The 72,089-nt window shown below is 41.2% G+C and overlaps 1 protein-coding gene and 1 pseudogene across 5 annotated transcripts; one reads left to right on the top strand and one right to left on the bottom strand.

Moving 5' to 3' along the window:
- Positions 1–12,287: 12,287 nt before the first annotated feature.
- On the bottom strand, positions 12,288–12,526 carry LOC308241052 (small ribosomal subunit protein eS28-like; annotated as a pseudogene). The gene has a single exon. The product of its transcript is annotated as a small ribosomal subunit protein eS28-like (transcript).
- A 6,791-nt stretch (positions 12,527–19,317) lies between these two features.
- OMA1 (OMA1 zinc metallopeptidase) lies at positions 19,318–62,404 on the top strand. 4 transcript variants are annotated; one of them, XM_080654751.1, is made up of 9 exons: positions 19,318–19,428; positions 22,365–22,465; positions 25,858–26,086; positions 28,725–28,898; positions 28,999–29,106; positions 32,658–32,786; positions 36,010–36,084; positions 47,995–48,144; positions 61,975–62,404. In XM_080654751.1, coding segments are annotated over exons 2-9 (1,053 nt in total). In that variant the 5' UTR covers positions 19,318–19,428; positions 22,365–22,463; the 3' UTR covers positions 62,161–62,404. The 4 variants fall into 4 exon arrangements, with proteins under 4 accessions (XP_080510877.1, XP_080510875.1, XP_080510876.1 ...); XM_080654749.1 differs by having other exon boundaries at positions 22,365–22,871; XM_080654750.1 differs by lacking the exon at positions 19,318–19,428 and adding an exon at positions 20,141–20,367 and having other exon boundaries at positions 22,365–22,871.
- Positions 62,405–72,089: the final 9,685 nt, after the last annotated feature.

The raw sequence follows: 72,089 nt of genomic DNA, 5'->3' as shown, positions 1-72,089 counted from the left end.
GGAATCACTTGAGTAGATCATTTAACTCATTAGAAGTGTTGTGTCCTTATGCCCCCCAACTGGATCTAGCTTAGTCTAATTAGTAATCCTACTGCTCTCAGTTCCTTTGGGAGCTGGTACTGTTGGAGGAAATGTTTTGGCCACCCAAATATTTTGTTGGGAAGCACATTATCATATGCAATTGAGACACAATGTGATACAGAAGGTATCAACTCAACAAGGTCAGCAGATGAAGCCTGCTGTCTTGGTTCTCTCTTTTTAGCTGTGTGAAAGGGTAGATCACCTCCCTGACCCTCACATTTACATCACAAAATGGGTCTAACAATGTCTACTCACTCTAGTTTATAGCCCTTCTGTCTCCTGTCTTCTTATATCACTTCCTCAATGGGAGTGATATAAGCTTGACCACGTAGCCAGTTTGACCAGTGCTGGACAAAGCTAGAGTACAGATGTCCTGAGTGACTGTGGGGGGTTACCCTGAACCTTCACAAGTTGGACAACCTGTGACCTTAAAGATACTGAGGGTTGATCATTCAGTCGATCTTTCAAATATTTTTTATTTTATTTTATGCCAGATACTGTACTAGTTTGAGGAATATGTGATGGATTAAATAGACACGGTTTCTCTAATGCTCATTTATCTTTTTTGTTTTCTTGCTTACCTGGCATGCCAACAACCTTCTCAATGAGGGAAACATCCCATTATATGAGTCTTGGTGAGAGGCTCTCCTGTCCTACTCCTGGCTGCAGGGAAATGGGCATGTGACCTGGTTCAGCCAATTGAACTGTCCTGCTTGAGACTCTGATGTAGAGCAGTGGTCGCCAACTGGTGGTCCGCGGGCCACTGGTGGTCCGTGAGGTCCGAAAGGTTGGCGACCGCTGAGCTAGAGGATATGAAGCCATACATCAGGCCACTTGATAAAACAGCCACAGCAGCATCAGCTTTGCCAACAGTACAACTGCTAAGCATCCAGTGGTGGCAGCGCCAGTGAGGGCATTTTCATTAGACTGTTCCATAGCTGAAGGTTGTCCATGTTCCTACTGCCCAGCCAACCTTACTTCCTGGACATTTCCTGAATCTTGTTCTCCTGCCTTCCCACTGATTCTGTGAACTTACCCCAAACCTTCCAATAAATTCCTTTTATGCTTAAATTTAGCCAGAATTGGTTTCTGTTGCTTACAACCAGCAGTCTTACTGGTAGAGTCCGTGCTTTTGAGGAAATAAAAGGCCAGAGGCAGGGACAGTCATTAAGTACATAGTCACATAAGCAAGGGCACAATTAAAAAATGAGGTAAGTATTCTAAAGAAAAAGAGCATATCTGAGAATTCTGACCTAGTCATAGGGGAAGTCACATCCTTAAGGAATTGATGCTTGATCTGTAATTCAAGGTATGAGTAGACATTATTTATGCACAAAGAGAAGCATTTTAGAGAGAAGAGTGTGTGCAAGGGCCCCTTTCTCCCTGCGGACAGAGCCTTACCCCACCCCAGTCAAGAGTATGGGGAAATTATTGAAAAAGACATTTTTTCCCTTTTTTGTTTTTGTTTTTTTTAAACAGATAACATAATCAGATTGTGTTTTAAAAGGATCAGTCTGGGTCGAGTATGGAGAATAGAATGAAAAAGAACAAGAGGAGAGGCAAGGGAGTAGAAGAACCAGAAGAAAAAAACTCCCTGGTGAGAGAAAAGGTAGTTTGGACTGAGGGCAGGTATAGAGGATAATGATGATGATGGAGAGAAGTGGCTGCATTGGAGGGATACTTAAGATATAAAATCAATAGGACGTGAGTATGGATTCTTTATGGGGTGGGGAGGAAGAGGGAGATGTCAAGAATGGTCCCCAGGTTTCTGTCCTTCATGACTGGTTGGTGGTACCATTCCTTGTGACAGAGGCCACAGGAATGTGGGTAGTTTGGTGGGAGCAGGATGATGAGTATGGTTTTGGACATGCCCAGTTCAGCCAGGAGTAGGATATGGATGCCTGGTGTACTGTGGGCTGGAGATGGGAGTTTGGGAGGCACTGATATGTATGTAGCACTTACAAGCCAGGGGCAGGGATGCAGTTGCCCTAAATAGACCAAAAGGGGAAGAAATGAACACTGCACCTCAAAAGACTCCAGCCCTTCATGCCAGAAAGAGGAGAGTGAGATGGCAAAGGAAACAGAGAAGGGTCAAAACCCAGGATGGAGACGGAAAGGTCAGATTGGCACCAGGAGCTAAGGCCAAGTGAGAGCCGGGGCAATGATCAAACCTGTGGGGAGAGCACTGTTGGAAGCAAAGCCCCTGACCAGGAGCGAGTTGAGTGTTTGCCATTTATGTTTATTGTCCACCCACTGCCAGCTGTTTGGGGTCAACCATCTGGCAAAAAGGAGGGGAATGGAGTAGACAGATCAAATCTGTGAGTGTGCTGTGGGAATGTAAGTGGCTGAGACTGTAGGTGCAAATTCTGGCAAAGCTACTTCTCAGCGTAAACACGGCAGCCGATGTAAAGCCCTTAGATTAGTCCCTGGCACCAATGGGCACTCACAAATATTAGCTGTTCTTTATAGTTACATTAAACTTGAGAGTACACAGTGTCCAGTGCAAGCCCTACGAAGGGAAGCTTCTTTTTATTCCCCTCTTCATTCTCAAAGTCTAGAGCAATTCAGGGAACCTACCAGGGGCTCACTAATGAATGCTCACTGAATGGTTGGGTAGATGAGATGGGTAGAGATTTCCCCCAGAAGGGCTAGGTCTGGGCTGGGAGTTTAAACAGGACCAAATATGCTCCTTTCACATCTGGGATTAACTATTCAAGAAGGTAGATTTTTGTAGGTTTTTACCCATCTCTCAGCACTCAAAATAATATTCAGAAGCAAAAGGAAGAAAAAGAAAGCAACTTAAAACTCCATGAAAATTTCTTAAGGAAAAGTAATATGGAACACATTTAAATACTTTATGAGTGGAACTAATAAAAAAAAACAGTAAGCAAGGAAAACACAGTGCAATATGCTATGCCAGTGGTCGGCAAACTGTGGCTCGCGAGCCACATGCGGCTCTTTGGCCCCTTGAGTGTGGCTCTTCCACAAAATACCAAGGCCTGGGCGAGTCTATTTTGAAGAAGTGGCGTTAGAAGAAGTTTAAGTTTAAAAAATTTGGCTCTCAAAAGAAATTTCAATCGTTGTACTGTTGATATTTGGCTCTGTTGACTAATGAGTTTGCCGACCACTGTGCTATGCAAACAGTTAATAGCTTTACAATTTAAACAACTGGGGCAAATTGATTAGAAAAAACAGTTATCTACTCAAGGCCTCAGCTAGGTATCCTTGTGCAAATTAGAAACTGTGCCTCCCTCACCCCCTCCTGGGGCAGATAAATTAGAAAAAGACACCCCATTTAGTTGGACCCAGTCTTACAGTGCATGCTTGGCAAGTACACAAGTAGGTAGATAGCTTTGTAAGAAGAAAAAATGTCCTTCCTCAGATGAGAGTGCACAGATAAATGATTGGAGTCAGGCTTGCTTTGGGCCACTGCACCCCCTGGGCCTCGGTGCATCATATACACCAAACGACCTGTGAGACAGCCCTGACTTCAGTAGGAACTGGACAAAGGTCACGCATACGCAATTCCAGAAGAGGAACTAGGACTGATAATAAACATCATTTAAAAACATAGCTAACACCACCAGTAATCAAGCCAGTTCAAAGCAAAATGGGTTAACATTTTTCCTCTGTGAAATGAATAAAACATATTACCCAGTGCCAGTGAGGGAGGTGTTCATTGGTATAACCTTTCTGGAAAACACATTGATATATATCCTCCAAGAACCTTAGAAGTGTTTATTTTCTTTGACTTCCTACTTCCATGTGAAGGAATTTATGTCAAGGACATAAACAGTGATGCAAACAAAGGTTCAAATATAAGACATGTTTTCTGAAGCAATTTTATGATAGCAAAAGCTGAAAATAACCTAAATATCCTACAACAGGGGGTGGTTATACAGAACCGCAACTTCTTGAGACCCGGTATGTTTCAGAATTTAGGATTTTCAGGTTGTGGAAGGATAATTTGGTACATTTTAAAAAAATATATTTTATTGATTTTTTTTTACAGAGAGGAAGGAAGAGGGATAGAGAGTTAGAAACATCGATGAGAGAGAAACATCAATCAGCTGCCTCCTGCACACTCCCTACTGGGAATATGCCCGCAACCAAGGTACATACCCTTGACCGGAATCGAACCTGGGACCCAGTCCGAAGGCCAATGCTCTATTCACTGAGCCAAACCAGTTAGGGCGGTACATGATTTTTAGTTCCCTCAGTAGGGTCTGTGGAAGCACCATCAACACATCCAGTTTTCTGCCCATGAAACTTATTAATTGTCCCACTGTTTCAGAACAGGAAGAGTTTGTCCACCAGGCTCCAGCAGAGCCAAACACTAGACACTGAAAATTGCAGTGGAGAAATATTTTATCAAGAATGGCGCCATCCAGGAGAACAGGAAGCTAATGCTCAAAAGCCCGAACTCCCTGATGGTACGTAGGTTACAGATTATATAGGGCAAAATCACAAAACACTGTGGTTAGGGGTTCTGGGTGGTGCTGGGAGCTGATTGGTCCAAGGTAAGGTAAAGGAAAGGTAAGGATAATGAATCATTTCTTCAAGTCTTAAAGACAGCTCTGAGGTCTGTTCCTGTGTCCCAGTGTCAGGTCTCAAGGGAAAGTAGCCAGGGGATGGTTCCACCGTAAGGCTTAGGAATTGAAACAAAATCTAGGTCAAGATGTTAGCTTTAGCCTGCCAGAGGTCCTGACCATGTGACCACTATTCAGGTGTGGGCTACTGTCTTCTGCTACCTTGGGGGTTGCTAGGTCTCTGAGGAGTGTGTATACACACACACACACAAACACACACACACAACACACACACACACACACACACATATACTAGAGGCCTGGTGCACAAATTCGTGCACAGGTGGGGCCTGGGGGGGGCCATGGGAGGTTGGCCGGCTGGCCCCGCCCCCAATCAGGGTTGGGGGGGCCAATTGGAGGTGGGCTGGCGGGGGGAGGGGCTTGGAGTAGACCCACTGAGCTGGAGCTGAGCATGGCCCCAGGATTCCCAGGGAGGACAACCTCAGCAAGGAAACAGAAACCACCAGAAGGCTCTGCAAACAGGCCCTGAGCTCCCTTTGGCCAGGCAGACTCAGAGCTGGTGTCTCTGTGTACATTAGACACAGCCCTGCACTCTCCTTTGTCTGTTGGGAAAATCCATTGCATCGAAAAACTTGTTCCCCTTCTTCTCTTTGGGCCCTTACAACAAATACAGGCCAATTGGAAGACGCGGGCCCCAGTGGCAGAGCCAGGACCCACAACCACCTGGAATTTAGGCCTAAGACAACTGGGTAGCAATCTCCTTGGAACAGAACACACTGTTTTAGAGTCTTAATTCTCCCCTAAAATGTGCCCAGCTGCTCCTCTTTAGCCAGGATAGACTGAACTAAGGAACCAAAGACTGAGTTTCCTTTGAGGTGGGATCCACCGGGAGCTGGCTGGTGGCAAGGCCCCTCATAGGTGGCTGCCTTCCCCCCAAGCTCGGTGTGCTCTGAGCCGGTCTGTTTCTGATGGTGCCGGGTTCTGGGCTGCTGGTCAGGTGACAGGTCCACAGGTTTTCTCTCCACTACCTTCCTGGCCTCCCAAGCAGTACCCTCCAACCTGGTGCACCAGGTGACTGTTGCTAGAGCCAGGACTCTGAGAGTGAGGGAGCTGGCCCTTGCTGAGAGGGACCTGCAGGTGGCCAGACCACACCCCCCCACCCTGCTTCTCAGTCTTGCTCATGTGGATCAGGCCAAAGCCTGCTGCCCGAGACTGGCGCCGCATGCCAGCCTTGGTGACGATCATCTCGGTGCTCAGCTGATTGAATTCATCCTACAGAGCCTTCACCTTAAGCTGCATGCTCCAACTGGCTACCTTCGTGTTCTTCTTTACTGGCACCTTGTCAGCAGCTGCGCAACTGGCCCTGGGGCCCTCGGGCTCGGCAGTGGCACTGGTGGCAGCCCCTGCGCAGGCGCATCATAGTGACCCATCATTCTGGTGGTTCCGCCATAACCGTCGCTGGGCTTTTATTATATACTAGAGGCCCGGTGCATGAAATTCATGCACTTGGGGGTGGAGGGTCCCTCAGCCTGGCCTGCACCTTCTCACAGTTCAGGAGCCCTCAGAGGATGTCCGACTGATGGCTTAGGCCCACTCCCCAGGAACGGGCCTAAGCCGGCAGTCGAACATCCTTAGTGCTGCTGCAGAGGTGGGAGAGGCTCCTGCCACTGCCACTCCACTCGCTAGCCATCAGCCCAGCTCAGGGCTTCTGGCAGAGCAGCGCTCCCCCTGTGGGAATGCACTGACCACCAGGGGGCAGCTCCTGTGGTAAGTGTCTGCCCCTGGTGGTCAGTGCACGTCATAGCAACTGATCGTTCCACTGTTCAGTCGATTTGCACATTAGCCTTTTATTATATAGGACTAGATGCCCAGTGCATGAATTTGTGCATGGGTGGGTTCCAGCTGTCCCGCTCTGATTGGGGCCGATCGGAGCTGGGCTGGCTGTGGGGAGGGGATGCGGGAAGTTGGCCGGCCTGCCCCACCCCTGATTGGGGGGGGGGGGCTGATCAAGGGCCGGGTTGGCCAGGGGAAGGGGCTGCGAGAGGTTGGCTGCTGGCCCTGCCCCTGATTGGGCTGGTTGGCTGGCCACAGTACGTGTCATAGCAACCAGTCATTCCCATTGTTCCAGTCATTCTGGTTGCTTGGCTTTTATATATATAGACTAGGGGCCCAGTGCACGAATTCGTGAACCTTGAAAGGAACTGTGGGCCGCGAGGCTGTGGTAGGCACAGGGGCAGGTCTCAGCCTATCCTCTGCGCCCCCACCTGGCCCCTCCTGCCACGGCCCCCAGTCCCCTGTCTGCCGGCAGCCCTGTTCCCACTGCCACCGCTGCCACGCACTGATGGTGCTGGCCCCACTTGCATCTGCTGACGGTGTGGAACAATTGGGGCTGGCACCAGCAGTGGGTGCGAGCAGCGTCCCCGATCTCCCCTCAGGGGCAGGGGGAGGTGACGAAGCCCTCAGGGGTGATCAGGGCTGGCAGCCGCCTCTTGCACCCACTGATGGCGCCAAGTGATTGGGACCAGCGCCGGGTACCAGCAGCAGGTGTGAGCACCAGGCAGGACTGTGGTGCGCAGGGGCAAAGAATTTTCAGTTACCAACAGAGGCTCACCCCAATGACAGCAACTGGCGCCCCACCTTGGAGTGGTGCCCCTGCTCACCTGCTCCACCATCCTGCCGTGGCCAACACCTGCCATGTTCCGCACACGCCCCCTGGTGGCCAGCGCACGTCATAGCAACCGGTTGTTCGTTGTTCAGTTGTTCAGTTGTTCTGATTGTTCTGTCATTTGGTCTATTTGCATATTAGTCTTTTATTATATAGGATATATATATATATATATATACATATATATACACACACACACACACACACACACACATATATATATATATATATATATATATATAGAGAGAGAGAGAGAGAGAGAGAGAGAGAGAGAGAAAGATAGATGATTCCTAGAGCTAGGACTTAAAAACAAATTTAATCAAAGTCATAAAGACCCTGGGTTTCAACACTAATTGGTATGAATAGACCACAAATAGCCCTAGGCCATATTAGGTCAGCTTTGCCATCAAATGAGTTGGCACCAAACTTTCAAAACAGCTTTTGGTTTCCAGAACATTTCGGACTTGTGCATAGGGATTGCAGATATATTAACTATGGTATAATATTTCAGGACTTTTAATATGCAATAATGCTCACAATATACTATTAAATGAGGTGAGGGGAAGTAACAAAATTACACAAAGACCCACTCCATTTAAAAAAAGAAAAATGAGAACAAATTTGTTATTTTAAATAGAAACTTTGCTGTTTTAAATTCAAACTAACTGTAACTGGTTTGGTTTTCCTCTCTTTTTCTTCTTTTTAAAAAATCTTCAGGTGGAATGGAATAATTTTATCATTGTAGAAACCAATCATTGCTGCAGTCAGTTCTTTTGCGGAGCCTGGTCCACCTCCTGTTTGGTGAATAAGAGATGGAGCCTTGAATATGCAAAGTGAGTCCCCGGGGTGTGGAGCTAAGGAAACAAATTTGCTTTTTAAAAATATATTTTTATTGATTTTAGAGAGAGAGGATGGAAGGGGGGGGGAGAGAGAGAGAGAGAGAGAGACATTAATCAGTTGCTTCCCACACACACCAACTGCGGATCAAACCTGAAACCTGGGAATGTGCCCTGGCAGGTAATGGAACTGGGGACCTTTTGATATACAGGACAACACTCCAACTGAGACACACCAGCCAGGGCGCTCTCAATGCTTTTTGAAGTTAGGTGGAAGCTGGGAGGTTGGGGAAAGGAAGGACTCAGGAGTGGGTGGGACACTGTATTAGTTTCCTGGGGCTGTCATAACAAAGCACAATACACGCAGTGGCTTTAAATAACAAAATAATGTCTAACAGTTCTGGAGACTAGAGTCCAAAATCCAGACATAAGCAGGGCATGTTCCTCTGAAATCCCTAGTGTAGAATCCTTCTTTGCATCTGGCAATCCCTGCCATTCCTTGGCCTGTGGCAGCATAACTCCAATTCCTGTCTCCTCCACATGGCTGTCATCACTTTGTGTGTATCTATGTCCAAATTTCCTCATCTTATCAGGATACCAGGCATTGCATTAGGACCCACTCTTAACTTTGTAACATTTGCAAAGCCACTATTTCCAAATAAGGTCACATTTATAGGTTCCAAGTGGACATGACTTTTTTTTGGGGGGGGGGCATGGGGAGTATTATTCAACCTAGTGTGTGACTTCACTAAGAAAAGGAATATTAATATTGAATTTATTTTAAAGGCTATGGCTGCTGAATGAATGAATAAATGATCAATATGGAACTGTGATGTCAATTTCCTCCTTGACTTTATGTCCCAATTTTCAGGATAGATATGCTTTGCAACTATGCTGTACAGGTCGTATTGTTTGGTGCAATCAAGAAAAAGACACTTTTTTGGGGTCTCTGTGGGATATAAAAGGGAACACCCATGAGAAGTGAAGTCAAGAATCCCATCGGAGGGACCCTGAGAAGGTAAAGCCAGGCAATGCTGGGGTGTCCCTGACATCACGTTAAAGATACAGAAATAAAAGACAAAAATTAGATGGGGATACTGGGGCTTTCTATAGTCTCCAACCAAGCTTTTAAGTATTTCACACATTTCCCCAAATGACTATAGTTTGCTTTAACAACAGGAGGAAAACAAGTTAGTTAAAAGAAGGACAGTTCAAGGTGATGTATTATTTATACATTAAGATCTTCAGAAAATGCTTAAAGAGCTAGCAAATTGGGTTCTCCCTTTCTTTAGTCTAATTATACCACTAAATACTATTAAAGCAATAATCTTCATCCTCCATGAGTATAATTATCCTCTTCAACTTATTTCCTTGAATCAGCCTGGGAGTTAAAAAAATTATTATAATTTCATTAAGAAATTCCTAGGTTAAAGCAGTTACTAGCTTTTACATGCAAAATTAATCAGGACATATTACCATTGTCTAGTAGCCACACAAAAACACTTAAAGTTGGTCCTGATTTATTTTACTATACTTTTGAAAAAAAAGATATGAAGCCGTGAATGAATAGACATTAGCCACCTGCTATGTTCCGTCACCATCCTGGAAAAGAGAATATAGCAATAAGCAGAATTTTCGTCTGCTCTCAAAGACTTCACATTTTAGCTAGTGGTGGTGATGGGATAGGAGAATAAATTGAATAAGTAATTACAATAATATGGGATAAGTGTCACAATGAAAGAAAACAGGGCTGTGAGAACATCCAGCACAGGAGCCAATGTGATCTGGGTGGAAGTGGGGAGAAGTTTAGGGAAGATCTGCTTGAGAGAGTTATGTTTGACCTGAGCCCTGAGGATACAAAGGAATTGTCAGGTGTAAGAAGAAGAGGAAGGGGAAATGGGTCAAGGAGGAAAGCAGGCATTTGAGTGTATTCCTAAGGACTATTTCAGTTGCAAATAGTAGCAACCCAACTCAAACTAGTTTCAGTAAGAGACATTTGTTGACTCATGTAACTGGAAAGTGAGAGGAAGGTTTTAGCTTCAGGTATGGCTGGAGACCAGGATTTCAAACAATGCCAGGTTTCTGTTCTCTCCTCATATCTCTATCCTGCTCTTGGCTTCGCTTCACTTTCTAGGCCAACTTTCTCCTCATCATGAGCAAGATGGTCACCAGCAGCTGTTGTCTCAGATTCTCCTTAAAGAGGCACAGAGAAAAATGTCATCTTCTTCAAATGTCCAAATATGATATTGGTTTGATGGGTCTGTTGGGTCCATGGTTGACTAGTGTCCCCCAGGTTGATATCCATTTCAGATGGACCTTTATAAGGTGACCTCTCTGGGAAGAGTCTCTGTAGATGTTAAGAAGCTAAGGCTCTTGAGAGGAGAGCATCCTGGAGTTAAGGTGCGCTAAGTCCAGTGATTGGTGTCTTTATGAGAAGAAGAGAGGACACAGCCGCACAGAGGAGATGGTGAAATGAAGACAGCGGCAGAGATGGGAGTGGTGCATCTACAGGCCAGGGGCTCACTTGTGTAGGAGTTCATTAGTGGCTTTGTCCTGGGATATGGAGCCGGGACAACCTGTGTCTCAGAGTCACCACCCACAGTCTCTTAGTAGGAATGACATAAGCAAAATGCCACAGGTGCACAGAAGTGGGGTAACTCACCAAACCTGGCTCAGATGCATGCCAGACTTGCCAGAGTGGCTGATGTTTGCTCTGTGTTTTAAAGAACAAATTTGCCACGTGACAGTAGAAAAGGCATTTATAGCAGATGGCACTGATGCCTGTTCATCGGTCCCTGCATGTTGCTGTCCAGCCTACATTTCTGCACATGCTGGTCCAACTAGCAACTGACAGCATCTGAAACCCTTTGCTTGAGGCTTTTTTTTTGGCCCACAGGAGCACATGGAAGAGGCTGGTAGTGCCAGAGAATTATCATCCCCAGGGCAGCCCTCAAGCAATGACTAGCTGGAGTTGGTTTATGTATGGCCTAGCAATGCCAACCCTTATCTGGGAAAATTCTGAGATGTGTGTTCCACAGCCGCCCCACATTTATCAGAGGGACTCCACTCCATTTCCCCCTGTTTGTTATTCGTTCGTTAATGTGTCATTTATTGGCTTTCTTTCCTTCCCTGTCTACTCTCCAACCCAAGATCACCTCCCAAAGAAATGACTTGCATTTGAATCCTTGTCTCTGACTATCCTTCTGAGAGAGCCCCAACTTGGACAGCATTCCATGCAGAAAGAACAGCATGTGCAAGAACATATTAGTAAGCATGAAAATTTAAGGGATTGTCCAAATTATTTGAGCATCTGTTGCCTGGTCTATTGGTCTAATGGGTGAAGAACTATCTGGGGCTAAGAAATAAATGGATACGTGGGTACTATGTTGTAATGTTCCCCCCCCCCCCGCCGCTTTTTTTTGAGAATTGTTGGTGTTCAGAAGATAGTAGGGGGTTGTTAATTTTCCCTGAAGCCCTCAGACCTAATCAGTGCCTGGCACAGAATGTACACTCTATACATATTTTTGAATTAATGAACGTGTTTATTGTATTGAGATTAGTGTATTAAAGGTGTCCAGAGTTTACTATATAATACACGTTCAATAAATGTTTGTTGAACAGAACTGAAGGGCTATTCCACAGTAAAAAAAAAAAAAAAAAAAAAGGCTTTATTTGAACAGGCATTCTGCCCCCTGATGGTGATTTTGGGGAGGGGGACTCTGCAAGCAGTGGTTTTGTGCTCTTGAATTTGAAGGACTTTGATTTTAGTTAGGGTTTCAAGGTTGTAAGCTGAGTTATTTATAACAGCAAAACAATGGAAATAGCTAAAACGTCCATAAATAGGAGAATAATTAATTAAATGATGCAATATCCTTTCCATAGAACACCATGCAATGATTAAAATGGATTAAGTTGATCTATATTCATTGATACAGACATTTCTCCATGATCTGTTGTTCAAGTGATAAACTGGAAGTCACAAAAAATACGTATAGTATTATGTCATCAGGTTACTCTCGCCCCCGCCCCGCAAGTACACCCAGACTTTTGGTTGGTTGAGAGGCAGTCTCAGTGATGAGAAGATTTTTTTTTTTTTTTTTTTTTTACATAAACACTTTATTAACAGTGGAGCATCTTCCCCATGGGCTATGTGGTTCACCCAGACAGCCAGGACCCAGACACAAATTCAGCGCGGCCTCTCGCCTCTCGCTCTGCCTCCAATAGAGTGAGCACGTGGCCCTCGCGCACAGGGCCTTTCACGCTGCGGATGATGGAGCGGCTCGTGTGGTCCATGAATTCCACGCGGACCTGGGTGCACGGTCCCTGGGAACCGGTCCTGCCTAGCACCTTGGTAACCCTGGCTGCTTGATAGGCTGCACACGACTCGTGTCCATGATGGCGGCAACAGTCGGGCGGAAAGGATGAGAAGATTTTTAAGTCCCTTCCAGTCCTGAGATTTTGTAATCCTAAGAAATCGAAGTTATAGTTCATTTTAAAAAACACACTGCTTTGAACCATGTATTAGCACTGTGAAACTTCATGGAGAGACATAAAAGAAGACCTGGGTAAATGGAGACACATGTTTCCTGCATTGATAGGTTCAATATTGCAAAGGTATAAATTTCCACAGAATTAATCTGAGTTTAAAAATATCAGCAATAAAAAAAAAAATCAACATACGAATGCATTTTTGGTGGGGAAGACTTAACAAATAGTTCTAAAGTTCTTGAAGGTCAAATGTGTAAGAAGAGGCAGGAAATATTTGAACATGAAATCGAAATCTTAAGTTAGAATACTTTGAATCACATAGTAGTGCCAGAAAAGACAAGGGAACAAAAGGTACAGTCCAGCAACAGATGTGGGTACTTAAGAGAATCCTATATAAAGAGCTAGGTGGCATCATGACCGAACAGGGGACCGGTCACCATGAAGTGCATGGAACACCTCTCCGTCCCCCCTCTCCCCTGGCCCCCGAGCCGCTCACCATGAGGGGGGTCTGGCAGCAGAGTGGGACTGGGGACTGTTGAGTGGCGGTGGCAGGCTGCTTCACAGGGTGGCCATGAGCTTAGCGGAGCAGTCACCCAGGCGGCAGCAAGTTTTGCGAAGCAGTCGTGGGGTGGGGGAGTTTCACGGGGCGGCAGCAAGCTTCGCGGAGCAGTTGAGGGGCCGCGAGCATGGTGGAGTGTCCTGGGGCGGGGAACTTCAGGTAGCGTCACAGGGCGGCAGAGGCCATGCAATGGAGGCCAGGCTAGGCCTAGGGACCCTAACCGCACATGACTTTGTGCATGCTGGGCCTCTAGTCCTATCTAATGAAAGAGTAATATGAAAATTAACCACCACTCCGCTACACCCACAAGCCATGCCCACCAACCATGCCAACCAGCCAATCAGTAGCAAATATGCAAATAAACCCAACCAGGATGGCTATGGCCCCAGAGAGCAGGGGGGAGGCTTGGGTTTCCTCAGCAACGGAGGAAGCCAAGCTTTCCGCCTTCCCTTGCCCGCCTAGGCCTCCACTCAAGGCTACAAAGTTTCAATGATAGAAGATACATAAACCCAAACAGAAATGGCGGCAGCCACAGAGCTGGAAAGAGCAGGAGGCTAGGGTTGCCCATGGCGATGGTGGAAGCCAAGCTTTCCGCACACCCTGGCTGGCCCAGGCCTCGGCTTAAGGCTACAAAGTTTCAATTATAGAAGATACATAAATTCCAACAGAAATGGCTGCTGCCACGGAACAAGCAGAAGGCTTGGCTCCGCTCCAGGCTACAAAGTTTCAATTGTAGAAGATAAATAAATCCCAGATACCAGGGCCTCCACTTGGGTCGCCAGGGGGCATGGCCAGCCTGCAAATGACCACAGGCCCCTCACCCAGGCCGCCCCAAGCCCCAAGGGAACCCCCACCCTGATCCGGGACACCCTTCAGGGCAAACCAGCTGGCCCCCACCCGTGCACCAGGCCTCTATCCTATCTAATAAAAGAGTAATATGCAGATTGACCATCACTCTAACACACAAGATGGCTGCCCCCATGTGGTCAAAGATCCTGCTTCCATGAGGACACAAGATGGCTGCCACAAGATGGCCAGCAGGGGAGGGCAGTTGGGAGGAACCAGGCCTGCAAGGGATGGCCGTTGGGGGAGATCAAGCCTGCAGGGGAGGGCAGTTAGGGGTGACCAAGCCGGCAGAGGAGGGAAGTTGCGGGCAACCAGGCCTGCAGGGAAAGACAGTTGGGAGGGACCCAGGCCTGCAGGGGAGAGCAGTTAGGGGTGACCAGGCCTGCAGGGGAGGACAGTTAGGGGAAAACAGGCTGGCAGGGGAGCAGTTAGGCATCAATCAGGCTGGCAGGGGAGTGGTTAGGGGGTGATCAAGCTGGCAGGCAGAAGCAGTTAGGGGCAATCAGGAAGGCAGGCAGGCGAGCAGTTGGGAGCCAGCAGTCCTGGATTGTGAGAGGGATGTCCGACTGCCCGTTTAGACCCGATCCTGGTAAACAGGCAGTCGGACATCCCTCGAGGTGTCCCAGATTGGAGAGGGTGCAGGCTGGGCTGAGGGACACCCCCCTCCCCCGTGCATGAATTTCGTGCACCGGGCCTCTAGTTTAGTATATAGCAAAAGTGACACTTCAAATCAGTAGGAAAGTTTGGGTTATTCAGTAAATTGCTGGGACAGCAGTTATCTTGCTGGCCCTCCCCATGGGATGGGCACATGTAGCTATTTGTTGTAAAAGTCCCATTGGCCTAACCATTCAGAACATATTTTAGACTATATTTTTCTGTCCTACCTTCCACTGAAATAAATTCCTAGTAGATTTAAGGAAGAACAGTCATTGACTTACTAGGAAAAAATGGTAAATATATAATTTTGGGATTGAGACTGAAGGTAAATATGACATCAAAAGCAGAAACCACAATACAAAATTGGACAAATTTGTCCATATAAAAATTTTAAAAATGATGCATACATGTGTACATGAAGTAACAAAGTTGAAAGACAAACATCAAGCTACATAAACAACAGGCAACTATTACATATATGAAACATTTTTACATCTCACTCTAATGAAAATGAATATTTAATAGAAAAATGGGTTATGGACATGAACAGGCAATTTGCTAAAGAAGAAATCCAACATATAAGCATGAAAAAGTGTTTACATCATGAGGAATGAAAGGAATGCACGTTAATGATGGTAAGAAACATTTCATCCTATCAAAGTATTACATATTTTCAGTAATTTTAACCTTGCATTTCAAGAGTGTTACACATTAAAATGCTAGCAGTGGTTATCTTTGGGTAGTGAGATTAAGGGTGGTTTTTCTTTTCTGGGGTATTAATATTTTATTTGTGCAATAAAGAAAAGTGCTCACCTGGAATCTCTGGAGAGCTCATCTCTGGTGAGTGAGCAAGACCACGGCCAAGCTGTGGCCTTCCTCAGGGCCCAGCCTGGAGCTAGATGGACCATACTGAATCATCTTGGAGCACCCCTTCCCCCCGGCCCCCCGCCCCGCCCCTTAACCAGGAATTGGTTGGTTGCTGTTTAGATAAGAGGGATGAATTGGAGGCAGGGAAACCAGTCAGCAAGCTGGTGTTGACTGGTGCAATAACAATCCAGGTGGTGATTTATAAAAATTCTATGGTGAAACCTGGTGTGACCACTCTCTCCAAGGGAAAAATGAAATAAAATGGCACGTCTGTTCATGTTAAATGGAAAGAAGGGATGGGATGACAGAAGAAGAAAGTAAAGGAAGATAAACATGTGGATGAAGAAAATCTTGAGCCAATTTTTGTGAGAATTAGAATATGCAAATGAAGGTGTTGCAATTGTCTATGTTGGGGTGAATTCAGATTCAGAACCAGTCATTTCCAACATTTGGAACAGTCATGCCTGGCATATTTAAAAAAAAAAAAATAATGAAAGGCCGCCCACACATTGCAGCCCATATCAAATCCTGTGGCCACCTCATCTGCTCTCAGCCTGAATCGAGATCAGCAGTCTACACCTGGTTCTAAGACAGGTCAAGCCTCATCATTCTTCAGAGTTAGTCTCTCCTTTAATTCAGTATTCAGCCTCTAGAACTTCCTCATGGAGGTGTGCATGAAAGACTTTCTGTATCAAAGCAGCTTCCACTTCTGGGGAAAATGCAGTTGCCTGAAGTTGGGCTTCCTGGAAACAGCCTCTGAGCTAAATCTGTGCGGGAGGTTGTTGAAGGGGTGGGCGTAGTCCTCAGGGACAACACCTACAAGGGAGTAAAGGAAAGAGGACTGGGCGGAGGCAGAAGGGGGCTTCTCAGCCAATCCATGGATAGCTCTGGAGCTGGGATGGCCCTGCAGTGTTGTCCTCAATTGAAGTACAGTGGCCAGGCCTTTGTACAACACTCCCCCCCCCCCCCCCCCCTCCCCGGCCCCGGGCCCCATACCCCAGGTTGCCTGGTCATTGCATGCATGCTGTCCCCAGGGAAAAAGGCATATTTTGGATGAGGCAGTCAAGGGAAATCTCCAGGGAGGAAGGCAGCTGAATTGCCCAGGCCACTGCAGAAGGAGGGAAGTGGGCTTGCTGAAGTGATTTATTGTGTGGAGCCAGGAGACCAGGAAGAGGGTTATGTTCTAGAGGAGGATCAAAGGACAGACCACATACACAGGACATGTGAGAGGAGCACCCGCATCACAAAAGAGTTCAGCGTGCAGGCCTGGGATGATGGTAAGAGACACAGGGCTGGACCAGATACTATCCAGGGAGTCACAGAGGTAATAGAAGCCAGGTGGTCGCTATAACTCCCACAAGTCTGGAGGCTGCAGGCTCCAGCCATTGCTATAACAGCTGGCAAGGTCAGGGGGGCACCTAGGGGATTTGATATGCAGGAGGTTGTGAAGGAATTTAATAGTACAAGGTGTCCCTGGGGGAAAAAATCAATGGGTTGCCAACAGGGTGCTGTTTAACATCTATAACCAGAAGAAGGCAAGAATGGAGGAGCAGGAGTCTGAGGGCAGTTGCCTCAACAAAAAGGCATCCTTCTTGCTCAGTTCTCAGATCTGAGTCAATTTCCAGAACCAGACCACAGAGAGCCCATGACTTAAAAGGTGGGTGGGGTCCCTAGGAAGAAGGACCCAGTAACACTGAAACAGGCATTTACTGTAATGGTTATTCTAATACCTACAATCATTTTCTCAGCAAACAGCATGTTGGGGAAAGAGAAATCCCCAGGCATTGTGCAGGGTCTGGAAGGATATTGTTACCCAGAAACCCAAAGTATTATCATGGACCCTCTGTGAGAGTGGGCACTTATGGAGGCCAGATAATAAGCAAAGTACTGCACAATAGCCAGCTTACAATGGGTCCACGGGTCTATAGGTCCATCCAGTGGTCATTCCCCCAGCACCTGACGAAATATATAGGGTAGTGGGAGCAAGCTCCATATCAGATCTTAGCCTTCAGTTCTCATGGTGGGGGAGACCAAGTGAAAGCTTCTGAAATGGTTCCTTCTCTACCAACTTGAGGTAATAAATCAAAACCAATACTCCATCCAAGGAAATGAGGGTGGTGATGGTGAAGATTAATGTCCGAAAGGATGCAGGAATGGTCCATTCTATCACATCTCCATTTAATTTGCTAGTCTGGCCCCTTCAGAAATCAGGGGAATGTTTGATAGACTACTGCAGACAAGACTTAATCATGAAGTACACAGCCATTGTGCCAGCTCTGTGATCTGTCTAATACAGTCCTCACGGACCTAGGCCACCTGAACAGCCTACAGAACATCACACCCATTGATGGCACCATGCTAATTGTGCAGGATTAACAAGAGGCATCTAGTACACAGGAAACCTTGGTAAGACACATGCACTTCAGGGGGTGGGAGATATCAAATCATGAAGATTCAGGGACCTGTCACTTCCGTTTTCAGGGAACTGGTGGTCAGGGGTCTGCCAGGATAGTTCCTTCAAAGTAAAGGGGAAATTATAAAACACATAAGCAAGATAAAAGAAAAAATTACTTATAAACCTTTTAAAAGGGACACCTAAAATTGTTCATAGTGTTTATATCCTTTAAGATTTTTTTCATTGTGCAAAGAATTAAGTACAACTAATATGAAATCACATAATTATCTTATACTAGAGGCCCAGTGCACGAATTTGTGCATGGGTGGGATCAGGCCGGGCCAGCCCGGGGGAGGGGCAGTGGGCAGTTGGTGGGCAAGCCCTGCCCCTGGTCGAACTCCCGGTTGAGGGGACAATTTGCATATTAGCCTTTTATTATATAGGATCTTCTTTATTTACTTGTTTACTTGCTTATCATCTATCTGTCCTCAAGGTGATATAAGCTCTGTGAAAGTCTTGTTCACTGCCGTTTCCCCAGAACCTCCAAATGCACGTGGTGATCCATAAATATTTTTTGGTGGAATGAATGAACTATACACATTGTTTTTTAGTCTGCTATTTTCAACTAACTTTCAGATGCTTCAGATTATACTTCATCTTTCTTTTTTAAATAAACTATGACAATATTAGGTTTTTAAAAAAATATTTTTACTGATTTCAGAGAGGAAGGGAGGGAGAAGAGAGAGATAGAAACATCAATGATGAGAGAATCATTGACCAGCTGCCTCCTGCACACCCCAGCTGGGGATACAGCCTGTGCCCTTGACTGGAATCAAACCCAGGACCCTTCAGTCCACAGGCCAACACTCTATCCACTGAGCCAAACCAGCTAGGGTTACTTCATCTTTCTTAAAATGTGCCTCTCCACAAGTCATGGGAAAGGAGAGTTCTCACATTCCAGAGGCTACTATCAGTGCAACTTCAGGGTTAAGAAACCTTTAGTCTTTTGGAAGCCGAGTCTTTCTCCTCTTGGCTGGCACTGCCTACAAATCTACAGCGGGCGCAATTTTGCCTGGATCACTCTTTATATTATGGGGCTTAGCTAAGTCAGTTCCAAGACACCCTAACTGAAGCTGTTCCCAGGCAAGCAGCCCAGCCCACTGCCACGTCCCTCTTTTGGCCACGCGGTGGCGGCAGAGCGCCACAGTCTGCACAGTCGGCGCAGGGCCCGCGGACCCGCAGGGAGGACGACTCCCGGCCGGGGCACGCAGACTGCCCGGAGTGGGCGGAGCAAAAGGCTCGCCGGCCCAGTGGAGGGCAGAAGCGAGGGGCGGGGCTCCTGGTGGGGAGTGCGCTTGCGCCCGGTGCGGTGGGAGGAGCCGTGCTGCTTTCGCCACTGCTGGCGTCTGTCCGCGTGGGGACGCCTTTGCCCTGCCTTTCTGAGTTGGCCGGGCCCAGGGGTGGGGAGTTCCAGGAGCACTGGGGTGAGGATCGGGGGTCCCTGGGGACCCGGCGGGGTTGGGGTGGCGAGGACTGGGGTGGAGGCGGGGAGAAACGGAGGGGTGCCCCAGCGGGAATGGGGAGAGAGGGGTGAGTAGAAGAGGAATAGGTGGGAAGAAAGCGTCATTCTTCCCCCTCCTCTTGGTGTGAAATGCAAGGACCCCGGGTGCTGCCCGGGCCCCACGGGAGTTGCAATTGTCAAGTGGCCGTGCTTTCCGGCAAGACACTCCGCTCCCCCTCCTCCCCTCCCTCCTTAAGCTTTCCTGCTGGTCTGCGGTTCCTGTTTATCTCACTACCCCGCATCCTGCGCCAAGTCCCCTGGGGACTCCGCTTCCCGCCGCTGGAGGCGCCTTAGCGTCACGCCCTCTCTTACTCCTCACTCCTAGAGAAATAAAAGTTTTCCTGCCTGAACCTGCCAATGAGAAATAGAAAAATTCCTGTGCAAACTTCTACATAAGCTTGTCTACAACAATCACTTAAAAAAAAAAAAACCTAAGTAACGTCACTTGCTTGTGTAAAGTGGAGCGAGAGTTTTATTAAGCCACGCGGGCCTCAGTGAGATTTTAGTCCCCGGAGATGAAAAGACCTCATTTGGAATTCAGGGCTCGATCAATGACAGCGGCGCTGACCAATGCCTAACCCCCCCAACCCCCCAAAGAGTTTGGGTGCATATCCGCATTCTCAGCCGCGTGGAGGGGAGGGTGCAGTCTGACATTTGGAAGCTTAAGAACCAAGTCTGTTGCCTTCCAGTTTATTTTTTTTTTAAGCCTTCCATCATGTGTGTACTTTGCTTGAATGATTATTTTAAAGTACATGCCCTATTTTTGCCAATCTGACAGCTGTTTCCATAGAAACTAGAGGAGAAATAGTCATTTTCAGCGGCGTTGTTAAAACTGTCTTCCAGGCTTCAGCTGTGAGTGCCAGTGAGTGCTGTACTTGCTCATTCTGAGATGGTACTTAAAGAATTAAGGATCTGAAATGTTCTTAGAGGCTAACAATCCGAATTGTTTAATTTTCTCACATCATTAATTTTGTAATCCTAGATGTCTGCCAGCTATGTTTGTTGACCCCCTTCAGTTCTTCGTAGTGGATGTGTCAGCCCTGGTTTTTTTTTCTTCTGCTCTGTGTAGTCTAGTGAGGGGCTCTTTGAAAATGTATAGATTTCTCTCTCATTCTTTCCCCTTTCTTAAGGATAAGCCAAGGATTATGAACTATCAGGCACTATTGCTGTTCTAGGTGACACTTGATTGTCAGTGATGTAAATTGTAAAAATTTTAAAAACTTGTATTGGTATAATGTTACACGTTCTGTGTCAGTAGAGCACTTTTTAAAAATTTTGCAAAAATCCTGAGAGATGAGCAGGAGTTTGCTTGGCAATGGGCAGAGCTAAGTAGTGTAAATAGACGTGTGCTGTCCTAGAGAGAACAGCTTTTCTGACAAGTGTGAGTACATCAGTGGGTCTGGAGCTCAAGAGTTGGTGAAGGAGCGTGGCGGAGGTGCCTGGAGAAATGGTGGGAGGCCTGGTCTGCCATATTGGAGGAGTTTATTGAAGCCAGTGGAAACCAATGTAAATTACAAAAATAGTTGCCTTTATTGGTTTGGAGGCTTACAAAAGTAGTAATAGATGCTGTAAAAATTTAAACAGCACTGAAGTATACATGATGGAAATATTAAATCCCTTACAGCCACCATCCTGCCACCCAAAATAACCACCATGAATAGTTTGATGTACATTCCTTTAGATTTACTTATATTTGCATATGCTACCATAGTTTAGCATTACCATTTTTGCAAATTGGGTAGAGATTTTTGGCTGTTATGTTTCCTGTGCTATTCCTGGCATTTAGAATGGCATATGGTATGGCATGTAGTACACTTCTAATGAACTGTTTAATAAATGAATGAAGAACATGATTCAGAGATCAAACACTGAATGGGGTCTGGCTATGTTTGTTCAGTCAAGGTGGTTACATTTTTTTTTAAGTTGGTTGCCAACATTTTAAAATTCATAACTTTCACATTGAGCCTGATTTCTGGCTTTCCTTGAGAAGACTGGAACATTTGGCAACACAAAGCCCAAATTCCATTGTTCTTGTTGGACCTCCTTTAGATGGGCATGAATCTGTATTTACATCAGTATGGCTCTGCTGATATTCACCTTCATTGCCTAATGTCTGGGGTGTTCAACCATTGTTCATTTATTCTGTCTGTATCTTTAGTTGTTTTAGGTGGGATGATACGTCTCGTCTCACGCCATCTTTACCCCAACCAGAAGTGCCAGTGTTTTTCTGAAAGGAATAAATCTGTTTTTAAAAAACATCTTATAGGTTAGGCTTGTAAGTGTTACCTGCTTCTCCCACCCCCTCCCCACCCCATTACTTGCAATAGATAAAACTTTACTACTGTTTTTATGTAATCCATTTCTTATCCCCCAAATAATTTAGCATTAAAATAAAAATAGGTGTCTGCCCAGGCCGATGTGGCTCAGTTGGTTGGAGTGTCGTCCGATACACTGAAAGGTTGCGGGTTTGATTTCCGGTCAGGGCACATACCTAGGTTGTGGGTTCCATCCTGGGTTGGGGTGCATAGGGGAAGGCAACTGATTGATGTTTCTCTCTCAATAACATGTCCTTGGGTGAGGATTAAAAAGAAAAATAGACTTCCTCCAAGTAAAAATAGAAAATGGAAAGAAGAAAAGTTTTGAAAGTACATGTTGAAGAATAAGAAAAAAGTAAGTGAAGCCTCTTCCGTTTGTATTGCTCAAAGGCACTGCTGCAGGGGTGAGAAACCCCAGGTAATTAGTGTGAGATGTGTTCAAGGAAGGACTGACACACCTATTTCCTAAAGTGTTATGTTTCCAGTTTGGTAAATAAATATTTTCCAGAGATATTTATAGTTGTTTTTTTTTTTTTGGTTCTAGATAATCAAGCAAAAGAAAGATGAGCTTCGTCTACGGATTGCAGTCTGCTACTAGAAACTGTGTTTCCTCCCGATTTAATTTACTGACCAACTGGAGAAAATGTAACGCAACAGCTATAACCTCACTGGACTGTCATCAAGTCCAAGTTAACCACATAGTAAATAATATTGAATGTAAACTGGGAGTAAATCGGTGTAATAGGTTGACTTCTCTGCCTGGAAACTCTTATTTCTATAGAACTTTTAATAACAAAAGGACAGGATACCTCTCAAGTCTTAAAAGCAAGGGCAATAAATGTACAGTATGGCGTGACTCTTTTCCAAGACAGAAACTGATAGAAGAAGTTGCAATAGGTCCTGCTCTTTCAGTATTGCATCCTCTAAGCTGCTTTCCCATAAGAGACATCAGGAGTTTCCACACTTCTCCACGGTGTCAAGCTGCTCCCATTCCTCTCTTGTGGATAATTCTTAAACCAGTGCAGAAACTACTTGCAATCATTGTTGGCAGGTAAAATGCTTTAAAAAAAAATAAACTTTTGTATTAAAGGATATTGGTAAAACTACACTTTGAAGGAAAATTCGTTAGATTTCCCTCCCATATTTAGCTCAAAGTTAAGATTCAGTTTTGTTATATAGGATTTAGTAATTTTGAAATAGTTTACTGCATATTATCTTTTAAAAATTATTCTTACATAGACACTTTTTAAAAGATTGACGTTGTACAAATGATTGCAAGAAGAATCAGAAATGTTGATTATAACTCATGGATAAGAACAGTGCTTTACAAACATCCCATTTTTAGTGTATGGGATTTGAGGCAGTGGATCACGAAACTGAAGAATTTTGCTTATTTAAGAATGAGCTTGCCTAGCCGGATTGGCTCAGTGGTTGAGCCGCAACCTATGTATCAGGAGATCACAGTTTAATTCCCTGTCAGGGCACATGCTGTGTTGCAGGCTCCATCCCCAGTAGGGGGTGTGCAGGAGGCAGCTGGTCAATGATTCTTATCCATGTTTCTCTCTTCTCTCCCTCTCCCTCTCCAAAATCAATAAAAATGTATTTTTAAAAAAAGAATGAGCTGTTTCACCTGAAACTAATACAAAATAATATTGAATGTAAACTGTAATTGAAAAATAAAATTTAAAGTTCTCTTAAGAAAATTAAAAAATAAAGTGAAGGAGTTAATATAAAAAAAAAAAAAGAACAAAGAATGGGCCTACTCCTAGCCAAGTTAATTCTTAAACCCATTAATATTTACTTATTTTTTTTTCTATTCTATTTTCAACAAATCTTTGTTATTTTCTCTTGGTAGTCCTTTAAAATAATTAACATTTTTACAGCTAAATGGCAGTACTTTATATTTGATTTAACTTCCTCTCCCCATAAGCCTGTTTTCTCTTATTGGCTCCATGAAGATTGAAGAAAGGTAAAGTTAAGCATTATCTCTTCCTAAAGCTTTCTTATGTTTAATAACAGTGAACTTCCTTTTAGCCTTCTTACTTTCATACTAGCCCAATTTTGTTTTTATCAAAATTGAGAACTTGTCCCCTTTAATTTATTGTGTTCTTCATGATTTGGCATCAGCATGGGGAAAATATACAGCTAGATAAAGCTCTCAGTTTAACCACTGTCAAAGAAAACCAGAACTCGACCATAGTTAAAGCAGTAAAAACAGATTTTATTCTGGAGTATTGTAGTAGGGCAGTGGTTGGCAAACTCATTAGTCACAGAGCCAAATATCAACAGTACAACGGTTGAAATTTCTTTTGAGAGCCAAATTTTTTAAACTTAAACTTCTTCTAACGCCACTTCTTCAAAATAGACTCGCCCAGGCCATGGTATTTTGTGGAAGAGCCACACTCAAGGGGCCAAAGAGCCGCATGTGGCTCGCGAGCCACAGTTTGCCCACCACTGTAGTAGGGTAAAAGAGGCCTCAGTGTAGAACCAGAGTCAATTCTGAATACAGCATGGGCAAGTAGGAATTCATTTCTAGCCGAGAAGCAGGGCAGGGGTCGGCGGATGGAAGATGAGAGGCAACATTGGGAGTAAGGGGAGATTCTGCCTGAACAGACCTAACAGGATTCTTGCTGAAGGCAGGTGAGGGTGATCGGGTATCACCTGGGGCTGTTGAAGGATGCAGCTCCCAGTTAGATATCCGGGGTGATCAGATATGGAGGATGGGTGATTCTGGCTAAAACTGGAGAGTGCAGAGTCTGAAAGTGAAGGCCTCATTGAAGAAGAGTTCAGGAGACCCCGCGTTGAGTTTGCTGGAGGAAAGAATCTTTGTCACAGGTCTGCCTGGTTCTTGGGCCAGTAGCTCTTTTCCATCCTTTTAAATTATTTATTTATTTTTAACGTTTTTATTGTTGTGGTTATGACTGTAAATTTTCGTTTAGAATATTTTTTTAAAAAAATAAATTTAAACAAATAATGACAAGTCATGTAAAGTTTTAAATAGGAAATAAGTATGCTTCATAGGTTGGTTTAATCTTTTCAGGTTGAAACACTTTAGACTAAAGTTTAGAGGCATTTTCGGTGTGACAACAAAATTAAGATACTTAAAGAAGTTATTTTAGAAAATAAATCTTTGTCAAGAGAATGATGTGTATGTTTTAAATTTTTGTTGTGCTTTTACAGATGAACTCGCAAGGAAAATATTTCTGTCCCAGTCTTGAAAACATTGCTTGTTGTCAAAATGTCTCTGGGCTCTGATAAGCAGCAGGGAGTGTTGTTGCCAGGTAGAAATGGGAGCTCCCCAGGTGTTACCTATAAAACCTCTGATTTCCTTCTTTTCTTTGCTTCTGCTCTTCTTATTACCTGTCCTTTGTCATGTTCTAGAGGGGATGGAGTTTCTGCTACTGAGCAATACTTATCTCTCAAATCAGTGCTGAGGTAGTTTCTCTTGCTGAAGCACTGGCAACTTATGTTGGGGGTCTGATGAGCAGTGGGGAGAATAGAATGGTGGTTCAAGGTAGAGATGTTTATGTGGGCACTCCATTCCCTATGACATGGTCAAGGGCTCAGACTCTGGATCACACATTGCTTCATTGTTTGGTTTTCCTCTCATCACCTCTACGACCTAGGACAAATTGCTTAACTTCCCTACGTCTCCATTTCTCTCCTGTAACAGTTCTTATGAAGGTTGAATGAGATGACATCTGTATAATGATTAGTAGAGTACATTTTGTGTGGTCAACAGTCAGTCAGCGTTAACTAGTGATGGTTGTAGTAATACACCCCCTCGTTTGATGTTTACCTTTAAAATAACTGAAGAAAATTAAAATGAACATTAGACTTTTTAACTATAGCTCTATCTAGTTAATTTTTTTATCCTCTAGCTAAGAATTTTATAAATTTCTGAAAAAAACCACTTATACCAAGAAATATCATAAATTCAAGTATTTGATGACATACAATTCTAGCAGTAAGCATTTAGTTTTGGTGATATGTGCTGATACTATTATCAGAACCTTGAATTTTTCTTTTCGCTCTAGGGGCATAAGGAAATGGTGGCACGCACTTCCTCCCAACAAGAAGGAACTGTTAAAAGAAAGTGTAAGGAAGAACAAATGGAAGCTGTTCCTGGGGTTGAGTACTTTTGGATTGCTCTTCGTAGTGTTTTACTTCACTCACCTGGAAGTGAGTCCAATCACAGGAAGGACCAAGCTACTGCTATTGGGGAAAGAACATTTCAGTCTTTTAGCAGAACTGGAATATGAAGCAGTAAGTAGTAAGAATTGTTTTTAATTAGATTGCTTAATGTAATACTGAAAGCAGGAAAGGTTCTTAAATATTTATTGTAGACTTTGATAGGGAATTAGCATCTTACCACCCCCCCTACCCCGCCCCCCCACCCAGCAAAGGCTCAGACCTTTCATATTTAGTATTCCTACTGACGGTCTTGCTTTCCTCCCATTCACCCAGCTAACTCCTTTTTACCACAGGTCAGCTTAAATGCCACTTTCTCAGGAGAGCTTTCCTTCATTATCCAAACTGGGTTAGGCAGGGGCTACATTGGACTCAAGGGGGTCTCCTTCGTATGAACTGAATTATGAATCAGCGCCTTTGCAGTTGTACCCAGTGCTTGGGGTTATTTCTCCTACTTCATTTTCTCTTTGCATACTATGCTTTTCCTTGAGAGCACTTACCACATGGGTAACATAATTATTTACATCATCACTTATTTGCTGATCTGTCTTCCTTGTTAGAGTAAGCTCCATGGGGGCAGAGGCCCTATCTGTTTTGTTTATGATTTTCTCTTTAGTACAGTGCACAAAGCAGTGCTTAGTATATATTGAGGTCTATAGTCTTGAATGTTTGTACCTTGAAAGTTGAGTAGAATAAAAGGTTTTTTGGTTTCTTTTGTAATACCAGTTTTGACAGTTTATGATAGTTTTTGAACACAAAATAAAGTTGGAATTTAGAAGCCTTGGCTACTTGGAGAGTATAACTCAGGTGGCTAAACATTTTGCACTACTAGTGAGCTCCTGGAGGGCAGATCATCTTTCTGTCGCCAGTGCATAGCACGTACATAGTGTGTGCTCAATCAGTATTCACGTCTCATAGCCTCTCTGGATAGCTTTGTCAGGGTTAGAACTTTATCTCTTTTGTTCCAACTGAGTTTCCAAGTTTGTCAATGGAAAGTTATCATTAAAAAGAGAAATAACAATGGTTTTTTTTCACTAGAACATCCTTCCTAGTAGAATTTATACAGAACATCTCAGTTTCTTAGAATATAGTCTACCAGCTGTGGGCAAACTACGGCCCGTGGGCCGGATCCGGCTGTTCTATCTGGTTCTCTTGCTCTCCCCTCCGCTCCTTTACTTTGAATTTATATTAGTTCACACAAATACTCCATCCATGCTTTTGTTCCGGCCCTCCGGTCCAGTTTAAGAACCCATTGTGGCCCTCGAGTCAAAAACTTTGCCCACCCCTGTAGTCAGAGGCAAGTTTGAAAAAAGTGTTTGGGAAATACTGACATGGACCAACTTCTACCATTCACATTACCAAGAAGCTTTAAAAACTGATATACATGTACATACATGTATTTTCTTCTTTGTTTCTTATTTTTTAACCTACAAATTTAATACCTGCTTGGTACGAAAATTCAAACACATGTTCTTATAGGGCTGTTACTAAGCACTGTCATTGCAGTAGTTCTTCCTTATTTGTGGTTCCTTTTCTTTTTAGCCTCCATTCTGATTTTATTAACAGTTTTGGGTTTACAACACTTGGTAGGGTAAGCATTCCCCAAGCAGACAGAATATCTTTTCCCATCAAACATTCAGGTAAAGGAGACAAGTTATTTGCATAAGCCTGTTTAAACATTCCAGCTTTCATAATCCATCAACCCTTTCATTGGGAGAAAAACCTTGATGTTCTCTCAATCAAATTGTGGCTCACACCAGGGCTTCAGCCATGGATTTTGGTACCACAATTTGTGGGGCTGCCATGTCAAGGAGTCCAGAAACTTCTCTACCTCTTGACCCTTTTACCCACTCTGATGTAAAGACTTTGGGTTCCCAGTGAGGGGTTGAATCAAGAGACCCATGTTTTGTCAGCCTTCATTTGATTCATCTCCCTAACTACTGCTTGAAGGAATTACAGGTCAGATTTCTCATTATAATCTTTGAAGTTTGGCTTTCAAAATGTCTCCAAATAGGATAAATAAAGTAGACTTGTTTGGTGCTCTTTAATTCTGGGAGTTCAGTAGGGGGTCCTTTTGGCCTGCTTCACCTTGGGTAGTTCTGTATTAAAACCTTTGCTTGAACCCTATCAACGTCTGTTTTATTCATACCTAACCATTCAGCATAATATAGAGAAAATAATGTGCCCAGAAGTTCTAAAAATTTTAGTAATTTCTTTTCAATCTGTGTGAATGAAACACTTAAAATTAATGAAATGTGGGATTTTTTTTGTAGAGGTTTAACTTTCTTATTAAGTATAAGGTGTTTTTCTATTCAGGAGGTTATGAAAATAATTTTCTTTTGCATTTTACTTTCTTATACGAAATCTTTATGTTCTCTAGGCAATATTTTTGTTTTCTAAAATACTTAGAAAAATAGAAATAATATGTAAGCATTTTATTTACTTATAGGCTATTAGAAAAGATGAAGATTTTATCTGAACTAACTTATGTGAAAAATTTTAGTTATTAGAATTTATTCAATTTGTGAGAAACCACATTGCCTTTGCAAGAAAATTCAAATTTGAGAAATTTGAGTGCTTAATATATGCAGATTTTTATGTAATTAAAAATTAAAATGTTCAACAATAAGTAACCATATAACTCTCAGGAAGAATATAAACATTTTGTCGAGCTAAAATCTCTTAACGACTAATTTTCTTTTTAATCTTTCAGTACATGGAAGAATTTAAAAATGATATGCTAACTGAGAAAGATGCCCAGTACCTGAACATTAAAGAAGTGTTTTATCATTTAATTGAATGCAATAAAGATATTCCAGGGATCTCCGAGATCAAGTGGATCATTCACGTGGTTGATTCCCCCGATATAAATGCCTTTGTGCTTCCAGTAAGTAAATGTTCTCAGGCCTGATTTTTAATTGTTAAATTTAACTTTCTTGTTTTTTTATGGTGTTCTAATTGCTTGTATTATTTTCTTTATGGTGCAGAATGGACATGTGTTTGTCTTCACTGGGCTTTTCAATGCTGTGGTTAATGTGCACCAACTCGCCTTCATTCTGGGCCATGAAATAGCACATGCAGTACTTGAGCATGCTGTAAGTACCTAAAGTGAGCGCTCCGTTGTTGAAATACTGTAGTTAGCAAGTGAAATCTTTTAAAGAGCTGAATCTTTTCAGTTTTCTTTTTTTTCCTCTTTCTTTTGGGTGGAATTTTAGTTTCCAGTTGTCTTATTCTGTTACCTGAAAAAATATGATTGTCTAATTTGGGGAGTTTTTATGGTGTTTAAGTATTTGATATTGAATAATTAGTGTTTCTCTTAAGTACTGTTTTTATCACCTGTCTCTTTTGCTAAGAAGTAATTATTCTCAACCTCTAATTATTTTAAATTAGGTTTAAAATTTTTTATAATTATTAACATACTGGTAATCTAGTCTGAAAATTAATTGTAGGAAAGCGATACTACTATTTAAGTGGGTAAATTGGTTTTCTTGCTTTTTTATTCATTCTCTGAGGATAGCTTGGAGCATCTTTGAAAATGTCTGGAAAGATATGCCATATATAATTAATACAGAGAAACGATAATGATACCTTGCCATTTTACAGTTTATTGAGCTTTTTAACATATACCTTCTCATTCATAATTTTAATGCCGTCCTCATGAGGTATGCATTTAATATCCCTATATTGTCTATGAGGAAAGCAATGTTTAAAAAGGCCCTCAGTAGCATCACTGATGTGACAAAGTGGAAGAATTGGGACTTTAACCCAGATCTTCTGTTGCAAGTCCATCGTTGCTCTTGTTTACCACAGTTACCTGGTTGTTGGCAGCACTTTCTTATAGGTCACAGAATTCAGATTGATTTACGTTCCTGTGAAGGCACATCTGTTCGTTTGACTTAATGTGAGCCCATATAAGTTTATATTTATTTATTCAGATTTTATTTTTATTCATTAAAAATTATGCATGGCTCTCTTTTTTATTCATTTATTTATTGATATACAGTACAGGGAATATAGTCAAAATATTGTAATAGCTTATGGTGAATAATGTATAAGGTATATAAGTGTTGAATCACTCTTTGAAACTAATATAATATTTTATGCTAATTATACTTTAGTAAAAGTTTTAAAAAATATGCATGGCTCTTTTGATCACATAATTAGAGAGAGTATATTCTCTTTAATTGAAAACATGAAGGTAAATAGTGAAAGGATTGTGAAATGCTACATAGGAAATGCAAGTAATATTAAGTTAAAATGGAAATGATAATATTACTGATTTCTCTAAAATTCATCTTAAATTCTATCTATTCCTTAGAGTATTAATAAGATAAGGTGGGCCAAAGTTGTGCTTTTCTGAAGCACAAATAGTAAAAATCTTTATTTCTTCTGAGTTGTAGGAAAAATTTAAAACTATTTCCTTTAAACAAACATATACAAGAATAAATCTGAGCAGTTAAAATAGATTTTATCTTTCAAGAAATGGCTTCAGAACTATAAAATCAATTAATTTTGGCCATTTTTAGCATTTAAAAGCAGTTACTATTTAGTGCATTGTTTTTCTGGCATCTCATTCAGTGCTGCATTCAGCATATTGTTACCATCTCTGTCAGTGCAAGAACAATAATTAGATGAGACATAAAAAGTAAATAGCAGCCTTAAAAATAGAAAATAGTTACTAATATTACTTTGGCAGAGGTCTTAGACATGATCAACACTGTGTTTTCTCTTTTAGGCGTCTCCATTTTGATTTGATGGAGCCTTTTATGTTGTATTCTTTAGTCCGCAAATAACATAGATTTTTCTGTATAATAGCAATTATATTCTTCAGTAATTAATAACAGAGATTGTTCTTTTCTATAACAACTTCATTTGGAATTTTACTCTTTCATGCTAAAATAATTCCATAATTGTTTCTTATGACCCATAGTACTTTTCTTTTTTTAATCCTCACCCGAGGATATTTTTTTCCATTGTTTTTTAGTGAGAGTGGAAGGGAAGGATGGAGGGCAAAGGAGAGAGAGAGGGAGAGAGGAAGAAACATTGATGTGAGAGAGACACATCAATTGGTTGCCTCCCACGCTGGGGATCGACACTGCAACCGCAGTACATGCCCTTTACTGGGAATTGAACCCATGACCTTTGGGTGCGTGGGCTGATGCTCTAACCACTTAGCAACACTAGCCATGGCTGACCCACAGTTCTTATCATGAAACAAAGAATGCTTCATGAGGGCAGATTACATTGGAAAGAGAAATATTCTAGTGGTTATTTTTAGTTGTCAGCCATGTTTCATACACTGAAGTAATGATTTCTGTATTGTCAGTATTAGCAACATTGTCACATACCTTCACATGAGGGATAGCATAGTTTGGATTGCAGTCAAACTTTATCGTGCTCAGACTGGTGAAAATAGCAGTTAGGCTTTTATATTTTAAAGAAGATATAGTTTTCTGTCTGACAATGAACAATCCTGTGCACTAAACTTACAAATATTATTACTAAAAACAACTATTTTAAGTAAAGCCTTTTGTGATTATTGCTATAAGTAAATAAAAAAATTCAAAGAATCCAGTTCCCTGGTGAGAAATACCAAACTTTTAAAATTGCAAACTCATGTAAAGTGAATCATACTTCATATATTACGTCATGATGGCCAAAGATTTTTATTTAAAGTAGACTTCTAATTTTTTTTCTGAATTGTTCCTTGTTTTAACTGCTTCATGTGTTAGGTAGTGTGTAGTCTCTGTCCAAAAGGTATAATAAACACATTTATGTGATTTGAAAAAAGAATGAGCAACTATATTAGAAACTAAAATTTCTTGGGTTTGATTCCTTGTCCTTTTTCTAATAGCTGTGTAAATTGGGGGCAACTTTTAACCTGGCTCCATCTTAGTTTCTTTAACTATAAAATAGGGGTAATAGTACATATTTCACGAGATTGCTATGCTTATTAATATAAGAAACCTGAGATTAATGAACCTGCCATTGTATATGAGTGATGGTAAGTGGCTCAGTAGATGTGAGTGAATGAATCTATATATATAAAAGCTTAAGCGATAAGTTGACTGGTTGCTATGACTGCACTGACCACCAGGGGGCAGACGCTTAATGCAGGAGCTGCCCCCTGGTGGTCATTGCACTCCCACAGCAGGAGTGCCGCTCAGCAAGCTTATAGAGCAGCGACGGTGGCAGGTGCAGTGGGGCCGGGATGAGCGGGAGTGGTGCGGCATAGCGCCAAGCCCAGGCTTGGGCTGGCTCCTCCTCAGCTGTCTGCCGCTTCATGCACTATTACATCTCTTGGGGGATCTTGGACCGCTGGGGATCGGGTCGAAACCAGCAGTCCGACATCCCCCGAGGGGTCCTGGTTTGTGAGAGGGCGCAGGCCAGGCTGAGGGACCCCAGCGGTGCACACGTGCACTGGACCTCTAGTGAATATACTGTATAAGTATGTAAGCAAGGGATGGAGCAAGCACACTGGGAAAGGATAAAGCACGCAGAAGGAAAAAAAAAACTTACAATCTTAGTTTGTGAAGGTCATTAAACGTAAGTTATTTAATGTGATTACACATGACGAACTAGAAAATGTAAGCATGTGCTGTCTCAATTTATTAAGTGTAATTTTCATTATTGTGATTATTCTCAGGCAGAAAAGGCCAGCGTGGTTCATTTATTGGATTTCCTAGGTCTAATTTTTCTCACAATGATTTGGGCTGTTTGTCCTCGAGATAGCTTGGCAATTGTGGGCCAGTGGTTGCAGTCTAAATTGAAAGAGGTAAGTCTGAGACAATAACTTGAATTTCTAATGGCCTGTGGTGAGGATATTTTAATGTTACTGTAAAGCAACAAATGTCAGAGATGTTTTAACATATTATCATGAAATCTGGGGACTAATTTAGTGTTTTATTGTTTTCTCATTTTGGGGGGATATTCTCTCAAATGATGGAGAGAGATCGGTTGGAAGAGCTTAGCCACTTTTGGCTTTACCTTCAAACTTCCCACTTTTGTTTCTCATAGTGACTGTGGTGTACCCACTGGATGATTCTCTGCCCCCCCCCCCCCCAATATTTGAGTTTTCATGGAGAACTCTTAAAATGTAAACTTCTATGGACACAGGGTTGACTAAGCTACTTTATCACACTTACCTCCTCACTCCTAGTTAAACTAACATTGCCTAGAAAATATTGAAAGGACAGTCCTGTTAGGTGTTTGTTAACTTTTGTTTTGGTACTTATGTATAGTGATAATCATCTCATAAAATGTGTTGTCTCTCATTTTGTTCAAAACATAGCAGTATTGAAAGTAGGTTCCGCAATCTTGCTTTGTTAACTATGATTAATTATTTTATTTTACATCTTTTTTCAAATTTTTCTTCTTGTCCTGGGAGGTTTGGTTATTTAGGAACAATCTGTTATTTGTTTATTTAATGATTTGTGGAGCACCCATCAGAGTGCCATCTGGGTGCTCTTTAAATCTAATGTGTAAAATTCTTTGAGACAAATTGCTTTAGAAATTGGATAACTAAGTCTTTTATTCAGTGTTACCATATCATTTGGCTTCATTTATATTGAAATAAATGTTCTTAAAAGGAAAAAGAAGGAATGGTTATTGCTTAGGTTATAGGATCTCATCTTTTGAACTTTATTTCTGTTATGATGTGCTGGGAAGTCAAAGGAGTTAATTTAGTTTTTTTGCTATCTATCAATAGATAGCCTTTTCCATAATGGAATCAGAAGATTTGGTCATAAAGATAACTTGTAGCTATTTCTTTTTTGAAATACTTGATGAATTCTGCTACTTCAGTATAATTCTTTAATTTAAGAATTAAACAGAAAATAAAGTAGGAATTACTTCTCTTGGAACCTTTTCCTCCTAAATCAAGTGTCCCCCAAACTTCAGTGACAAGGAAATATTTCTAGAAAGCTTGCCTGTTGTGATTAGAGAGAGAGAAGCATGAGTATAGTGAAGTCACTAAGGAAGGGGAATTGCTGACATTTATCTGTAGGAGAAAGGAAGAGAAGAAGGAAGAAGGAAGGGCCCTCACTAACCATTGGGGAGCTCTATCTTTGTAATCTTAAAGATTTGGGAATAGTGTAGCAGCCCTCATAGAGTGCAACGAGGCAGGGGTTTGAGAGTTATTAATAATAATTATAGTAGCTAACTCTTATGAAATGCTTACCATATGTTAGGCACTAGGATAAACAATACACATGAATTATGTACAGGGGTTAAGAATATAGGCTCTGATCAGATGAGTTTAGACTCTTTAGATCTAAACTCTATAGAGCCTGGGCAGGTTACTTTACTTATCTAAGTCTCAATTCCTTCATTTGTGAATTGAGATAATAATACCGGCTAATTCAAAGCATTGTTGTGAAATGAATGATACATTTTAAGCAGGATTTCTCAATGTAACCCCAGCCCTATTGATATTTTTGGACTGGACAATTCTTTTTTTAAAAAAATATTTTTATTGATTTCAGAGATGATGGGAGAGGGAGAAAGAGAGAGAAACATCAATGATGAGAGAGAATCATTGATTGGCTGCATCCTGCACACCCCCTACTGGGGATCGAGCCTGCAACCTGGGCATGTGCTCTTGACTGAATTGAACCTGGGACCCTTCAGTCTGCAGGCTGACACTCTATCCACTGAGCCAAACTAGATAGGGCTGGACTGGAAAAATTTTTTTTTTGAGAGTTCTGTGCACTGCAGGGTGTTTAGTAGCCTTTAAGCATCTAGCTGCCTCTAAACATCTGGCCTCTACCCACTAGATGCCAGTAAAATTCTTCCTTCCCACCATCCCTGTCCTGCTCCCCCAGACAATCAAAACTGTCTCCAGATACTTCCAAGTGTCCTGAGGGGACACAGTCACATCCCTTTGGCAACCACTGATTTAAAGCATTTATCACAGTGCCTGACACAGTAAGGACTCAATAAATAGGAGCTATTATCATTGTTTGCTCAGTTTATCCTCTCTGCAACATGTGATGCTACAGGGCTTAGATGTGTTAAATAATTAGCCCAGGGTGAACAGTTAAAAAGTGTCAGCATGTGGACTTGAGCCTGATTTTGTCTCCTTTGAGAGCCAATGTTTTTAATTAGTTATACTATCAGTGGACTTGATGGGACACCTGGAGATGAATTGTGGAGAGTGAGGTCACTGTATGACACAGTTTAGCAACCTAAAACAGACATTACCGAGGAGGAAGAAAGTAATATACAATGGTCACACACTGTGGGTCAGATTGATTATATTATTCCTAGCTCTCACTGGCATGCACTTCTGAAAAATTGCTTCCCCAATTAATAGCTCTTTTCTCAAAAGTTCTGCCTATTGATCCATCTCCTGCAAAGTTTTAGTGCTTACTGAAAATGAGAATTTAACTGGAAAGCATTCACATAAATACAAGTAATTAGGGAAAATTAAAGTTACAATGTCTATTTGCATTTTTTAATTGCGGTTGGAAGAAAATTTCATTTTCCTAACTAATCAATACCTAGAAAAAAAAGGAAATTAGGGTAGTTCATCAAAGAAAAAACATTCTGCTATATGGTTAACTTTCCAACTGAAATAAATCCTCTGGTAGTGTCACTGGCTATTATATGGCTGTACTTTTTCAGTTTTCTTTTAAAACCCCAAGATCAAAATATTCCTTGGCCATAATAAAAGGCTGCATCAATAAGCTTTCTTCGGGAATCTTCCACATAGTAGTTGGAGATTATAAATGGGTATAAAGAAGTCCTCTGTGTGATACAGTAGACTCTTCAGAAGTCTGTAGGCATGATTTTGTTTTTATTCTTTCTGTTTTAAAAATATTAACCTCTGGTGGAGGAAATAAAGGCTGCACTGTGTGGTTTATGCCTTGGTATTCTTTAGATGTTAATAAATGGAGAGTATAAAACTTGATTCTAGAAACACCATGCAATTAACTTTAAAAGTCTCATTTTGTTGTGAAATAACCTTAGTGGAGCTTTTGTTTTCTATTTCTTCTTAGTATTTGTTCAGTAGACCATACAGTAGAACACTGGAGGCTGAAGCTGACAAAATTGGACTACGGCTTGCTGCAAAGGTACAATGTTCAGCAGTTGAGAATACACAGTGTCCTTCACACAGTAAAAGATAAATGTGTATTGTCTTAATGAAGTTTGGCATGGACAGTGAATGAGAGATTGTATTCAGTTTTTCATTAACACCATTTTAAATCTGCACCTTCCGGAAGCTAACGCTGTCTTTATTTTACTCTTTTCCCTTATTTTGTGGATCTAAGGAGGCTTTTTGAGTAAATAAGATGATGTGTAGCTATTTTTCCGGACTGTGAGAAAGGTTTATCACATTGTAGCTATGATCCCGGCTGAGCAAACTGAATTTTCACCATTAAAATAAACGATAGAAGAGCAGACTTATTACTCTGTGTCTTTCAGATTACTTTTGTTATAGCAGATGGCTTATTTTTACTCTCTATAGAGAGCAGCTCTGGGTGTTTACCCTGATTTAAGTTAGCTTTGTTCATGTCTACTTAACAGGGCACTTGACACTGGGTTGCTGTTTTTAAACACCTGTGATAACTGAGTATTAGCAGCAGTAGGATTTAATTAGGAGTAAAACTGAACTTTTCAAAATGAGTGAAAACAATGCTACTTCATATATTAAATGCAAAATGTATTTGATTCTTTGTTGAGTTTTCGGTAGTTATTGAAAGTCCTAACTACTATTAAAAATCATTATTATTTGAACTTCTCATTATGAGTTTTATGGATTTAATTTCATAAATTAAGATATTACTCATTCACAAAAGCAAAAGCATTTTTTTAAATGTTATATAAGTAGAATTAAGTAAATTATCAGATGGGTAGATGAAGAGGTTCCTAAATAAATGTCCACAGATTGGCTATCTCATGATTTTCCTAAAGCTAATGTCTACTGGTACAGTTTATGAAATTTTCCTTTTAGGTAAGTGTGTTCTGGCTAAGAAATCTTTGCCTGTCTTTATAAATTGTTCCCGTTGTATTTCCAAGAAGCTTTATTGTCTTGTTATTTTTTACTGCATAATATATACTGGTAGAAAGAAGTCAAGATATTTTCCTTCATATGGATAGCATTGTTTATAAAAGAGTCATTTTTCTTCACTACAGTGTCTCTGTCATAAATTTGGGAGACTATGTGGAAGTTTGTTTCTGAACTCCCTATTCTATTCCATTGGCCTTTTATTTATTTTTGAGCCAATATGACATCATCACTGTAGCTTTGTAATAAGTCTTAATATCTGAGAGCTGTCCTCCAGTGTTGTTCTACAAGATTGACTTGTTATTTTTAGTCTTTTGTCTTTCCATATAAATTTCATAATCAGCTTATCAAATTACACACCCTTACAAAAACATGCCTGGGATTTTGTTTAGAGTTGTGTACATTAAATATAGGTCAGTTTGGGTACAGTTGACTAGTGTCACCAATATTGAGTCTTCCAATCCATAAATAATATATTTATTCATTTATTTAAATACTAAAGGCCCAGTGCATGAAAATTCATGCACTGGAGAGGGGGGATGCCTCAGCCTGGCCTGCCCCCTCTCATAGTCCAGGAACCCTCAGGGGCGGGAGGTGACTCAGCGATCAGGGGAAGGCGACACCCCATCACACCTCTGCTGCTGCCGCTGCCAGCAGTGCAAGCCTCGGCCAGCCCCGGATACCTGAGCCTTGGGCGGCCCTGGGCGTCTGGGCAGCCACCATCCGAGGCTTGCCTGCGCTTCAGGCCAGCCCTGGGCAGCTGGGGGCCTGAGGGGACTGCACGCCTGCTGCCCTGGCGGGGCTGAGGGGACTGGGTGCCTCCATCTTGTGGCTGTGGGTGCCGCCATCTTTGAGGGTGTGACAGTCAATTAGCATATTCCCTCCATATTGGCTGTGGGCGCCATCATCTTTGAGGGCAGGGCAGTCAATTAGCATATTCCCTCCTTATTGGCTGCGGGTGCCGCCATCTTTGAGGGCGGGGCAGTCAATTAGCATATTCCCTCCTTATTGGCTGTGGGCGCCACCATCTTTGCTACAGCATGAGGGTCAATTAGCATATTCCCTCTTTATTAGGATTCTATAATTTCTTTCAGTGATGTTTTGAGATTTTTTTTGTGTGTATATAGGACTTACCCATTTTTTTGTTATATTTATAGCTAAGTGACATTTTTTGATGTTTTAAATAGTGCCATTTAAAAAATACAGTTTGTTTTTATAATTAACCTTCTATCCAGAAACCTTGCTAACTTCACTTAATTCTAATAGTGTGTAGATTCTTTTAGATTTTACATATACATAGTTACCTTGTCTGCAAATAATGACTGCTTTATTTCTCACTTCCAGTCCATACACACACACACACACATATATATATATTTAAAAAATATTTTTATTGATTTTCAGAGAGACAGAGAGAGGGACACATTGATTGGTTGCCTCCCCTATGCGCCCCAACTGGGGCTGGGGATTGAGCATGCAACCGAGGTACGTGGCCTTGACCGGAATCAAACTCAGGACCCTTCACTCTGCAGGATGAAGCTCTATCCACTGAGCCAAACCGCCTATGGCTTACTATTGACTTTAGAATGTTATTTATATACTAGTGACTCGGTGCATGAAATTCATGCACATTAAAAGGGGATTAATTAGAGAAAATAATTTAATATTGCTATTTGCCCTTTATAATAGAAGTGTCAGAGATGAAAGAAAATTAGTAAAATGTATATGAAAACCTTCCTCCTGTCAGAGTCTGGGGCTCACCACGGGACCCAGAGTCAAGTCCCCGCCTACCCACATGTACCTCAAAATCGTGTGAGACTGAGACCCGGCTGCCGCCCACCCCCCCCTTACATTGGGCTAGATCCAGACCCGGCCAGTCCCACCCTTGAAAAGCCCTGCCGGGCAGGGGGCATAGCCTCAGGTTCCCTGACCCAGTGCCAGGATGGGGGGCATGCCTTGAGGTCCCCCGTCAAGCCCTGCTAGGTGTGGGGGGGTGCAGCTTCAGGTCCCCTGGCCCAGCACCGGGAGGGGGGCGCAGCCTCAGGTCCCCCATCAAGCCCCGCTGGGCGGGGGCGTGGCCTGAATTCCCCCGACCCAGCACTGGGGGTGCACCCTGAGGTCCCCTGTCAAGCCCCACTGGGTGGGGGGTGCGGCCTGAGGTCCCCTGTCAAGCCCCACAGGGGCGGGGGAGAGCGTAGTCTCAGATCCTTGCTGATTGCTCATTAAGGCTCCTTATGGGAACTTGGTCTCAGCTGTGGGTGCAGCCATCTTTGTGATGGAGTGATGGTCAATTTGCATATTACTCTTTTATTAGATAGGATTCTGGATACAGTCATTTGTTGGATATGTGAAAGTAGTTTTTCTCTATCTATGACTCTTCCTTTCCTTAGCAAGGTTTTTATTTTTTTGCAGAACAAATATTTTTAATTTTAATGAAATCCAAGGAGCCTCTATACCAATTTCTGGGACTATCTTTTTTTTTCTGGTATAATCCTCACAAATTCCAGCCCCTTCTGCAGCCCTGAACTTCTGTTTCCTAACTCCTTAGCTCATCTAGTCTCACCATGACCTGCTTAGAAGCCCTACCTCCCTCTGTGTGGTCAGGAAACTGTCCTAGCAGAGAGCAGGGGCAAGTCTGGGGACCATCTTAGTGCTTCTCTTTCTCTCAAGAAGTACATTGTTGTCCTACTTGTTGTTCAGAACTGAAAATGTTTGCCTCATATATCTGTCCAGTTTCATAGATATTTATGGTAGGAGGACAAGTCCAATAATAGTTACTCTCTCATGGATGGAACTGTAAACCCCAACATTTGTGACTCATGATTGTCTGTCCTTGTTTTATAAGAAGGCGCCAAGAAACTTTTTAGAAGCTCTGTATGCATACATTAGATAGTGAGGTAGCTCTTTTTTATTTTATTTTATTTTTTAACTTCCTCATGGAATATACATAGGCCTTTTTAAAAATATATATATTTTATTGATTTTTTACAGAGAGGAAGGGAGAGGGATAGAGAGTTAGAAACATCGATGAGAGAGAAACATCAATCAGCTGCCTCCTGCACACTCCCTGCTGGGTATGTGCCTGCAACCAAGGTACATGCCTCCGACTGGAATCAAACCTGGGACCCTTGAGTCTGCAGGCCAACGCTCTATCCACTGAGCCAAAGCAGCTAGGGCCATAGGCCTTTTTTTTCTGTGGCTATTTCTTTACAGAAGAATCCTGTAAACCTTGCTGTCATTGTTTGGGGGAAAGAAAGGGGTTCTCCATTCATTGTGGAGATTTGACTTAATTTGCTGTTTGAACCTACCCTCTTCTTTCCTGGGTATCAAATACTGAACCTTCCTGCGTTCCCATAGTGAGGGTATCCGTCCAGGAAGCAATATGGTGTTGTGGTAATGAGTGAGCCCTGGGACTAGACTGCATCCGTTTGAGAATTTGCTTGGCCAGAGAGTGCTAGCTGTGTGATCTCAGGTGAGTTGTCTGTCCTTTTGGAACCTTGATTTCTCTCATCTGTGGTATAGGAACAATAGCAGGACCTATGTTACAGTGCTGATACAATCCAAGTCCTAAGAGCACCAGTCTTCTAATCATTTATGTTCAGATGTCAGCCTGTTAGTCCCTCTTTATATTTTGCAGGTATCTCAGACCTAATAAATTTAACGTTAAATCCTTGATTTCCCTTCATATCTATTTATCTTTCTAATCTTCCTTTTCCCAATAAATATACCACCTTATATTCAGTTGCTTTTGAAAAACACCCGGAGTCCTCCTTAGTACTTCCTCTTCTTTATCATTTACATGTAATCGCTTACCAAGGCTCACTAATTCTATCTATAAAATATACCCCAATGTGTTTCCATCTCTACTCTTAGCATTTTTTATTACCTGGTCTTCTGTGCCAGCCTCATTATAGCTTTCACCGGTTCCATTTTTACTCCCCTCCATTCTGTTCTCCCTGACACAAAGAAGAATCAGGTCTAATAGTCTGGGATATTCACTTTCTCAAGGCAAGACTTCCATCGACAGTGGCCAGCATTTGTCATCAGAATTTTTCAGATTCTGGCTGACTTACCCCCTAATCCTGATTGACACAGTTAAAAAATATATTTGTGAATATAATCAGAAGACAGATTTTTTTTTTAGGCCCAGGTCCCACGCTCTCTAAATTGGTGTGTGTATAGCTCTTCTCTGACTTGTTATGTTGATGTTCACTTACCAGTTCACCATGTATTTAATGTGTGCCTATCGGCTGTAGGGATGCACAATACCTTGATGGAGGTCACAACTTGAATAAGAAATAGGCTCCCAATTGAAGAATATACCATAGAGATGTAACTGTATCTAAGGGTCATGCAAACTTAGTCTAGGGATTAGATTGAGGAAGAAATTATTTGAAGTGAAGATATAACAGCTAAGTAGTAATTATTCTGGTGAAGGTGTTGGCAGTGGTGTTTTTGATGGACAGCATGTCTAAAGGAAGAGAAATGATGGCCTTGTGCGGGAGTTGAAAGTTCCATGTGACTGCAGAATAGAGTCAAGAGCACCAGTGTCAAGAGGGAAAAGTGAAAGGTGGGTAGAGACTTCTTAGTTAGCAATTTTAAGGATTTTATACTGTATCTTGCATAGTGGTTAGGACCTTGGACTCTAGAGTTAGACAGACCTATGTCCTAACTCTTGTCTCTTCCACATGACTGTGGAAAAATCACTTAATCTCTTCAAGTCTGTTTTCTACTTTGAAAAAATGTGAATAGTGATAGTATCTACCTCAAAGAGTTACTTTGAGTATCCTGGACTTGATTCTTCTTGTGGATTGTATCCTTTTTTTGGACATTAATGCATCACACTCCCTTGACTTCTTGCCATTTAATATTCAAATCATATAATGTAGTTCTCGTATTCTGTTCTATCCTTATTAGACTGCCTTCCTTTGTACCATCCTGAGAAGGAGAGAGCATACTGACCTGAGGACACAAATGCCCGTGCCCCTGGTGGTTTTAGCAGTTACAGCTATTGCCATGCATTCATAAGTTGGCATTCTGATTTTATGTCAGTCTTGTGCGCTTGGCTAATGGGGACTGTTCCTGGGAGATGGATCTATTGGTCATGTGCTGTCCCTTTAGATTTATGAGCTCTTAAGGCCCAGGGCTAACGAGAAGATGGAAAATTCATTAAAATAAAGTTACTCTTGAGGCCTCTTTCAACACAGGCAGCTTGCTTTCTCTGGAGTGCTCTCTACTCTGCTCCACTAGTAGCTGTGAGCTTATTTTGTATATTTACATTTTTATAGTTGCTTTAATTTTGTATTTACAAGATATTTAATTTATCATTATATAAATTCAAAATGACTGGTAGAGAGTTAGTAAAAGCTGGTAGGACTGAGGTGGGGCTGAAGCACAGAATAATAAATAGCTGTTCAGTTATCCGCTGATAAAATGATATCCTGTGAAATATTTGATTTTGTTGTGTTTATATATTAATTTGTCACTATACAGAGAATTTGGCACTTTACAGTCATTTACAGAAATGACTTGTTTATTTGATTTCACAAACAACAAAATCATTTATTGTTAGTTTTATTTGTTTCTTAACTATGGAAAAAACACACGATGTATTTTAGTGGTTCTAAACTGGACCTCTTGGCAGGGCACTTTATGATTGTTTTGATTGTCACAGTGATTGGGGAGATGGGGATTACTGATGTCTCATGGACCTGGAGGATGGGGGCAGGCCTGTTAAATATGCTGTAGTGGCCTGGAGAGCCCTCCAGAGGGAGGAACTGTCCAGCCCTGGTGAATTGTAAGTGGCCCTTGTGAGAGACACTGCCTGCAGGTTTCTTCATGAGCCTCAGTAACTGTGCAGATAGCACCATCTAGTGAGGGAAGTAGGTCATAAGCAAAATTTACTTTCATCATAAAAATGAGAGAAAATGCAACATTCTAAACTTTCTGTAAAATAAAAAGGTTATAGAATCGTATACTTTTGGAGCAGGAAGGAAAATTAGGGATAATCTGATCCACCCTCTCCCTTTACAGATAAGGAAATCAGGGTCCAAAGAGGAGAAGTGATTTGTCCAGTAACATATACCTAGTTAGTAGCGAGAGCCGGGGCTGGAGTCCAGGTCTCATAGTTTCTCAGGTTAGTAATCTGAGCCTTTGACATAGCAAACTGACCAGCTTTGTGTTCTATTTGGGTTAATAGCTTAGGTTATTTGTTTAGTGATTCATTTAAGAAAGAAAAAACTGTAAATGTGCACATCTCATTTACGAGGTTTGTTATAAGGTAAACTTGCATAATGCATGCATTATTCATTCCACCTTGTTTTGAACCTAACTGTATTACCTAGAAAAATGAGGCAGGCTTCTGTGTATTTAATTTTTTAGTTGCTATGATTTCAGCTCCAAGTGTTGAGTGTTACGATAAAAGCTTTAGGATAGAGAAAAATATATACATGAAAATGTATTATAAATTTATCATATTGATGAACTGACATGCTGGCAATCAAAAGATGCAAAACACTAAAGGAAATGAATTAAAAAATAATGGAAGTCTTCCCATTTCTCCTATTTTAGGGCACAGGAAATGAATTAATACAATGAGTTAGTATTTGATATATACATAGAACAATACCCGATACATATAAGTATTAATTATTAATTAAACAAAATATATAACTGATATTTTGAACTTCTGGTTTTAAAACCTGTGCTCTTCACATTACCCCTATACTGCCTCAACAAGTATTCTAGGACCAATGTAGTTCACATATTTTTGTATGTTTGTGGCCATTATCAGTTCTGTTTTAAGAAGGAAATGTTGTCTAGAAAGTGTTTCATTCTTCTTTCTTTATGTACTGCCAATGGATTAAATAAGAATTCACAAGTGAAATTAATAAATACTAGAGATAAATGAAAACAAGACCAGAACCTACCAAAAGTTATGAGATACAGTGGAAGCATTGCTCAGGATAAATTTATAGCTATAAATGCTTAAAAATGTGAAAGATCTCAAACAACCTAACTTTACAACTTAAAAAACTATAAAAAGAACAACAAAGTAAACCCCAAGCTGCTAGAAGGAAGGAAATAACAAAGATTAGATCAGAGATAAATAACATTGTGAATAAAAAGAGTTTGTTTTTAAAAAGATCAGCAAAATTGGCAAATATTTAGTTGGACTAGGAAAAAATATAAAAGACTCAGATTACTAAACTCAGAAATGAAAGTGGAGATAACACTACTGATTCTGTAGAAACAAAGAGGCGTATAATACAGTATTATGAACAATTGTATGCCCCCCAAATTGGACAACCTTGATGAGATGGACAAATTTCAAGAAATAACCTACCAATGCAGCCACTGTGGAAAACAGTATGGAGTCTCCTCAAAAAACTAAAACCTGGAACTGCCCTATGATCTAGCGATTCCATTTTTGGGAATAAAGTGAAAGAAACCCGAAACACTGATTCAAAAGAATATATGCACCTCTATGTTTATTGCAGTGCTATTATTAATAGCCAGGATTTGGAAGCAGCCCAAGTGCGCATCAGTAGATGAGTGGATAAAAAAGTTGTACATTTACACAATGGAATACTACTCGGCCATAAAAAAAGAAGGAACCTTACCCTTTGCGATAGCATAGATGGACTGGAAGAATATGCTAAGTGAAATAAGCCAGTCAGAGAAAGACAAATACCATATGATTTCACTTATATGTGGAATCTAATAAACGAGACAAAATAGAAACAGACTCATAGATACAGAGAACAGACTGAAAGCTGTCAGAGGGGAGGGGTTGGGGGCCTGAGTGAGATAGGTGAAGGGATTAAGCAAAACACACACACACACACACAAAACCAAACTCAGACACAAACAGTATGGTGATTTACAAAGAGAAAGGGTGGTGGTGGAGGTAGAAGAGAGTAAAGGGGGGATAAATGCCTGTGGAAGGAGAAGACTCTGGGTGGTGGATACACAATACAAATATAGATGATGTATTGTAGAAGTCTACACTTGAAACCTATATAATTTTATTGACTAATGTCACCCAATAAAATCAATAAATCACAAAGAAATAGAAAACTGAATAGACCTGTAACTAGTATGGAGATTGAATCAGTAATCAAAAATCTTTCAACAGAGAAAAGCCCTGGATCTGACAACATCATTTGTCAATTCTACCAAGAATTTGAAGAAGTAATACTAATTCTTCTCAAACTTTTCTAAAAGACTGGAGGGGAGGGGAGAATACTCCCTAACTCATTCTGTGAGGCCAGCATAACCCTAATACCAATGACAAAGACACTACAAGAAAAGAAAACTACACTGAGTGACCAGATTATTATGATCTCTGAACGCATAATAATCTGGCCACTCAGTGTGTGTGTGTGTGTGTGTGTGTGTGTGTGTGTGTGTGTGTGTGTGTTTTAGAGGCCCGGTGCATGAATTCATGCATGGGTGGGGTTTGGCCAGCCTGGCCAGGGGAAGGGGACATGGGCAGTTGGCCAGTCTGCCTGCTGGTTGAACTCCTTGTGGATGGGACAATTTGCATATTAGCCTTTTATTATATAGGATATACACTGAGTGGCCAGATTATTATGCGTTCAGAGATCATAATAATCTGGCCACTCAGTGTATAGGTCAATATCTATTCTAGTGGTATAGATTAAGAATAAATTTTCTAGTACAGTTTATTAACAGTTAAATTTTAAAACTTAATTTTTATGAAAACTTAATTTGGAAGATTTTTACCCTTAATATGTGTTCTTTTTTTTTTTCTTCTTTTTTTTCTGGACCACTTTAGTGATATACTTCTTTTTTTATTTTTTAAAATCTTTATTGTTGAGATTATTACAGATGTCCCTCTTTTTTCCTCCTATTGCCCCCCTCCACCCAGTTCCCGCCCTGCCCCAGGCCTTCACTGCCCTATTGTCTGTGTCCAGAGGTAATGCATATATGCATATAAGATCTTTGTTTAATCTCTCCCCATCCTCCCACCCCCCTTCCCTCTGAGAATCATCAGTCTGTTACATTTCCATGCCTCTGATTCTATTTCACTCACCAGTTTATTCTGTTCATTAGATTTCTTATTCGTTTATTTTGATTTTTAGACTCAATTGTTGATAGGTATGTATTTGTTGCCAGTTTGTTGTTCATATTTTTGATCAGTGTATGCTTAATTTCTGACTGGTCCTTTTCCATTTTTTTGGAGGTTTCTAGAAGATTCTTGAGTAACCTTATAATCGTAGTTTTGAACTCTATATCTAGTAGTTTGCTTTCTTCCATTTCTTTGATTTGTGACATGTTTCTTTGTCTCTGCAGTTGGACTGCTTCTCTGTGTTTTTTCTCTGTTTTGAGTAGAGCTGCTATATCTCCTTGAGTTGGTAGAATGGCCTTGTATAGTAGGTGTTCTAGAGGGCCCAGTGGCTCGGCTTCCCCAGTCACCTGAGATGGAAGCTCTAAGTGCACACCCCTTTTGGGCTGTGAGCACAGTCTTGTTGTAGTTGAGACTTGATTGCTGTTGGTGTCACTGGGAGGAATTGACCTCCAGGCCAATTGGCTGTGAGAACCAGCTATGACTACAGTGGGAAAGCTGCTATGCAGGAGATACCCCTTTGGAGCAGGACTTGCTTCAGTGGGGCTTTGGTGCTCACTGAGTCTGCCCCTTGAGTGTGTCGCTTATGGATGTGTAGAGTTATTGTCTGGTATGGTCTGACATTGACCTCTTGGGTCTCCCGGGAGGTGCAAAGTCAGCAACTACCTGGGCCACCCAGCAGAGCTACAGAGAGATCTGTAGATTCCTCCTCTTTGTATTGGGTTTAGAAGTGCCCAGCTGAGGCCCAGCTATGAAGCAAGGCAGGCTGTGTGCTGGTGCGGGTCTTGGGCCTTTTATTGATAGGTTTGGGGCTCCCTGACCCAGCTGCAACTTGTTTCAGAGTTTAGCCTGAGCAAGGACAGACCATTCATATGCAAAAGCTGCTGCACACAGCTTGGGTGGGGTTGTAAATTAGATGAAGTGTGGTCTTAGGGAATCATCAGGGCAGAGCAAACAGAAATGGCTGCCAGTCAGCTCTGGGACTGGGGAGGTCCCAGAATAGGAACAATGATCCCTGCAAGCACCTTTGTCTGGGAGAAAGCTGCCCTAGAGTTCCTTCCCCAATGCCAGACAATCCAGTTCCTCCTCATATGTGTCTGTGTTCCCCAAAGCCTCGCCCTAGTGCTGGAGCTCAGAGGAAGCAGGACCTTGTAAGTTCAGTTTGTAGTGCCGGCCTTTTAAGAGGAACAGCTGGTTCTCCAGCAGCCTCTGTGTCACTCAGCCCCAGTCCACACTGGTTTTTACAGCCTGTAGTTCTTACTGCCCGTAGGGACTTCTTTTCCCAGCTCTGGGACCCTAAGCTGGGTGTCAGATGTGAGGCTGGGACCCCTTGTTCCTCCAGGTGGCCTCCTTAGAGACGATGTCCCTCCTGATTAAAAAAGCGGCACATGCTGGTGCCGGACCAGCCTGTTCTGCGCCTCCGCACCTCCTACTAGTTTCAGTGTGCTTTCTTCTTTACTTCTCTACTTATAGGACTTACATTCAGCCAGCTTTCTAGCAGTTCTGGATGATGGTTGTTCTGTATTTTAGTTGTAATTATGATGTGGTTGTGGGAGGCAACAAGTTCAGGCGTTTACCTACACCACCATCTTCAAATCCCTAATGCGTGTTCTTAATATCTATCATAGTGAAAAGCGTGGGTTTCTTTGGAAGTGGTATTAATGTAAATATTGTGTACGGGCAAGTAGGAAGGGTGGACATATATTTTTTTTTGAGTTCTATAAAACCATATTGTTTGAGTATTCTTTTTAAAAGCAATGAGTATATTCCTCTTTTATTAAAACAATAGAAAATATTTTTAAAACATGTAAGGACATAAATGTAAACTTTTAAAAATGTCCTCATAGTTATACTAATGTGTGCTTTTATTAATTTTGGTTCTAGGCTTGTGTGGACGTCAGATCCAGTTCAGTGTTTTGGCAGCAGCTGGAACTTGCAGATACCCTCTCTGGTCACCCCAACGTGCCAGAATGGTTATCCACACACCCTTCTCATGGAAACCGAGTTGAGCAGTTGGATAAACTCATACCCGAGGTGAGCTAACACTATTGAAGGCAGGACATTACTTTTACTGTATCCCTTATTTTTAATGCTGTTACTTCTCATGCTTAGAGAAGGAGTTCTAGTTTGTCAACTATTTTGATCACTATAATTATGGATTATCAGTTTTCAAAGGATTTGACTGAAGACTAAAATCCTGCTTGTCCTCAAGTCATGGGGGATAAATTGCTGTGTAGACTTGACTTTTCTTGAAGGTGAAGGTTTAAGCTTTTTAGTATCATTCCTTTTAATTTTAGCTGATTTGGTGAAAGTCCAAAACTCATGGTATGTTTTTTCAACATATTGGTCATAATTTAATCTTTTTTCAGTGATTTAAGCTTATTGTTAAAAAACAACAATAACAAACTCCAGTTAATGACTTGTGCAAAATTTTTGGGTCAAGTGAGTATTTATTCCAATAATGATGCTGGAATATTTCTTAGAAAATCCCTTGATATTAGTTTTTTTTCCCCCTGGTTATTTATTTCTTTAAAAAGAGAGAGTAAAGTGTGCATGACTTTTTTCTGTAGAATTCATTAACGAATAAAGCTAAAGCAGCTTTTTCCCAATTAGTTTTTACTACCGTCTAAACATGTTTTTATTTTTTTTTAACATAATTTAAAATGTTTTCTGTGGTATCCACTTCAGTACAAGATGGATGTCAGGTATCTCCAAACCAAGCTGCACACTCTTTCTGTCTCACTTGCATTGCCAGGATGACTACAAATTTAACTTGACAGATATTGAGCACCTATTATAAGAAAAAAATACTGGTAGATACAGAGGATACAAAGAGAATTAAGACATGGTTTTTTATATTTTCAGGATGCTAATGTAAGTACAAAATGATTCTTAATACAATAAGCGATAGGATTTATTATAAGAAAAGTAGAAATATAGTGGTATGCAATTTGAAGGAATAGCCTGCATCTAGTTTGGGATAATAAACTACCAGGAGATTCATTTATTGATTCATGTGATTTATATGGAAATCCACTGATAGTTTGCCATTCTGTATTCTGTAGCTGGGAACAATACAGTCTCTGCTTTCTTGGAGCTAACATTCATGTCAATGCAAGTAATAAACAAACATACATACATGCAGTATGTCACGCAGTGATAAACACATTGGGGAAAAGTAAATCAGATTAAAGGTAGTAAAGAGGGCTGGACAGCAGAGAAGGTGTGCTGGTCTACCTTCCTTTGTCAGAGAAAGCCTTAACCTAACAGAATCGAAAGAAGCAGGGGACCAAGTCCTGTGGCTATCTGGAGAGAGAGTCTTTCAGGCTGAGGAGGCAGCAAGTGCACAGGACCTGGAGGGAGAGTATGTTTGGTGTGTTCAAGGAATGTCTAGGAGTTGAGTGAGTCAAGGAGTGTGTGTGTGTTGTGGGGGGGATGGTTGAGGTATAGCGGGACCAGATCACGAAGGGTCTTTTCTAAACCATTGTAAGGACTTGACTTTTATTCCAAGTGATCTGGGAAACTAGTAGAGGGGTTTTGAGTAGAGGGATGACTTGATCACTTGATCTGACTCATGTGATGACTCATCTGTTCTGTGGTGGTCATGGGGACTGTAGTGGGGCAAGGGTGGAATCCAGGAGATTTTTTACAAGGCTCTTGCAATAATCCTTTGAAGATATTATAGAGGCAGAAGAGAGGAGAAGAAGTGCTCAGAGTTTGGATATATTTTGAAAGGAATGATGAGGAATTGTTGCTAGTTTGGGCATACTTGTGCCTTTCATGGGCATTGGGGCCAGCCAGACATGGATTCTTAAGAACTATCCTAAATATATTTCATTTATACCCTTAATTTGAAGAAAAAATACTTGAGAAAAAAACAGCAGTGACATTTACTTGACACATTGTAGTTATCATTCATCTTAAAAGAACAGCATAGGACTAGAAGAATATGGGTTTCATCCGTAACTAATTTGTACCGAAGATCACTTACTCTAAGCCTTCTTAAGTGCTGCCCAAGACCCAGGGAACTTGCATAACCCTAGGAGGCTTAGCTTCTCACTAAAGCCATAATAACCACATGGTTTCCTTTTGGAATGCCCTTTTTATTTTTCTTCAGTGAAATTCTAAAAATGTGTGGTTTACTTAAATTGGATAATGAATTTTATTCAACTTTCATCTAAATTCTGAGTTGTCTTTTCATCATCGAAGATAACTAAGGATCTTTGGAGAAGTAAAATGTGCTTTAGAGAAGTTTTTATAATAATTAATTGATTAGTGAGTATGAAGGAAAATGATTAGAGAAATAAATATGTTATTTGGGCACCAATGATGAAGATAAGCTTTGGGAGATATTATTTTTCTAAAAATAAACTATCCTAGTTTAGAAACTTAAGTTGAAAACCTTATATATCCCCCCTCACCTCCCCAAGTGATTAAATTCAATTTGAAAGTAATAAAATTCTACTACAATATTGGGAGTAATTTAGTGGTTGAAGTGAAACTTATAGTTAGTGTAAGAGTCTGTTGATAATTAGAATACATAGTCATAATTCAGAGATTGGAATTCCCTACTATCGTTTCTAATTTCTTTAATGAAAGAAAGCAAATCCTCAGGCAGTATGTAGAATTATGTGAGTCTATATACTACTAAAGACTACGTTTTTGTTTGATTTTATTTAAGATTTTTTTCTACTTAAGTTAGTACGATATATTTTACCTAATGCTCCTGTTCTTTGACAATTCTGATGTTATGCCTGAAGTGACGGACGTCTCAAAGGCAGTTGGAAATACAAAGCAGCAGAGCACAGATATCTAGGCCAGAGATGAGGACTTGAGAGTAACTCCATAAAGGTGGTAGTTGAAGCAGTGAGAGTGGAGTAGGCAGAGAAAAAGATCCTGGATAGAGTTAGCAGTGTTAGGTGGTTTCCACATTTAATTGGGAGGAGGAAGACAGAGCCCCTTATAGATCAGATTCATAGCAGGAGAAAAGATCAAGAAAATCAGGAAAAGGAGACATATGTAATACTTTAAACAATAAAGAATTTAAATTAAAAAGAGAGAAAGAAGAGACTGTAAATAAACACCACAGACTGGAAAAAAAAAAAAAAAAAGAAAGAAAACCAGGAAAGTAAAATTTTTTGTTTCTATGAGAACACAAATCTTGGTAATTTTGATTTCTTTAAAATTTAACTTACTGAAGATTGTATATTTTTATTTCTTATTGGATTCCTTGAATATCATCATAGAAATATATTATTTTTTACTAGGCATATCAACATTTAAGATTTTAAGTTTTAAAACTCTATTCACTTAACAAATATTTATTAGTAATCAATTATGTGCCAGATTGTAGGTGTTGTAGCTGCTGTGAATGAAATAGACAGAAAAAAAAACCCCTGCCCTTATGAAGCTTATTTTGCAGTAAAGAGAGACAGACAATAAATAGAATAACTTAGTAATATATAGAATAAATCACCAATATATTATTATATGTTAGTCAGTAATAAGTATTAGGGAGGAAAGCAAAGGAGGAAGGACAGTGTATTAGTCAGCTTGGATTAAGCAACAGGAATTCATTTCTTCAGAGTTCCAAAGGCTAGATATCCAATCCAGTGTTAAGGTTCCAGCCATTTGAATTCTGGTGAGTCTCTTCTCCTGGCTGCAGATGGCTGGCTTCCCACTGTGTCCTTACATGGTGGAGAGAGTGAACATGCCGTGTCTCTTCCTCTTCTTATAAGGGCAGTAATCCCATCATGAGAGCCCCAACTCATGACCTCCTCTAACCCTGATCAGCCCCCAAAGGCTCCATCTCCAAATACATTGGGGGTTAGGATTTTAACATATGAATCTGGGGCGGGGGAAGGGGGGTCGGGAAAATACTTCAGTCCATAACAGGGATGTAAGGTGTGAGCAGAGATGGCAGAAGGGTCAGAATAGCTGTTTAAAAGGGAGTTGATCAGAGAAAGTTTCACTGAGAAGATGTTACTTGAACAAAGACTTGAAATAAGTGAGAGTCTTTGCCTGGGGGTTGAGGGGTGTGGGGTGGGGTAAGAACCTTTCAGGGTAGGAAATAGTTAGTACAGTGCTCTGAGGCAGGAGTGAGCCTGGTGTGGTTGGATGGAGTGAGCAAGGGGACGTGAGGGTGCAGGCCTTGAAGCTCCTGTGAGGACTTTGCTTTTGTTCAGAGATAGGACCCCAGGGGAGGGTTTCAGCAGAGGACTAGAGGAGTACCAGGATCTGACCTACAAAGGATGTGAATACAGTTCCTACAAAATACTATAATCATAATTTTGGAGTACTTTAGTATAGAACAGTGGTCGGCAAACTCATTAGTTAACAGAGCCAAATATCAACAGTACAACGATTGAAATTTCTTTTGAGAGCCAAATTTTTTATACTTAAACTTCTTCTAATGCCACTTCTTCAAAATAGACTTGCCCAGGCCGTGGTATTTTGTGGAAGAGTCACACTCAAGGACCCAAAGAGCCGCATGTGGCTCGCGAGCCGCGGTTTGCCGACCACTGGTATAGAATAATGTTTACAAAGAGACTAGTTCCTTTTTTAAAAAAAAATTTTTTATTGATTTCAGAGAGGAAGGGAGAGGGAGAAAGAGATAGAAACATCAATGATGAGGAGAATCATTGATCAGCTGCCTCCTACACTCCCCCTACTGGGAATCGAGTCCGCAACCCAGGCATGTGCCCTGACCGGAAATCGAACACTGACCTCCTGGTTCATAGATCGATGCTCAACCACTGAGCCATGCCAGCTGGGCCAGACTAATTCCTTTTTTTGTTTTTTAAATCAAGAAAATGTCCCCAAAGTAGAAAATATTCCTGCTATTTTTTAAATGTGAATTCTGAGATAAAGCATGTGTAAAAGCCTAGTTAAATATAATCCTGTGATCCACTAGCGTTTAAAAAGGATAAATATAGGGTTGTAGTAAAGATTTTATTTGTAGTTAATAAGATGATATAATTTTATTTACTTGAAATAACAGTTAAATTTAGGAAATGCATATCCCACATATTTTGGTTACCATAACAACTTGGGTGAAAGATTGAAGAACAGATGTTATATCAACCTGTTGATGTTTAGTAGTATGACAGTTTTATAATTATAGTTGCACTGTTCAGAATTTAAAATTGTGTAAACCATAAGTTGTCCTTAAAAGAGATATCTTTTTATACTCTCTATAAGGATTGTTATAAATATTTACATGTTATAAATATGAATATATTTATATGTGAAAATTTATATGTGAATAAGGGAAATTGTATGATAACCCAGGGTAAAAAGTCACTTGAAAGATTTATTTTACAACTGAATTTAGACTGAATTTTTTATTTTCTACTTCTCTCACCAATTCTTTGCCATCTTTTCCTTGGGGTGGGGCGAGGAGATGGAAAGTGATAAAATATATAGGAGAAACATTTAATTTACTACATTCAATTTTTTAGATGTCAGAACCACTCAGTGGCTGGCTGTCAATATATTCATTTTATTCTCACTTATTTTGAATTCTTTAAACTTTCAGGAAGCTGGGAGTTTGAACTCATATGTAAATCATTCTTATGCATTTAAAATTGGACAGTGTAAATACATAAATCATTAATATTATACATTCTGTAAATAGAACATGCGAGAGTGCTTAACATCGAAGTGAAATGTCGTTCTTGGCCAATGTACACAAACATATACCGTTCACCTTACAGAATTTCATTTTCTCTGACAGGGAGAGTGTTGAGGAAGAGGGAAATATAGCAGCTACTGTAATTGAATTGGCCTCTGAATCATATAAAGCCAGGAAGCCTGACAGTAACATTGTCTAAAACCTTTAAAAAACATTATGGTACACATGATGTGTATCTACTTGAGGCTGAAAATGAATGGGCTATTAGAAAAAAAATAGCTTTTAGAGGAAAAGGGGGAAAAAATGAAGGTGATTTTTTCCCCCCCCTTGAAATGTCTTGGTTCCTATTTTCATAGGAAGCTTTTAATCTGATCATGAAACTTCTCTGGCATTATTTTTTTCCTTTTTTAAAAAAACTTAATTATTATAGTTTAGTTTTTATGAATAAGTAATTGCAGTTCTCTTGATATGTAGTACCTGGAAGAATCCTGATATGTATTAGCAGTTGTTTCATGAGTACTTTAGTTGTTACTGGGAATAAATACAGCCATTTCTTAGAACGTTATTCTCATGTTAGGAGTGGTTGACTATACAATTTTATTTGAAAACTTTTCCCTATTATTTTATTTCAGAGGACAATTGGCCTGTGTCAGAGTGAACTTAATTTTAATATATTTATCTAAAATTTCTAGTCATTTACATTTAATTATTTTAGACCACTTCAAAAATTAGTCAGACTTCAGCTTCCACTGCAGCTTGTGAAAGGACAGGAAATGAGTTAGTGGAAGAAAAATTTTAAAAGGTGAAATCATGACATATAAATATAAAATGAACCATATCTGCGATTTTACTTAACTTACTAGTGAGGGAGCCTGTAATATGTCACCACTAGCTCAAAGGAGACTTCAGTAGCCATCGGTATGCAGGCTCTGAAGGGATGCTGAAATGAGCTTACAAACAGGCGCAAAACCGATCCACTCATAAGGCAATCAGTTGCCTTCTACCAGACATGGACAAACATCATTTGCATGGTTATCAGTTTTTTACAACTTACAGAGTTGTACAATAGCTCTGAGACCATGGAAGGTGGAGATAACACCCAAGAATGCACTCGACAGGACATACCCAATGATCTTATTTGCCCATATCACAGTCTTCCACAGTTTTCTGTTTTTGTTTTTCCTATTGTCATTTATTTACCTTTCAAGTAAAGATACCAAGTCAAATCATCCTGTCAGACTAACATACAGGGTGTCCCCCCAAAATGTTTACACATTCTAAATGATTATAAAGTCAGTGTTTATTAACATACAGTTCATTTTCAAAATTAAGTGAGTTATTAGCTGTACATTTTTTTGGGACACCCTATATAAACAGAAGTTTCTGTTTTGTTATTTTTATTTATTTATTTTTAAACTATGTTTTATTGATTTTTAGAGAGAGATGAAGGGAGAGGGATAGAGAGATAAAAACATCTCATCTATCAGCTGTTTCCTTGAGCCCACAACCTGGGCATGTGCCCTTACTGGGAATCGAACCATCAACCTCTTGTTTCCTGGGTTGACACTCAACCACTGAGTCACACCGGCCAGGCTGTTTTGTTATTTTAAAGCAACCACACAGGCATTATTCTTGTTGTATTTCTTTTTTTTTCTCCTAAAGTAGTAACCAACTATTCTCATTAATTTCCATTGAATCTATTGAGTTTTAGGATTGAGGTTATTGATGCTAAAATCTTAGGCTTTTTGAAAAGTATATGCTTGCCTTCAGAAATTAAGGGAAAGAGTTGGAAATAGAGGGGGTGTAAAAGGATGTTTTATGTTTTAAGAGAAACATTTAAACCTCTCATGGGCCATTTAGAACTCAAGATACAGATGTAAAATCAAGGATGAAGTCACAGATATACAAAAATGGGAGAGAAGGGAAGACATAGTGGGAAAGGGTTTTTTATTTCTTTTTCATTTTTAATATAATTGAATTTATTGGGGTGACATTGCTTAATACAGTTTTATAGGTTTCAGGTATACACTTTTATCATACATCATCTGTATATTGTATTGTGTATTCACCACCCCAAGTCATGTCTCCTTCCATCACAATTTGCTTTCCTTTGCCCTCTTCTACCTCCTCCCACCCCCCCATCCCCCCATCCCTCTGATAAAGGGTTTTTTTCTTTTAGGAAAAATTATTTTAACTTAACTTTTTATTATAGTTTTTAAAAAACACATGTAAAAGTAGAGAATAATTTAATGAATCCCCATTTCTCAATCACATTCATTAGTATCAACCTTTTTGTACACATGCTTCTTCTGTTTCTTCTCTGTTTTTTTTGTTTTTCACTCTGAAGTATTTTAAAAAAAATATATTTTTATTGATTTTAGAGAGGAAGGGAGAGGGAGAGAGAGACAGAAACATCAATGATGAGAGAGAATCATTGACCGGTTGCCTTCTGTGCGCCCCCCAACTGGGGATCGAGCCCACAACTTGGGCATGTGCCCTTGTGCAGAATCAAACCCGGGACTCTTCAGTCCACAGGCAGATGCTCTATCTACTGAACCAAACCAGCTAGGGCTACCCAGAAGTAGTGTAGTACAAATCCCAGACATGAGGGCTTTCCTTCCTAATTAGTTCAATATTCATTCTAGAAAGTATCCTTTTTTTCCATTATATACCTAAGAAAATTAATAGTAATTCCTTAATAAAATTCTATCCATATTCAGATTTCTGCCTCAGAAGATAGTTTTACAATTGGTTTGTTCAAATCATGATCCATCAAGACCCATACATTGCATTTGGTTGCTGTGTCCCCTAAGTCTCTCTGACTTTAGAGCAGTGCCCCCACCCTGTTGTTTTTCTTAATACATCTTTGACTTGTTAAATAAATCGAGCCCCACATTCTAGATTTATCTGATTGCTTCTTTGTGGTGTCCTGTAGTTACTATCTAAACATGGTGCACTGTTTAATTTCTTCATCTGCTTTACAAAAATTATTTTGTTTACTTGTTTATTGTCTGTCTCTTCCCCTGGAATGTAAGGCCCCTGTTTATTGCTGTATCCTTAGTGCCTGTGACCGTTTCTGAGATGCTTAGAGAATATTTGCTAAAGGATTGTGTGGTGTGTAACAGTAGGAGAGATAAGTAATGTAATATTGGGTCAAACGTAGAAAACTGGGCAATACAGTTGAGTAGTGGTTCTGCTTCCCCACAGAAATTTGGCAAATGTAGAAATTGAGCATGTAGCAAATTAATAGTTGGTAATGGGAAAGGATATTCTTAGGAAGTACTGTAAAAATAGTAGTCTTAGGAGTCCTGGGTTTTAATCTGACCCAGCCACACAAGTTTAAGGAAGTTCCCTACCCTAAACTTCATTTTGCTTCACCTGTCACATTGAGATAGCAGTGTCTTCTGGCTGTTTTACATACATTCTTGTGCGTTGGCGGTGATGAGGTCCTGCCTCCTCCTCTCTTTCCTCCCCTTCTTCCCTCATAAGACACTTTGATGATAAGTACTCTACACCAGGATCAACATTTATGAAAGGAAAGGAAATGAGTTAGGAGGGAGCCTGTAATATGTCACCACTAGCTCAAAGGAGACTTCAGTAACCATCGGGATGCAGGCTCTGAGGGATGCTGAAATGAGCTTATAAACAGGTGCAAAAATGATCTACTCATAAGGCAATCAGTTGCCTTCCACCAGACATGGGCATGGTTCATATGATAGCACCAGTTTAGATAACATTTTAAAATACCTGGCACCATGCAAGGCACAGCGAAAGTGAACAGTAAATGTTGGTTGCTTTCTCTCTAGTTGGAATCTTTAAGCCAATTCCATATTTAATTCCAAGTCTTCCTTGGGATTCTTAGAGCTGTATATTCTTGTTAATGGAGTACATTCCTGCCTTCTCTTACACTGTAAACTCTTAAGAGTGTTTTTCCTATGACATTTGTCATAATGATTTATTCATAGCTTGTGTTCTGTAAATGCTTGTTTAAAATTCGGCATCCATTTAAGTGCCTATTATGTGCAGTGCATGAAGTTAAACACAGAAAACAAAGTAAAATGGGAAGGCATATTCTAGCTGTACAGTGGGAAAATGTTGCTCACTTTTAAAGAGGTGAAGGTATATTTAATAAGATGGATTTGCATTTATGAAAATAAAAGATGTTGACACCCGAAATATAATAAAATAAATATGGAAAGGAATGTTTAAAAAGCAGAAAAAAATAGTTTACCAGTATGTTTGATAAAATCTTTCTATGCAAAAATAGATGAAGATTTGATAAAAATGTATTTGATCCGTAATAGGACTCTGCTTGATAGTTGGAGGAGAGAAACAGTTCACACACGAAGAAATATTAATAGAACGCCTTTAAGAAGAATATCTAGTTTCCCTAGTAATTAATGTGGCTCAGGCATCTCCAAACTACATTTATTCCATAAGAGACTTACACAAGAAATGTATAATGTGGTGTCAAAAAAAATTAAAACAAAATCATGTCTTGCACATGCAGTAAAAATGAAAACAACAACAAAAGCAGGTTATAATCTTTTGTTTCTAAGCCTTTTTACTTCCATGCCAGCTTTTTAAAATTGACTTTATTTTTAAGAGCAATGTTAGTGTCACAGAAAAATTGAGCGGAAGTTACAGAGGTTTTCCATATATACCCCCTGCCTGCCTCCGCTTAGACACAGTCTCCCACCGTGAAAATGCTGCCCACGAGGGTGCATCTGCTGCAGCCAGTGAACCTACACTTATACATCATCACCCAAAGTCCATCGTTTACATTAGGGCTCACTCTTGCTGGTGTAGATTCTGTGGATTTTAACAAATGTGTAATAACATGTATTCATCATTATAGTATCATACAGAGTAGTTTCCTTGCCCTAAAAATACTCTATGCACTGCCTATTCATCCCTTTGACCCCCATAACCCATGACAGTCACTGACATTATTTTACTATCTCCATAGTTTCACTTTTTCCAGAATGTCATGTACTTAGAATCATACATATGTAATCTCTAGAGATTTCTAGATATTTGCTTTTTTTTTTTTTTTCCCATTTAAGATTCCTCCCTGTCTTTTCATGGCTTGAGAGCTCATTTCTTAGCGCTAAGTAATATTCCATTGTTTGGCTGTAACACAAATTTTCCATTCACCTACTGAAGGACATCTTGGTTGCTTCCACGTTTTGGCAATTACAAATAAAGCTGCTATAAACATTCGCTGAGCAGGTGTTTGTTCCTTGCCAGTCACTTAACCTCTCTGGGTCTGAGTCTCCTCATTTGTAAATTTATCTGATGCGTGCTAAGGATGCTGAGGTTTGAAATTATGTGGTTCTATAGATAAAAAAAAAAAATCATGGAATAGTATTTTACAAATTATGAAAAACTCAGTTATGCCTGTATGCTGGTGACGTTGTAAGTTGGTAAAGCCTTTCTGGCAGAAAGCAGTTTGGTCCTATCTAACAAAAAATATAATCTGTTCTTACTCTTTGATCAGATCATTCTACTTTGGGGGCAGACTTCCAATGGAGGTTAAAAATAACATCTTTTATTTAAATAAAGCTTTCCACAGGATAATTTGTAAAAGCCAATCAACACTATAAAAATACTTCAAATGCCCAGTAATTTGCATGAGGCAGGGATCATGACTGTCTTTTCTGACCAGTGTGTCCCTAGCACCTTACACATGGTGGTGTTCTAAATGTTTGTTAACTGTGAAAAGATTGAAAAGAGAACTTAAGGGAAAGAGAAGAACTTTTACTGAATATACAAGATTCTAGGAGATGACATTCTGTTCTTCCCTTTGCTGCTTTGCATCTCCCATGACTAAGCTCAGCTGTGCCAGCTGTTTCCTGCTGGGCTCCACGCTTGTCCCCCTTACTGATACCAGTCAAGGCCTTAGGCCTGTGAAGTGACAGCCATGACAGTTTGGCTTCTCACCTGGAAAAATATGTCAGTGTGGTTATAAAGTCGTTAAAGCAGAAATAGACTGAGTGTCCCGACTTTGCCAGGACGGTCTCAGTGTATGCCTATAACTCAGTGTCAATATCCATAGCATCTCCTTTCACTCTCAAAGCTATTCTGGTCCAGACAGGTCAACATTTAACCGAGGGTCTGCCTTTCTTTTTACTTTAGTGTCATAGTTGGGAAATATTTTCTTGTTTTGTTTTGTGTGTTTTTTCCAAGTTCAGTTTACTTTAAGGAACATTTATTTAACACACTCAATAGATGCAAGATGTGAAATACAAGGAAAATTGAGACAAGACCCTACTACCAAGGAATTTCACTTGAACACTTTTTCCTCTTTAGTTTATTTTGGTAACTCATAGCCTCATTTGGAGTCAGAAGTGCTGCTAGACTCAAGTTCCTGCCCTGACTTCATCCATTTATAAGACCCCTTTCTGGCTGCCTCTGGCTGCATGCTCCCCTATTCTGTGGAACCTCAGGGAATACACCCATCTAAGAACCTGTGCCCCACCATGGGGCACTCTGGATCTTAAGGTAATGCAGTTCCTCGCCCAAACACTCTGAGCCTGCTTCCAGGGCCTGACAGGACCCTCTTCCCTTGGATGCACGCACATAAGGCCCCTCACAGTGCAGGTGAGCCTGGGAGGGGAGGAAGAGGGAGTGGACAGCAAGCCAGTGGCAGGAGCTGGGGTAGGCTCCCCCAACCTTAGACATCCCAGAATTCAAGAATTCTAATTTTGGGACCTGGCCTTCAGAGTCATTTTGAAAGTGTGGGAGAATAGAACATATTTTATGTAGTACTTCATTAGCTTGACTTATAGCTGTTAGATATTTAAACACATGGTGTCTGAGCCTCTATCTGCATTCTTGCCATGGACCCCACAGATATCTGGGTCAGGCCTGCTCAGAGTAAAACCTACCATCTTTACCATGCCCTAACAGATCCTGCGTCATCTGCTCCTACCCACTAGATCCCTTCTGCCCCAGCTGTACCAGCTCCCTCTCTGTTCCCAGCGCTCAGGCAGCTACCATCCAGCGCCTGGCTCGCTGCTGCTGCTGCTGCTGCTGCTGCTATTGCCACAGCCGCTGCCTGCTGGGCACTCCTCTCCTAGGTACCGCATGGCCTGGTCTCTCATGGCCTCAGGTCTTTCCCTCTCTTCCCAAAGTCATGATGTTATCAACGAGAGCTTACCTGGCCAGTCTTTCTAAGACCTTGTTAATCCCCCAAGCACTGACTGCCTCTCCTTGCTTTATTTATTTCCCATAACATGCATGACTATAAAAAAGTTAGAGGTAATATAAAATGAAACTATTTTTTTTTACCATAAACATGTTTCTTTTAAAACCCTTAGATATTAAGACTTTTTTTTTTTTTTTTTTTTTTAGTTTTTATGTCTTACAGTCATCCATGGACCTACTTTAAAGAATCACATAGTTGTCTAAGGCTAGTTCCTTAAAGCAGCAGCCCCCCTACCCTGCCTTCAGTTTCAACCTTCTTAAAGTATTCTTTTTATATTTCCTGTCATCCTACGTAGCACTACTTTCTAACTTTCCGTTTCAGGCATCATCCGTTTCCCTTTCCCCAGAGGATGAGCATCAAGCTTCCCCGTCCCCGTCACACCCTGTGCAGCATGCACAGGTGTCCTGCTCTCCTTCCGGTGTGGCACGTGGTGCTCTCACGTCCTGTCTAATACTGTGCAACTGACACCGCTGAGCCATGTGTGCTGTGACTCCTTTCCTTTCCTTGCGGCATTCTGTTTTTCTGGAGTTAAAATGGTCATGATTGGCTTTGCTTAGGTTACTCGTTTCCTAGGCTGTTAGCCTCAGGTTCGCGGCAGAGGCCCCAGTTACGTATCCCTTCCTTCAGTATGCGCAGACATCTGTTCTTTTTTCTCTTTCTTGAAAACAATCTCTCAAGATCTTTTCTAATCCAAACACTCATTGTCAGGATTGGTTTGACCGAAACCAAAGAGATCTTGCTTCTTCCCAGTGGGACACTGGGCAGTCACTGCAGATGCCGTTGTTTTTTCCAAATATTTTATTATGTGAACAACTTGTGAAAATGTAACTGTTTACCGTGAATTTGTCTGTGGTTCTCTTTTATGTGTTGTCATTAAGATATCTTTTATTAAAAATAGTGTATTCTTACATTTTATTATTTTGCATAGAGTATTCTAAGAATTATTGGAATAATGTTAATAAATGTATGTGTATATTTGCTTTGTGTTCTTTTTGTATTCTGTTGTATTCTTTCTCTATAGGCTCTTGAAATTAGAGAGACCTGCAATTGCCCACCACTTTCTGAGCCAGACCCTCGATTAGTGTTCAAACTCGCCATGAAGGATTTTCTTCAAGAATCAGAGAAAAAGGACCTAAATACCACTGCTGAGAAACAGAAAGTGGATCCTCTTCCCATTGGAAAACAGAAGCAAATATCAGGAGCATAAATAATTGAGAAAAGAACTAGCAGTTGAATTGAAATATGTGAGACAATGGATATATGAAGAATATAGCAATCCTTATCATTTCATGTTACTTTAAAAAACTGTTTGAAATGAAAAAAATTGATATTCACAGTGAAATCGTGTATATATCACGTATCTAAATTCTTCTAGATATTTTTCATGAAATATTGATGTATTCTAATTTATTTTAAAATATGTTGCAGAATAAATTTATATTACACATTTTACCCTGTTTCACACTTGCTTTTGATTTGGAAGGCAGACGTCTAGTGGAGAGAAACCAGAAAGCGGAGTAATTGTTATGTAGAGAGGGCTCCTCTGGCTGAGCCTAAACTGGGTGTCAGAGTCTGGATGGTTAGGATGGACTGGGAACTGGACAGTAAAGCACCTGTTTGGAGAGATTGGTTTGCATTGGGGTAGAGTATATGGAATAGGGGCTTTGAGAGAGAGAATTCCCTGGTGCTTACTATGGACAGCATAGGAAAACGACTACAGGCAGAAGCTGAAGAAGCTGTGTTCATAGGAAAATGTAAGTGATTTTATTTGTGGTCTGAGTGATAGAGTGAGGAACACAGGGGAGAGCGGGTCCTTTCCTGGGAGACAGAGTGTGCTTCTGGTGCCTGACGTCTCAAGGGAAAGTCATGTCATTTTGGCTCCTTGATGATGCTACTGTTTAGGAGTCTCAGGTTCTCAAGGGAAGCAGCCCCGGTGGAGGGTTTGTACCAGGAGAGGCAGGAGATGGTTGTGCCCATAGGTTGATCTCCTTGAGCAGCCAGCTCCCAGTTCAACATTGAGGGAAGAGCACAAGTCACATCCCTAGTGACACTCAGAAATTATCTATATATATATAAAAGGCTAATATGCTAAGTGTCTCTCCTACCATCCGACTGGTCGCTATGACATGCACTGACCACCAGGGGGCAGACGCTCAACACAGGAACTGCTGAGCTGCAGTGACTTGGCAGCAGCGGTTCTAGGGTAGCGTACCCTGAGACCAGAAAGGAGGGAGCCCGATTCCTTGTGGGGCTGTGCGATTCCACTTTCAGCCATGGGTTATGTTGTTGCTGGGGCACTGTCAGCCCTGAATCTGGTTTACTGCACACTTGTGTTTGTGTTCCACACCTTGTACGACAGCAACTTTGCAGAGTGCCTTCTTGCACTCCGGGCCCCTCCGGGGATGTCAGAGAGCCGATTTCAGCCCGGTTTTGGCCTGATCCCTGCAGGCCAGGCTGAGGGATCCCTCCTGCCGGAGGGAACCTGCTCACTCCACAGATGTTGGGGAAGGACCATAGGAGGTTGGCTCCAGGGCATATTCAGCCCATCTCGGCCACCTTCTAATTAATTTCCTTTTAATGTGCACGAATCTGTGCACTGGGTCACTAGTATTACATAAATGTGGAAATAAGTTTTTAAATGTGTTCTTATTTATATGGTATTATTTATATTTCCAAACTGGTGAAGTCTAGTGATGTTGAGGCTATATTCCTAAGAGGAACATTTCGCTTGACACACATTATATTAAGTAGTTTCTTAGAGATTTTACAAAAGGGAAAGAAACTATCTTTTGTTGAATACCTACTGAGCCCATTTATTCCACAACCTTATAAAGTAATTTTGTTATTCTCATTTTATAATGAGAAACAGGCTTGGCAAGGTTAAATAATATACCCAATGTCTCTCAGCTAGAAAGAGCAAGCTAGACCTGTCTGGCTATAGTCGTCTGTCCATTTCCATGACTTGCAGATTTCTAAAAACTAATCTAGCAAAAGACAAGAAACAAACTCTGTTCTCAGTTGTTTGCTAGTTTCCTCATTGTAGGGCTTCAATACAGGTGATTGAACGCCTCTTTCTGCAGGTGATTCTCCATGTCCTTCTCGCAGACCCTTCTGTGCAAATGCCCATGAAAACTGGGGGAGGCAGGGAAGGAGAGAGGAGCCTCTCTCCTGCCTGCGGAAAGCCTGTGACTTCTCATTTGGGAATGTCCTGACGCTGTTACATTTTCTTAGACAAAATATTTATCTAGTTGTTAAGAAGACAAGCTCAGAGCCTATTTGTTTTTCAGGGCTTACTATATAGGTTGGTTGTGATGAATTTCTTGATCACGTAGGACAACACTTGGAAGGAGGAGGTTCAGATGAACTGTTCTCCGTATAGTTGTTCTTTACAGTCCCGGAGACTGGAGCTCTTCCCCAGGCACTCCGTAACACATATAGACAACTGGAGAATATCACCTAGAGGTAAACAGTAAAACACACCATTAGATTTCCCTGTAGATTTCCCAAGGACACAGTGCAGTGGAGGCCCTGGACTGGTTTTCGTCCATTGTATTGTCACATCTAATTGTATTGTTCAGACTCCTTGAAAACATATGCAAGTTGACATCATGTCAGAAAGAGAAAATAGGTAATACATTAATAGTGCACATGAAGTTTTTTTTTTTAAAACAACAACACAAATCAATAAATGTAAAAAAAATGTAACATTTTAGCTCAGGATTTTAGGAGAAATTAAATAGCAATTGGGATGTAGTATGTGTGCATGCATTTTAAGCTGTATATGGAAATGACGTCTGTATGTTCTGCATTTAGTTGCATAACTTAATTGCTTTTCATGTGCTCATAGGATGCAGATGTTGGCTGGTTAGCTCAGTTTTTGAGAGCATGATGCCAGTAAATCCAAGGCACACATTCAATCTAATATCTCTTCTAATACAGATAGTTGTAAGACTGTATCTTCTGAAACTCAACGAGAGCATGTGTATTTATGGCTATGTCCTTAATACCTAATACTTTTTGGCACATTACAGGCATCAATTAATATTTTACTGATACTGTATAGTCAACATCAATCATCTGTTCAAAGGTTTAAAAAAAAAGAGAAACACTCATACTTGGTGATATTTCTGCCTCTTGGTAGCCACAGGACCCTGGGAAAATCACTTAAACTCTAACCCTCATTTCTTCATTTGTGAAATGGGGATAATAAATCCTACCTCATATGATTGGTCATATGTGATGATTAAGGGGAATGATGTACTAAAGCATTTAGCACAATGTCTGGAACGCCAAACTAAAAATAGCCACAATTTATCGAATGCTTTCTTTGTACCAAGCTTTGTGTGAAGCACTTCTCAAGCACTATTGAGCCTCACTGCAACCCTCTATAGGACAGAGGTTATTTTACCCCTCATTATAGATCAGGAAACTGCCGTTTAGAGGGTTGATGAGACTTGCTCACAGTTACATGGTCCTATTCCTTAAGATGATATTACTTGCAAGAATAGCAAAAGAAAGCAACTCAAAATCAAGAAAATTTATTGCCTCATCTAACAGAAAAGCCTGGGAGGACACCAGCTTCAGACACAATGTAGTGGAGGACCATGAGATCAGCAGAGCAATGGCTCTCTTCTCTGCAGTTGTTCTCAGCTCTGGCTTCACTCTTCCTGGATGATGTCAAGATGGCTGTGGGCAGCTCCCGGCTATGTGGTTCCTTCACATCCAGGTGGGAGGAGTGACTCACCTGGGCACTATTGAAACAAAGCCTTCAACTGCACCCTCTGAGGAGCACCCCAGGAGCCACCCCAGGGTGGGGATGGGATTATGCTGAGGATGGGTACAGCCAGCTCCACCCAACAGAGCTGCTGAGGATGGTGGGAGACATGCAGCCACAGAATCCACTAAGTAACAACTAGAAACCCCTTACCACTTATCCTCTGTCAGCAGGCCGAGAAACACAATTCCTTGAAGATTTGCTCTGAAATGACATTTAATCTGAGCAAGGAAATGTAGCCTAAGTTTTACATTGATATGATAATACATTTGCATGAACCTATTTGCTTTACCACTTCCAAGATATCCACCTCCACACCACCACCTGAATTATCTCCTTTCCTCAAAATCAACCTATGAGATTGGAAGGACAAGTGGTGTTATTGACTCCTAGGGGAGAAAACTAAAGCTGGGAGGAATTAGGCAAGTCATCCAAGTGTGCACTTCAGGTAAATGCAGAACTGGGGTTGGAAGGAACCGATTCATTGATTGTAACCAGTGCTCTTTCGGCAATGCCACATTCTTTGGAGAGGGAAGTATTGCCTCCGTTTTTCAGCTGGAAAACGAAGCACAAGGATATTAAGCAGCTGTGTGCCCAGCACTGCTCAGCATGTAACGGCAGGACTGAGATTCAGATCCTCATCTTCTGACTCCAAGGTCTGTGCTTTTCATTCATTTACTGCCACTCCAGTGGGCAGATCTCATAAAGGACGTGGGGATGGAGAGTGTTCATTTCCCTTCACCCTCACTTGTAAACAGCAGGGCTCATCTCCTTTGCCCCCTAATTTAAAAGCACTCATTTTAATGGTCTAGGACAGGTGGTCAAAATTTCCATTCACACATGTTCACATACATGAAGGATAAAATTCCTGTTTGTCATCTGTTAATGTGTATGTATTAGGCTCTAGAGAGTTCCTTAATCTGTGGTCAGAAATATCTCTTCACTTCATTACTAGAAAAAAAAACCCTATCGGTGTTCTACCCTTACCCCTTGCCCCCTAACTTCCACCGGAAAACCAACAGTCCTCACAGCGAGGCCAGTGGCTCCTCGCCTTTAACCACCAGGGACTCTTTTTACATTCCCTGGCTCTCTGTGCACGGACTTTTACCCCGTAACGTTTTCTGTCTTTAAAGCTTGGAGTTGACTCGTGACCAGGTACTCATAACCATGATCTCTTGCTGTGCTGGCAGTTAGGAGCTGACTAGTTGGGCCTGGGGCATATGTCGGTGTGCGCCTGCTTGCAAGTCTTGGAATTTCTGTGACATCATCACAGACCTATCAGGACCTCTGCTCATCGTGTGAAGTACCAAAATTCCAGCCCAAAAGGAAAATTTGTGATTTTAATTAGTCTGGGTAGCTTAATTATGTGAGAGAAAAAACAAAAATTTTAGTTAGGCTTTTTGAACTGCTAAGCATACCTGGCAGATTCCCAATACCATTTTTATAGATCATGAGGGGCCTGGGCCTCGTCCTATGCAGCATGGGTCTAAAATCAGATTTGCCTTTTTTTCTGTCTTCAGAATATAAAAGAAAGTAAAATTTACATGTATTAATTTGGACCAATATATTAAAGTATAACCATGTTTTAGTAGGTTAGGAATGATGGATGGTCTACTTAAGGGTTCTGTTATCCTATATTTAAGGATATATTTTTAAAAGTAATTTATCTTGGCACAGAAAAAAATAGGTTGAATATAATTTTTCCCACAACTCTTCCCCTCAGATGGTAGAGTAGCCTTGAGAGAATCAAGGGCAGCGGGACTAGTCTTACTCTTTTCTCTGGGGACACGGGACAGTAACATTTGCCCTACTTACTTCCCAGCATCCTTATGGGTTTTAAGTAATGTGTATATGCTTTCTACAACATCTGCAGTACTGCACCCATGATGTCTCTATATTCCAGCATTGCTTAGTCTGGCCTGTGAGAGTGTTAGGAGAGGTCATTTCCGAATGCAAGGCCATTTGCCTGATCTGATGCAACCTGGAATTGATGATGATCTGCTCTTACTCAAGTGGGAGAAAAGGGGAAACTTCTTTGTAGCACGTTTTATTTTAATCTGGTTTATGAGTGTATGTACCTTTAACCTAGTTATTCTATTAATCCCATAATGCTCGTAGAGAACACTAGAGAGTGTTCCTGATTCTGATGCTTAAATCAAGAGAAATAAGGTCAGCTTTTTCCTGGACTGGCCAGCCCATTCTCCAGATGATGGGCTTGGAGAATTGGAGCTAAGGATAAGATATCACAACCTTTCTTTCCTTTTAATTCTCACAGCAGCTCCTCAAGGCATGTGTTTTCCCCCAGCTTGTAAATAAGGAAATGGAGGCTCACAGGGCCCTGTAACTTGGCTAAGGTCATACAGATAGTCCAGGAACTCAACTAGAGTTGTGCTTTTACCGACTTCAGAGCCAGAGAGCAATTGTCGTGGCAACTTGGGAAACATTTATTCGGGGTCTTTCCTTTGTTCTAGTGCCCAAGGCTTTTCTCCTGCTCTGTAACCCCTGCAACTTTCCCGGATCACATCTTCAAACACAGTTTCTCAACACTCATCTCTTACAATGAACCAACCAATGAACTGAAAGTGTTCATGACAAAGGCCCAGAAGCCATCAGGGACACAAATTGGCACATAGTAAGTGCTCAATGAATTCAAGTCCAATGAGTGACTGAATGTGTATACATGAATGAACACTATCAAACAAGCCATAGGAGTTATTTGAATGCTTGGGATAGTTTTGGAGTGAACTTTATTAATAATATAGCAAAGGTAAAGTCTTACCCATGCACCCAGGGATATTCTACACGCCCCCACTCTCAGTACCCAGGGTTCTGTAAGCCTCAGCTCTACCCACAACCACTCCGTGGCAGGGTATAGAAAAATCCCACCAGTCTGAACTCTCCAATGACTCACTAACCCTATTTGCTTATTTCTTCTCTCCTGAGGGATGTCTCGGGCATCACAGGATTTCACCCAGCCACAAAAAGTGACATCCCCAGAAGTGCAGAGGGCTTAACTACCCCCTGCCCCCCAACCAGAAGGGGGTCAGAGTCAGTAGGTAAATGTCTCATTCTCCTGAGGTGATTCTAGGGTGTGTTCCACAGTTTGTCCAAAGTTCCCCTGTGGGTCCCCTCAGTTGCTCATAGTTTTAAAGCACTCATTAGTGCATACTACATTAGTTGTTTTCTCTCTGTTCACTTTCTCATGTGTGCTGCCTGAGATCACTTCCAGATAAACCACCCAGTGCCTGTCTACCTTACCTAGTGCCTAAGGGCCTGCTTTTGGGGGAACCCAAACTGTGAAGTTAGCTATCAAACATTATTATTTATTATTATTATTATTATTGAATACCAAGAACAACCCAACTTAATAGGTGAAGAAACTGAAGTTCAGAGAGGTGAAATAACTGGCTCAGGTTATACAGCAAATAGTGCTAATAATCCTTAGCTCTCCAGGTTGTTTTGAGGAAGTAATAGTCAGCTCAGGTATAAATGGGCTTGTATACTATGGTATTGGACATGAGTTGCTTATTGTCCCTTCATAGTACCACCTCTTCTAATGATGGTGACATGCAAAGTGATCCTCTGATGCCCAGATAGCAATACACATGCCCGAGTACAATAGCTAATCATTTCCCTTTCAGGCCTAGAGCAGCCTCACGCTTTGAACCCATTAACTGTGATTCATAGGCTCTGGATCGCAGTGACCTCATAGCCACCCATGCAGCGGAGTTTTGACTTGGAAATCATAGTCCAGGCATGAAGTGGTATTTACACACATGTGACCGCTCATCCAGGAGAAGGAGCTTATTTAACAGCCAGATAGATTGCGAGGAACACTTCCTGGCCTCGTCCACTCACAGCAATCTGTTGGGAGCTGACATGTGAAGGCAGCGCAAGTGGGAAGACAAGCTAGTCTTGGAGAAACCTCCTCAGCGCTCAGACATGCTCTGCAGGGTCATTCAGGTCTGATTGCCCTGGACGTTCAGTCACTAACAACATGATCAGTGACCAGAGCAGTAATAAGGGCCATGGTTCATTCCTGAGATCTCCTACAAACCAGGCCCTGAAGGCACTTAACATGCATGCGCTGGTGTGATGCCTGCAACAGTTCTGTGAGTGGCTATGACTGTCCCACTTCATGTATGAATGAAGAGGTTGGAGCCCAGAGACAAACCTTATGGTTTGGACTACTTCACCCTTTCAAGCTTGTAGACCCCAGATTAATGACATCTGGAGGTGTTAGGGGTTGGTAGGTTGGCTTTTTGGCTGGCTGGTTGGTTTATAATGGGTGAAAAGAAATATCTTTCGAATCAGATAGACCTTAGTTAAATTACTTCACTTTCCAGGACCAATTTCACCACTACCAAATATTCTGTAGTGTCAGCTCCTCTTCCCAACCCGCCCCCACCCCCCTACCCCACAAGCACCTGTGAGGAGGCAATGATTTTATGCAGGTAGGGGCCTGGCACATGGTAACTGGTCACTACTGGCTATTTTTCTTTCCCTCTCAACCTTGTGGCTTATAGTCCACGTAACTTCCAAAGATGATTTGATTTACAAAGGCATATTGGGGCCATAATCTGAGAGGAGATACACTTCTCCCCAGCCTCAAATTATTTAGGAGATTACTTTGTAAGGCAGAGAATTCCAACAGATAAATATAAGATAGGTTTTTCAACAGTCTCCTGTTTTCTACTCAAAATAACATTAAGAATAAGGCATTAGCCCTGACCGGTTTGGCTCAGTGGATGGAGTGTCGGCCTGCGGACTGAAGGGTCCCAGGTTTGATTCCGGTCCAGGGCATGTACCTTGGTTGCAGGTACATCCCCAGTAGGGTGTGTGCAGGAGGCAGCTGATTGATGTTTTTCTCTCATCGATGTTTCTAACTCTCTATCCCTCTCCCTTTCTCTCTGTAAAAAAATCAATAAAATATATTAAAAAAAAATCAGGCATTACCTGCCCTGGTGCTCTGTCCTCTGCTGGTAAGTTCTCTCTCTTTGAAATAGTATTTCAAATGTCCCAGCAAGCTGGAGATCCTTCCTCACCTTCCGCCCCTCTGACACATGGACAGACAGACAGCGCTCCCCTGGTAGAGCTCAGTTAAAATGTTATTGGTTCCATTTTACTAATGCATTAAATAACTTGTCCAGTGTCACAAAGTAAGTGGAAAGGGCATGACTCAAACTAGGTCTCCTGAGCCTAAGCATTACATGGCTATTATTCTGCCTGGGACTAAGTCTGAGGTCCAGGGAATTGCATTATGGGGCAATATACTGGCCCAATCCGGTAAGAAGAGTTCTCAACCATGGACAGCTCCAACGGGTATGAGCTCTCAGTTACTGGAAATGTTCAAGTCATGGGAAATGTTCAAGCAAAGATAAAATGACCGTCCATAAGGTTTGTTAGAGAGAAGAGCCAGGCTCAGAGTAGGTAGAAGTGTGAAAGAGGGGCTGTAAGGAGAGGCAAATGTTCCTTAAATGTTCTGGACTAGAACCAAATGGACCCAAAGACTCGATGAAAAAGAATGTACAGCCTTGGCTGCCCAGGCTTTCATTCTGAGATAGCGTCTTAGGTGTCTGTGCTCAAGCACTAGGTATGGTGGCTCTGCTCCTGGACCACCGAGGGCGATGGTGTGGTGACTGGTGAAGATCAGGTCTGGGTCTATGTTAGAGTCCTGGCTCTGCTGTTTTTTATCTGTGAACCTCACTTTCTGCCTTTCTCAAATGGGAAGAATGGACTCGCTGTACTTCACCATGAGGATTAAATGAGATGATAATATACTTCCACAAACATTTATTGGGGACCTGCTATATGCCTAGTCTTCTGCCAAATCCTGATGTCTGTAAAGAGCTTCCTTAATTTAAAATATTAAGTATTACTCTTTATTTAAAAATTTGTCCAACTGCTCTCTTCTTCGTATCCCACCAAGGGAACCAAAAATGGGGCCCATTCATCTACTTTGAAATAAATTGAGCCCTTATCTAGGAAAATAGAAGAAATGGCTCCAGTGGACAGTTTCCAGCAAGACAAATCCCCCCGTGGCCTCTCCCTGCCACCGCTCAATAATGGTGTTTGCTATAAATCAGAGAGCTTCTTTATCAAGTGCCTTGGAAGCGCTTGGGACCGATTTAGCCCTAGAGTGAGATTAATCACAAATGCTGCTTTAGAAAGAGTGATGGGTGTGAACAAGAAGGTTCAGTGGAGATCATTTCGATTCACCCTGATTGCTGTAGATAGCTGGGGTTTGCAGAACTAGGGCTCTAAGTTTGTAAACATTTCTCAGTTTGAGAAAAATGATTGTTCCCAAGAATGGGTTCTATACCTCTAACAATGGCCTAGAGAGACAGGGGAAGGAACTAATG

This window comes from Plecotus auritus (genome assembly GCF_963455305.1).
Source record: "Plecotus auritus genome assembly, chromosome: 2".
In the NCBI taxonomy this organism is placed as follows: domain Eukaryota; kingdom Metazoa; phylum Chordata; class Mammalia; order Chiroptera; family Vespertilionidae; genus Plecotus; species Plecotus auritus.
This window is presented reverse-complemented; position numbering and strand designations above follow the sequence as displayed.

Coding starts and splice junctions, on each gene's coding strand:
- OMA1 (XM_080654749.1), top strand. CDS start 22,384: ATGAGCTTCGTCTACGGATTGCAGTCTGCTACTAGAAACTGTGTTTCC. Junction 26,087..28,724: donor CAGAACTGGAATATGAAGCA/GTAAGTAGTAAG, acceptor TTAATCTTTCAG/TACATGGAAGAATTTAAAAA. Junction 36,085..47,994: donor GACTACGGCTTGCTGCAAAG/GTACAATGTTCA, acceptor TTTTGGTTCTAG/GCTTGTGTGGACGTCAGATC.